The 71907-nt window shown below is 41.4% G+C and overlaps 3 protein-coding genes and 2 long non-coding RNA genes across 7 annotated transcripts; all 5 read left to right on the forward strand.

The window, feature by feature from the left end:
- Window positions 1-3753: 3753 nt before the first annotated feature.
- LOC127652455 (riboflavin-binding protein-like) lies at window positions 3754-14018 on the forward strand. The gene is made up of 6 exons (XM_052138615.1): window positions 3754-3890; window positions 5511-5688; window positions 5929-6025; window positions 6132-6260; window positions 6426-6522; window positions 12850-14018. The coding sequence occupies exons 2-6, from the start codon at window positions 5532-5534 to the stop codon at window positions 13201-13203; spliced, it is 834 nt and encodes a 277-aa protein (XP_051994575.1). The 5' UTR covers window positions 3754-3890; window positions 5511-5531; the 3' UTR covers window positions 13204-14018.
- A 3928-nt stretch (window positions 14019-17946) lies between these two features.
- Window positions 17947-19495, forward strand: LOC127652473 (uncharacterized). Of its 2 annotated transcripts, XR_007971719.1 has the most exons (4): window positions 17947-18383; window positions 18618-18701; window positions 19043-19185; window positions 19323-19495. It is a non-coding gene; the product is annotated as an uncharacterized LOC127652473 (long non-coding RNA). The 2 variants fall into 2 exon arrangements; XR_007971718.1 differs by lacking the exon at window positions 19323-19495 and having other exon boundaries at window positions 19043-19277.
- Window positions 19496-21894: 2399 nt separating this feature from the next.
- LOC127652428 (nuclear factor 7, brain-like) lies at window positions 21895-27832 on the forward strand. 2 transcript variants are annotated; one of them, XM_052138585.1, is made up of 7 exons: window positions 21895-22499; window positions 24008-24103; window positions 24201-24434; window positions 24517-24539; window positions 26222-26340; window positions 26646-26710; window positions 26790-26986. In XM_052138585.1, the coding sequence occupies exons 1-7, from the start codon at window positions 22125-22127 to the stop codon at window positions 26859-26861; spliced, it is 984 nt and encodes a 327-aa protein (XP_051994545.1). In that variant the 5' UTR covers window positions 21895-22124; the 3' UTR covers window positions 26862-26986. The 2 variants fall into 2 exon arrangements, with proteins under 2 accessions (XP_051994545.1, XP_051994544.1); XM_052138584.1 differs by having other exon boundaries at window positions 26646-27832.
- Window positions 27833-32490: 4658 nt separating this feature from the next.
- On the forward strand, window positions 32491-34089 carry LOC127652470 (uncharacterized). The gene is made up of 3 exons (XR_007971714.1): window positions 32491-32978; window positions 33213-33296; window positions 33638-34089. It is a non-coding gene; the product is annotated as an uncharacterized LOC127652470 (long non-coding RNA).
- A 19647-nt stretch (window positions 34090-53736) lies between these two features.
- Window positions 53737-59217, forward strand: LOC127652437 (nuclear factor 7, brain-like). The gene is made up of 6 exons (XM_052138596.1): window positions 53737-54346; window positions 56910-57005; window positions 57103-57336; window positions 57419-57441; window positions 57511-57629; window positions 57935-59217. Exons 1-6 carry the CDS (start codon window positions 53969-53971, stop codon window positions 58468-58470), a joined length of 1386 nt encoding a protein of 461 aa, XP_051994556.1. The 5' UTR covers window positions 53737-53968; the 3' UTR covers window positions 58471-59217.
- Window positions 59218-71907: the final 12690 nt, after the last annotated feature.

Consider the following 71907-nt stretch of genomic DNA (forward strand, 5'->3'; position numbering starts at 1 on the left):
CTGCGATTAGCAGCCGACCTGCTGTACCACCTGAGCCACAGCCGCCCCAGAGACTTGTATTTTGAATCCATTCACCAAAATGCATCGTTCAGATCCATTCACTGACTCGTTCAGTCAATTGATGCAGTATTACATTACACCACTAGGTGGCGACAAATAAACATATTTTTTGTATTATGAGTGAGTCATTGAATCATTGATTCAAATAGTTCATTAAAAAAAGTAGTTCAAGAGGAAACAACTGAAGTTTTGTTCACTCAAATGGTTCGTCTAAACCACCAATTCTTTTATGAACGAAACACTACTAGTAGGCAAACACTCACGTGAAGCAAATAAATACTGGTCAAAATGGTGGAAGTATGACGAACTAAAATAAGGATTCATATTATGGAGTGTTTCATCCCAGTGAATCGAGTCTTTTGAGTACGTTCACCATAAACAATAGTTCAGATCCATTCAATGATTCGTTCGGTCAGAATTTATGCAGGCTGCATTACACTATGCCACTAGGTGGCGACAAATGAGTGTCTTTTTTGTGCGATGAGTTAGTCATTGTTAATTTTTCACGACGGAACAACAGAAGTGAACGAGAAGGATTCGATCACTTAAAAGATTCATTCAAACCACCAATTCTTGATGATTTACACTAGTTTTCTGCTTATTATTTTTCATTCTTTCACATACGACTCAGAGTAGGCTAAATGGTTATTGAACAACTAGATATTTACATTTTCGAAAGGAAACACGAGTGGTGCTAGCAAAATTCACCACTAAGATTCTAGGTAGGATGTTTTTATTTTTATAGTCTTTTGAATCCATTCACCAAAAGAATCGCTCAAATCCGTTCACTGATTCGTTCAGTCAATTGACTGTATTACATTATGCCACTAGGTGGCGACAAATGAGCATCAAATTGTTTCACCAACTCTTAAGTGAAGCAAAAAATGGCGGAAGTATGACGAACTAAAATATGGATTAACCTTTTCAATCCTCACATCTAAAACAGCTATTGCACATGTACATTGACTGTTGAGGATGATTTACGACTAGCTTTATCCAGTATTGAACCATGTATTGACATGTTATACTCTCAAAAACAAACCCAACCGTCGCACTGAATACGTGAGGCGAAGGTTTATATCATAGTCTTTCTGGCAGGTCAGTCTGTCGGTCATCTTTGGAACGCTTTCCAGTCATGCCAATGCAGCTCTAGAGTTGATTGACAGGTGATGTCTGTATCTAAAGGCTCTTTTAGCTGTACGGCGGGACATCCATTGACCACTGGGCTCCGCATAGTCTCTGTTTATATGTATCGGCATGTGCATCGCGCACATCCAACAGTACGTCAAAGAAAGCGATTCTCATTAGAGATTGTGTTGTGGTGGGAGTGTTGAGCGGCGCATGTCCTGAAAGGTTGAAAACCGGTGTCTTAACAAAAGGATCTGTTGCACCACGGTGATGGTGTCAATCAACAGCCATAGGTCTTGAAACTTTTTTAAGAAATTTGTTTTTGTACTTTGAGTCAAAGGTAACGATGAAAAGTCAAAAATCATGGCTATAATATGGTACTACTAGGAGTGGTGGTGCGTAGTTGCTAAATGTAAAGGGAGCCAGCTGGTAGATAGCTGTGCAGTGTGTAAACCTCACTCTCCTGACCTCAAGAGGTGCAATAGCGACTGACGCTAGAGGCTGTAGCCTTTAGCCACCTTGTTAGCGCACACGCCTCCCGTGCTGGAGACGCCGGTTCGAGTTCCGTTCGGAGTAGGGCGAGCATGGCCAGTTACAGTGGTGCCGTGACCTGGATTGGAGTGAGGTTTAGGGGGGTGAGTGTAATGGGAGCCAGCTGGTAGATAGCTGTGCAATGTGTATAATCATCACTCTCCTGACCTCAAGATGTGCACTAGCGACTGATGCTAGAGGCTATAGCCTTTACCCTCCTTGTTAGCGCACCCGCCTCCCAGACGCAGGTTTGAGTCCCGTTCGGAGCGTGCCGAGCAGGTCCGGTTACATAAAGCACATAACTGGTAATCAGAAGGTTGCTGGTTCGATCCCCACAGTCACCACCATTGTGTCCTTGAGCAAGGCACTTAACTCCAGGTTGCTCCGGGGGGATTGTTCCTGTAATAAGTGCACTGTAAGTCGCTTTGGATAAAAGCGTCTGCCAAATGCATAAATGTAAATGTACTAACAAGGTATTACCATGGGACCCCGTTCAAGAAAACATGGTCATTTGTGGTAGTTTCTGATAGTGATATGACAATCACATGGTGAAACGTGTGTGAGGAGTTTGTAATAATATATGATGGTCTGTGGATCTCTAACAGAACACTAGGCCTAAAAAACAAACAAACAAAGAAACACGTCCAACCAGTCAGTGGATAAACTGGCCTTGAATCCTGGAATGAATGAACTGTAATTAGTGCTGGTTCTTTTGTCATAAGGAGCTCTCAGTAAATAAACAACAGCTCATCAGCTCAGCCGTGAATGCCTTTGACACAATGGATTATTATTCCAGCTCAAATGACCAAAGGCTAATACTTTCTGTCTGCTGTCCCCAACCCCAATATAATCACTCCAACATGAGTGAAGCACATAAAACAGTCTCTATCATCATGAATCAATATGACAAGCTATAACTACATAAAATAGCCGATCATACATCAGTCGTATAACATGACCATGCAAACAAGGCCTTCGCCAGGAAATTACTTTTGGGTGGACCCCAATAAAAATGGATGGGCCAAGTTTTCGACCCAGCTTTTATTTTTTACCAAATTCTCCTTAACAACAGAGAAGAGACACGTTCAAACAGTTCTCAACACTTTAACAAATCAGAATTGATATTTTTAACTGTTAAAAGATTATCTCTAATATCTCGGATATTCTGGGTGGGCCGGGGTCTAATTTGGGTGGGCTGGACAACGCCACAGCATGCAAATACTGTAGCATTCCCTTTCTCTGTGCGTCTTTCAAAGAGAACACCGTGCAGCTCTGTAACTAGGGCACAGTGTTTCCATTTGAGGCCAAAAACCTCTTAAAGCAGCACATGGAGGTGGGATTATTCCAGAAGGAAGATTAGAGACTGAATAACCACCAAAACAAGCCTTCAGACCAACAGCGCACCGCCTGCTGAGAGTGAATATCATCTCTTATGTGACGGTGATGATTTAAGCTAGGGTCTGTTTGGTGCAGACTGCTTCGTTTTGAGCAGACGAAGCTGCTCAGTCAGAGTGATTGGCTCATATTTGGCCATTTTGAGATTATCAGCATTGGTCAGCGGCTGATTAACCAAAGTGAAGGGTGCTCTAGGTTAATCTGGGGACATTGTGGGACACTTCATTACAGGATGTGCCAGATTACATTAATTTACCCTACATCTACTGTGCTCTTATGAAATTGTATTGTACACTATAAATCAGTATTATATCACTGTTCGACCATTGGCCATTTAAACCCACTATTGTGTACAATCAGCTCAAACTGATTATAAATTAAGCAAACACCAGACAACAGGCCTTCAGGTGCATGTGACTCATCAGCACATGTTATATGATGCTTTTATAAACAGGTCACATGAATAAGTGACGTTATTATACCTCATTATGAAAGTGTCTATTCGTAATGGTTCTTGCTCAGTTTAAGATATTATCGATTATAATAATTTTGCTTTATTACATCTCTGTGATAGCTGCACATTGCCAGTGTAAACGGATGACAAATGCACATTGTAAACGACACTGTGTGTGTCTGAGAGACAGAGAGAGGGAGGGGGGGCGTTGTCATCGAGATGTCCTTGGTCTGAGCTCGGGGGGGAATGAGCGTGCAGTTCGGACTGAAGAGAATCAGACGTGCAGACGTTCACAGCAGACTCTGGACTTCACGAATATCAGGTATGATGGACTGCGTACATTAAGCGGCATTTTGTATTTAAGAAGATTTGGCATAAGGTGATTATTGTATGTGTAGAGGAAATCTATGTGTATGTTTGGAGTGTTTGACTGTCATCCTCTTATACAGAACGGTGTGTGTGTGTGTGTGTGTGTGTGTGTGTGTGTGTGTGTGTGTGTGTGTGTGTGTGTGTGTGTGTGTGTGTGTGTTTATGTCTGTATGACACAGATATAAAGGGATAGATAATGTCTGGATTCATTGAGCACAAACACACACATCGAGATTTGATTTAATCAGCTGAAAAGTTCAATACTGTTGTTTAATTTTCATGAAATCAGCCTGTAGGTTTTAATTGAGCTCTTAGAATAAGCAGTGAAAACTGAATGTGTTCATATGAGAAGCAGTTTTGTATTATGATGAGTGAAGTGACCTGCATATGCTGAAGGTGTATTAAAATGAGCAGGTGGACCCAAATTAAACCCATATACAAACTCATTTACTACATTTTTTTATTGCTGATTTGTTGTTTTATTGATTGATTCGTTTGTTCATTAAATTTTTATTTTATGGTATTATTTTATGCATCTTATGTACATCCAGTTATGGGAATCTCAGCTCTATCGGTTTTATAATGACTTGTCCAAAGATCTTAAAGGCATGTTAAGTGGGATAATCCATGGCTAGGTGTGTGTTAAAGTATTTAAATACAGGACGTGGAGGAAAAGAACCACCTGACGTTGATTATCCCTCTTATACCCTGGTCACTGGCCAGCATTGATTAATTACAGCTGTCATTGATTTTTATGGTGCACATTTTGACAGGAAGAATAACAATAACGGTTAACTTTACCTACAGGTTCTTAGATCTAGAATGCTTCTAAATTAGACACAGAGATAAAGTTGGAGAACAAAGGCTCTTAAAAACCATGAATTTAAATACTCAACCCAGAAATAATAATAATAGTCACAAATGTAGAAGGATTGGCACTCCTGAGAACTATTCAATTCCTATTCGTTATCATTTTCACATTAATGAGGAAAAAGAAGAGTTGCTGACGTGTCAAAATGCTATAAACCTGCAGACTTTTTATTTTAGCATTTTTGTATTTTCTCCCCAATTTGGAATGCCCAATTCCCAATGGGCGCTATGTCTGAGCATGGTAGAGATCAGCAAGAGAGAGAGAGAAATAAACAAACAAACAAACATGCAATAGTAAATTCACTTTAATACAGATTAATTCACTTTATCAATTTTTGATATTCATTTACCCTGTAAAGCCTGAAATATGAAAGAATTGTCTTTCATATTTTGTATATCAAACTGTTTTTAGCACATTAGACTAACTAAAATATAAAATTTTTTATGTATCATATTTGATAAATTCGGCTTTAAAGGTCATTATCCACCTGAATTAATTTACATTTGTAAGTACATTTGTTAAATAAAGTTTTTCTACGGGGGTAAATCTTGGGGTATTTTCAGAGGACACTCTTGGCTTTTCAGAGATACCAACTGTTTGATGTACATTAATATTTGAATGTACATTAATCAACTGTTATATAATTTTATAATGTTTTTTAATTTTACCAATAAAATTGAATAAAAACTTAATTTCTTGCAGCTGAAAAAACTGTGGGTGAAAATGGGCACATCAACGGTACTGTTTGGCCTAGCCCACTTCACGAGTCTATTGGCTGCAGCTGTGATGAGTCATGAGGGGGCGTGTCTGCAGGATGGGAGACACAAGGCCACGCCCAGTCCAGAGCCCTATCTGAAGGAGTGTTCCCTCTACAGCGAGAGTGTGTGCACACTTTAGAATATATTTTATACAATGAAAACTTGTTCTAGACAATGGCAAAAAGAAAATCGGTATCATCAGTCTTTAGTAAAGTTTCCATTCAGGTCAGATTAAAAGTTTTAATTAAAAAATGGCCATGTAGGGTCACTAATTACAGTGTTTGTTTGTTTTTTCTTGGGACGGTATGAGTTTGTATTTTGCCCCAATGTGTGAATATTGATCTGTCTGTCTCTATCTCCAGATTCATGTTGTTCAGAATTTGATATTCTGGATCTTTCTGGTTTTGTGTCCGGTGTGGAGAACTCTTTTTGGGATGAGTGTGGTCTTCTGAGCCCTCTGTGAGTCACGACAGTTTCAGTGGTTTTGTTTGATGAAAAAAAGACAAAAAAAGGCAAATCAAATAAAAGTGCAGATAATACTAAGAAAGTCTCTCTCTTTCTGTAGCTGTGAGTCTTTCCTGAGGCGAGTTGTTTGCTTTTATCGCTGTTCACCCGATGCTGCTCGTTGGCCACACCCACAACATGACTCCTCCCTGAAGGCGGTGCCGCTGTGCCACAGCTTCTGTAGAGATTGGTGAGACCACACCCAATTATCTTGAATCAGCCTAGAAATAGTGCATCATTTTTTTAAGTTAGCTGTTAGATATGAATGCATGTACAATGGTCTTGATTTTGAAAGTATTGGTTTCTGTTTGTTTGTAACGTATATGACCATGATTTATCAGAGTCACTGTTGCAGGTACAAGGCCTGTAAAACAGACATGACGTGTGCTCGAGACTGGACCACTGATCCACGTGGACAGAACTGCACTGGTAGCTGTGTACCATATCAACAGGTACATTAAACAACATTAGATATCTTCCCATGAAAAACTCACTGCTAGCATGTTGCTAGGTGGTTTCAATCAGCTGAACAAATTCTTAATCTCAAATGGCTACTTGGACAATTTACAGTCTGGTTTCGGACCGCATTATAGCACAGAAACAGTGCTCATAAAGATCCTAAATCATATTTGGCTAAATACTGATTCAAGCAAAATATCAGTGCAGGTATTATCAGATCTCAGTGCTGCTTTTGACACTGTTGACCACAACATTCTCCTAGACAGATTGGACGGTCCTCAACTGGATAAGGTCATATCTAGTTGGGAGGGGTTACTATGTGAACATAAGCAACTATGAATCTGAGTGGACATCCATGACGTGTGGAGTCCACAAGGCTCAGTTCTTGCACCACTCCTGTTAAACCTGTTGTGGCAGGGCGGAGGGCGGGGCCAGGTCTTGATCATACACACCCGGTCCCTTATCAGGCTAATCAAGCCTGATAAGGGACTGACTGTGGAGGCTGACTGACTGGGGAGGATTGTGCAGGAGAGAGAGAGATAGTTTACGGACATGTCCGTCATGTGTGTGTGTGTTTAGTCTTTTAAGTTTATCATTAAAATATTATTTATATTGACAAGCCGGTTCTCACCTCCTCCTTTCCATGGACTGCTTTACACTGGTGTCGATATCCTGGAAGGAGGAGCGATACACCGTAGTAGAGTTCTCGCCACTACCGTCCACCCCAACGGAGCAGCCGCGGCCATCTGCCAGGGGACGAGGAGCCCAGCCGCCTGGAAGAGGACGACGGCCGCCGACCGCGAGGGGAGAAGGGGCTCCTAACCAACCGCCTGGAGTCATCTACCGGTCGCTGAAACGTGGCGGTGTCTGAGACCGCCGACTGCCTGGAGTGGGGAGGGGCTTGCTGCCGACCGCCTGGAGCGGGAGAACCGCTGCCAGGGGCGGGGGAGACCCCTTCTGTTCCCCGCATTGATGAAATTAACAGTTGGATGTGCCAAGACAGAGGTTATTTGGCAACAAAGGCAAAATTCAAAAGGTGAATACATAGCTTGACTCCAAGGGTCTAAAGACAAAAAACAAAGTAAGAAATCTTGGTGTCATTTTGGAGTCAGACCTTAGTTTCAGTAGTCGCATCAACTCAATAATCATCTCAAACATATAGATAGAATTAGATATTTTGTATCCAGTCAAGACTTCAAGAAACTTGTTCATGCATTCATCACCAGTAGTGTGGACTACTGCAATGGACTCCTCACCGACTTTCCCAAAAAGACCATTAGACACCTGTAGCTCATTCAGAATGCCAGGATTCTCACCCGAACCAGAAGATCTGAGCATATTACTCCAGTCTTCAGGTCTTTACACTGGCTTCCAGTCGCATTTTAAAGTACTATTACCCATTTATAAATCACTCAATAGCCTAAGATCTAAATATATTGCAGATATGCTTGTTGAATATAAACCTAACAGACCTCTCAGATCATTAGGATCAAGTCAGTTAGACATACAGAGGGTTCACTCAAAACAAGGAGAGACAGCGTTTAGCTATTATGCCACCCGCAGCTGGCACCAGCTTCCAGAAGAGGTTAGATGTGCCCCAACAGTAGCCACATTTAAATCCAGACTGAAAACACATCTGTTTAACTGTGCATTTTCTGACTGAGCTTTGTGCTGCACTTACTGATTTCATTGAATCATTTTGCTTTTGTCTTTCTCTCATTTTAATAATTTTTTATCTCATCGACTTGTGATGCCTATTGAACCTACAGAGAACAATCAGTAAACTCTCTCTCATTTGATTATTGCAATGGATATAGAAGAGTTTTTATTCTTCTATATCCATATTGAAGACTCAGCTTTCGCCCCTACAGTTTATGGTGGAAGAATGCGGACAATTTTATGGGTGTAAACTTGATCAGCCAACAAAAATAATATAGGTAGATTTTATTATTTTGTTAGGAACTGACTGGTGGAGAGATTGAGTGAGGCGCTGCTGTTAGTACCTGAATAAAAGAGGCCCTTGACACCCTGCACTCTGTACAGAGAGTGGGCGAGAGTGGTTCAGACAGTCCACGCTTATGTTCTTGTCCTCACTTGGAGTCTTTATATCTGGGACCTATAAAATTATAATGCGAAGACAGAAAATAATAATAAAATGTTGCTGTCCTTTTCTGCATATTGCTGTCCCCTTCGGCATATAGCAGCACCATTTTGTACCTTATAGTAGCCCTGTCTGCCCATTTCACTGGCCGGCCCAGTTCTCACGATGGACAGTCCGCCCCTGATCTGCCCCAAAGTGCCGCCCACCAGAAAAATGCCCAGTTTGCCAGATTACCAATCCAGCCCTGCTTTCACTCCCGAAAAATTATTGTTATTTGTAACAAGGCCATAGTACATACCTGTCAACACTCCCGTTTTTTCCCGGGAGTCTCCCATATTTCTCACCCCGTCCCATGTTGTTATTTCTCCCAGGAAACTCCCGTAATTTGTATGGTCCAAACCTCGTTATATAAATAATCACATCAATATATTATTCCAAGGTTGTCCAGTTGCCAGATCTTGTAGACGCATCCCACTACACAACCGACACCTCATAAAACCCAGTTGTGCTGTTGATATCTGTGCTGGTAGTAGACGCGGGAAGTTGAATCAAGCATCACTGGTAGATGGGAGGAGAAGTCTCAGGTGGTGCTCCAGTGAAAAAACTAAATATACATGTAAATTTATAAACAGCTGGATGGAAGAATTTACTGTTCATATCTCGAAGCCATATCGACAATGCCCACGCCTTTTGCAAAGTGTGTCGCACTGATTTTAATATCGGACATGGTGGGAAAAATTACGTTACTCACCACGTTAAATTACAATGGCACAATTTGTATGTATTTATACTACCTCTGCCATCCAGCAAGAAAGTAATTAGAATTCTGTGCCAAATTCAAATGGTTTCCGCTTCTCACTGATTCTTGCAGTGCTGCAAGTTTAAGAGCTTGAACCGGTCTGCGAGTAAAAACGCCTCAGCTCTGCCTATTGAGCCGGATCCACCGACAGAGCCATACAGGTGCATTAGCCGAGGATGTGACTCCACCTGTCTATTTGACGCTGCAAAACCAGATACTTCAGAATCAGATGAACCGTGGTACAAATGCATACCTACCCGTATAATGGAGAACTTGAAGGCTAATATTCAGAGTTTATTGACAATCAATTTGATATATGACTGATAAACACCCCTCATTTGTAACCTAATGCCCCCCTTCTAATTTGTTCTCAGCTCCCCCTTGCATCATTTAAACACCCCATGGGTGGCGGTACCATCCCGTTGAGAACCCCTGTTCTAGGTGGTAGTTAGGGGGGTCTGAGTGGATGCTTGGGAGTTCTGACTGGTTGTTACGGTGATCTGGGTGGTTTGCTAGGGGATTCTGGGTGGTTGTTCAGGTGTTCTGTGTGGTTGCTAGGGGTTCTGGGATGTTGCTAGGGGGTCTGAGTGGATGCTTGGAGGTTCTGAGTGGTCTTTAGGGTGCTCTAGGTTGATTTACGGTCTTCTGCGTGGTTGGGTGGGGTACTGAATGGTTGCTAAGGGGGCCCTGCATGGTTGCTAGGGTGTTCTGAGTGGTTATTAGGGTTCTCTAGGTGCTTGTTTTGGTGTTCTGGGTGGTTGCTAAGGGTTTATGAGTGGTTGTCATGGTGTCCTGGGTGTTTGTTAGGGGGTTTTGTGTTGTTGCTACTGGGTCTGAGTGGATGTTTGGGGGTTCTGAGTGGTAGCCAGGTTGGTCTGGGTGGTTGTTAGGGTGCTCTAGGTGGTTGTTACGGTATTATACGTGGTTGATAGGGGGATATGAGTGGTTGTCAGGGTCTTCTAATTGGTTGCTAGGGTTTTCTGTGTGGCTTCCAGGTTGGTCTGGGTGGTTATTATGGTGTTCTGTGTGGTTGCTAGGATGTTCTGAGTAGATGTTAGGGTGTTCTGGGTGGTTGTTAGGGTGCTCTAGGTCAGTAGATCTCAAACCAGTCTTGGAGGTCCCCCAACACTGCACATTTTGCATGTTGCCCTTTTCTGACACACCCCATTTATGTCTTGGAGTTTCCACTAACGAGCTGATGAGTTGAATAGGGGCGGATTTAGGCATGGGGACATGGGCAGCTGTACGGGGCGGTATATTGCGGTTTGCCCGCACCCCATCCCCAACGCATCCCTCAACTCCACCAGCCATCTCATAACTCACAACACACCCGTACTGAAGCTGCTGGGCTGCTGAAGCGGGTTTCGCCCAGGGTGCCATACAAGAACCGCTACTGAGTTGAATCAGTGTGTTTGATTGAGGAGCCATCCAAAATGTGTAGTGTTGAGGGTCCTCCAGGACATATTTGAGAACCACTGCTCTAGGTGATTGTTATGATGTTCTGGGTGGATAAAGTCAAAAGATTCAGAGGAGTCCACCCTCAAGTTTCTATGATATTCTGGTCTCTACATATGACCTTCAGTGTTAGTCTATGGGATTTTCTTCACCTGTTTTATTGTCTATCAACTGAAAATCATAAGTCTGATCTTTTACTAAAGTAACAGCACATCTCTCCCCAATAAGACACATGATTTGAGGTATAATTTATGGAGCACAAATGAGGCAGGAAGACTCAAACACTGAATGTTTAATACTTCAAAGCACTGTGAGCGACAGTCACAGTGATGTTTGACAAAGCAAACACCGCTAAAGAAAAAGTTGAACAAAGAGGAGAAAGAATGTGTGAAGATCACTCCAGGATATGGACGCAGCTGCAACTGTCTATGAAACACACACACACAATCACACACACTGAACTTGTGCATGTCATCATTTGTCACAGTTGACATGCTGTACATGTGAAAAAGAAAGAGAGTGTGTGAATCAATGAAAATCAGTGCTAAACATTCTGCTTTCTCTCATTATGCTAAGTTTTATGTAATTAACTGATATAGTCTTAATATTTAATTACTGTAGCATTAGTGTAAGGAAAAAAACTCAAGATACAGTCTTGCTGAGCAAGTTAGTAACCCCTTAAACTCTGGAGTATTTTGAAAAAAATTATAGTTTGTTGTAAACATGTAATTCTGGTTTTGTTCACTGTATCGCACTTTGAAAGGTCTCATTTTATTCCACTAGGTGGCACTAAAAATATATATATATTTTTTCTTTATCACATTCCATCACAATATACAGATCTAAAATGTAGGTGGTGCTCAAAACGCATTTTAGCCCTCAAAGATGTGCTCGTCCATTTTCAGTTCATGCACCACCCTCATTATTTCATTGAATATCTCGGCCTCTGAGTGGACTAGAAGCTCAAACTAAAGGGGGTCGCACACTGGACGTGTCAGGCAGACGACATGTGCATTATAAAACTAGAAACAGCTGTTTTCAATGAAGATAAGCACACCACCGCCGCCACACTGTGTCTATCGGTGGCGCCCAGCTACAACTCCGGAAGCTGCTCAAACATCTGCTGCACAACGGAGCGCAACTCATACACATACTTTCCATTAAATTCAACTCAAATCATTTTCAAAGGACATAGATAATTTACTTAAGCCTTCTTCATTCTTAAACAAGGGAAAAACCTTGGTAACTTTTGTTTGTACTGTCTGCAACCTGAGCCGCATCAACGTGCCCCGTGTTTGATACCTGTGCCGCATCCTAGCCGCGACGCGGTGTGATGCTTCTCAAACATGAACTTTCTAAACCATTTATTTGTGTTGTTGGCAGTAGTAGCACCAGCGCATGCGGCGCAAAATGGAACGGGACATCTGTTTACTGTCGGCACAATGCCATGCGCAGCAACGGACGCTTCCATGGTAAACAGCATCATTGATCATAATATATATTATATATTCCTTTTCATGCAACACGACTCTCGTGTCCGGCATAGACATGGTGTGAGTGTTAACAGTTGTGCATGAGATGAACAGTTTCATATATTCAGATGCAATGTGTTGGATGTGCATTATGTGTAACCCCTGAAATGTAGTTTTATAATGTTGTGGAGCTGGTTCGTTCTCTTCATTTTGAATTTAAAAAATGGCTGTATTCGAGGAGTTGCACGATGTTAGCCAGTCAGAACAGTGGCCGTTAATGTTAAAGTTTTAAGCGTAAACAATTTTCGTGATATAGCGCACCCCTTTGGACCCGCCGGTCAACTTTTGACAAGTTTATAGCTAGCTACCTGAATAATAACAAAGTTTAATTGCACAGAGATTTGAAATGTACTTTATCGTCCCTTGGAGAACTGAGATGTGTAACTAAATGGGTAAAGTATATTTCTGGCTTAACTCTGTGTTTGTCCGGCAGATGTATCAGCATGGGCGAGATCTCTGTGAGAGTCTGTGGAGCGACGCTTTTATGACTGTCGAAGATGATCCCGGTGAGGAAGACGGAGTCGAAGGTCATAGCTGTGGCTGTCTGACCCTTAGCCCCTCAGATCGGGAGGTAATCGCAGCCCTGAGGGTTCAGGAGAATGACCCAGAAGAACTGGACACCACTAAGAGTGCCGTGTGGCAGTACCGAGCTCCCTGCCCCCCCACGCAGCCTCAAACACACAGCGACACAGTGCCACCACAGGCCCGGAGGAGCAATGACATCACAGTGCTGAGGAAACGCTCCGTACTGGCAAGTGATACAGAGGGTAGCGGAAGTGGCTTCTAGAACCCGTCTGTTCTAGATTGGTTTTCTTGATCTGCTGAATGATTTAATGTTGTGGAATACAGCGTAAAAACCTCTATAAATGTAGGTCAGGCTTTGACAGTCCTCTGAATAACTCAACCCCACATTAACTCATTCAACCACTTTTAAAAATGGTTTACTTCATCTTTGAGCATCATTACATATATCAAACTGTTGTAAACTAGTGTTCTACGGTTTGCACAGTTATTCTACAGTCTGTATGACATAGTCAGCTAGGAAATCCTGTTTATGCTAGTGTGTTCTGGGTGGTTGCTAAGGTATTCTGGGTAGTTACTAGGTGGGTGCCTCATCCGTTAGATTAAAATTATACATTTAATTACTTCATAAAATAATAGCACACTTCTCCGCATGATTTGAGCTATCATTTAAGTCTGTAGCACAAGTTAAACACTGAAATGTTTGGGTTGTTTAAATCAATTACAGTAGTGATGCTGGATTAACTTGTAGATGTAACACACACTCTCTCGATATTACAAACACACTGATCTGTAAATCATATCTGTGTGTTGTGTTAATATTTTGTGTAGGTGTATTTAAAGGGTGTTTTAGTGAAAATACACAATGATCACAACTGTCATGAAATATTTCTTGAGCTCTGCTGTCTGTGGAATATGAGTATAACGCCGGAAGACACAGTAAAGCTGAGAAATACTGTGAGAGAATTCTGGAAATGTCTTTTTTCCTGAATAGCAGCGTCAACTGGCTGGTTATCTGTTTGCATGTATACGTGAGGAAATTGCTGTAATATTTTGTGGCTGCTATGAGTAAAAATGGTTTCTAATCTGATCTCTGATTGTCTTTATTTTAGATCAATAAAATTAAAATGATCTTTTTAAAGCCCCTCTCCTCCCATCTGAGAAAGTTAAGCTTTATCATTTTAAGTGACCATACATCCTGGTTTCACAAGTATGTCCCGACAATTCTCAAAATTATTTTACTATGCACGGTTTAATTTTGACATTTAGGGTGGACAATAGGTTCTCAGTCTCACCCTTCCAGTTATGTGTGGATATAAACAGGAAATAACCGCTTGATTGAAGAACTTCACGGACCTTCTTCAGTGTGCCTGATATTAATGGTCTCTAAAGTGACGCAGATTACAAGCTCATTTAAAACCAGTACTACACTATAATAACTGAGAATTCGGCTCTAAATCTCATGCTATCTTAGATTACTGTAAATGCAAGTATAATTGGCAGATACGGTGAGGAGATTTTATTCACACTTTTTTTTGTTCTTATCCATTTTGGTGCAATATTACAGTAAAATGACATATTATTGATGTGTGCTGTCACAAAATCAGAGACATTACACTCTAAATCTGAACAGATGTGGTCAAAAGAGATTACACATTACGATCAGGGGTAAATGGTGATGTGTCTGTACATGGTGATAACGTCTGCCCTCTTGTGATCGGATCACCCAAAATGCATAATACTAGGCAAAAATAAACAACACACACACACACAATGTTAAAGTTGTTTTCTCGTTTCTTTTTTATCTGTCAAAATGACGGACAGCATTTTAAATTATCTGTCATTAGTCACGTTCACCAACAGCATTTTCCAGAAAATGACCTACAATTTCCAGTTGAGAGGTCATGTGTGAGCACGACACTTTTGAACATACTGGTACATTTTGATCTGGCAATTTTCTTTACCAGTAAATGTGGTGGCGTAGTGGGCTAAAGCACAGAACTGGTAATCAGACTATGGCTGGTTCAAGCAACAAGTCTCACACTTTGGTGGATTCTGGTTGTTCTCAAACATCTATCCAGCAACGCTTGGAGGAAGGCTGGGCATTGGATAAGGATAAAAGGGTGAGGTGTGTGCATGGTTACATGGGGCGGAGACAAGGGAGATGGAGCCCGAGGCGAGGCGAAGCTGGGGGATCTGAGGACAGAGGTGGAGCCATAGGGAAGGAGGTCCCCGGTGAAGCCGGAGGCTCAGTGAAACAAAGCATAGCTGGAGGAAGGAGGGACCCCAGAGATGTCGATTGGCTGAAGGACTACAGTGGAGCCAAAGGAACATAGTGACAAGGTGGGAGAATGTGAACGAAGGGCCAAGGCAGTGTCCAGAGCTCAGAGGGTCTAGGCAGAGTCGGAGGGTTTGATGTTCCCCTAGACCATGATTTCGCAGGGAGTCCAATTGGTGTCCAATGTGGGAGGAGATACAAAGTCCTCATCTTCCGTACCCACAGTGAAAGGAGAGCCACAGAGCTGCAGAGCCACCTCCAAGTAGTTGGCGATCGTCCATTGAGGACCGGACGGAGGCATCAGCTCCTTAAATGCACCATTCAGGCCAGCCCTGAAGAAACTCACCAGAGCAGGATCATCATACTGCACCAAATTCGTGATATGGAGAAACTCACGCATGTGATCCTCAACTGGACGATCTACTTGTTCGAGGAGGAGGCTTGCCACTGCAGGCGGTAGATCCATTTAGGAAGGTCAGTCCTTCTATATCGTTGGGTTTTTGGAGAGGAAGAGAGGAGATGTAGGAGAGAATACTTTCAATGTTTTAAGAATAATCGCTGGAGTGGAACAACCAATAAAGCTAAACATGCTAACACAACACATCAAGGACTTACAAATGAATGAACAAAACTAGAGGGTATTAAGGAGCTAAATAAGAGAATGGAATACAGGTGAGGATGATGAGGAGCAGATGGAAGTGATGAGGGCAGTGCACTATGGGAGATGTAGTCTGGGGAAAAACTTAAAAATAACATGAGGGAGACAGACTGTGACAGATGAGCTAGCTTTAAAGAAGAGGATGTTGGCGTTCCTTTGGGTAAAGGTGATATTAAATCCATTATAAGGAGAAATATTGTTAAAGAATGGCAAGAGTTTTGGGATAATAACTGTAAGGGTAGACATTTATATAAGATTCATTAATATGGTAGATAGTAAAATTAACATTTGTGGAAGAAATAGAAAAGAAGAGGTTATATAAGTAGGTTAAGACTTGGACATTCAGGCTTGAATTCATCACTGTATATAATACATGAAATACATGTACATGAAAATGGTTTATGTGAGTATTGTGGAGGAAAAGAAACAGTTGAGCATGTAATATTTGAATGTAGTAGACATGAAGAGGAGAGAAGAGAGTTAATATTATATTGAAATAATTAGTATTTTGGATTTGTATTGTGTTGGGAGTACAATAGGGATCAAGTAGGGTACAGGTCTTTGATGCAGTACACAAATAGAACAGGTTTGAATAAAACAATTTAATATACATTAGATTAATGATGCTATTCCACACTTTTAGGATCATGAGGGGTTCTGTGTGGAGGATGGAGGAGCTGAACAAACAGCGTCATCTGAATCACGGGGTCTTGATTATAGTGGGACAAAACTATGGGATCAAAATCCCGTCAAATGTATTGCAGTCATGGATCCAAAAATAATAAGCAGGAATAAAAATAATAAGCTCTGATAAAAAAAAAAAAATGTATACGCGCAAAAAGAAATAAAAAGTGCAGATCATCCACACAGGTCTCAGATGCGGAGGCAACTGATATTCATCCTCCGTCACCCAGATTGAGTCACTGCGCCACCACGAGGATTTAGAGCGCATTGGGAATTTGGCTTTCCAAATTGTGGAGAAAAAGGGGAGCTCAGATAAAAAAATAACAAACATGAATCAAAAGTATATTACGGAGCCCCCGAAGTGACCCGTGCAAAAAAAAAAATGTAAGAGACTTTCGCGTGCGCACAAAGCGAGGCACGCACCTTCCGGGGCAGTCTAGCAGCTAATATATAATATATATAGGCCTATGTATTTATATAGTCTAGCACTATTATATATTACAAAAAAGATCGTATTATGTAGGACTATCTGCGTTCAGCTTGCGCTCCATTTGATCCATATTATTCTATTTTATTCAATACATTTTTAGGGTGATGACGCCATAAAATATGACGACAGACATTAGAAGCTTCATTCTAAAACCTCAATAGAAGTTTCGAATGTAAATATGACATGACATTTTGGTACAGTCTAGTATGAACGGTCAGAATGACCACTATGGCCATTCTAGTAGTTCTAGACTTCCGGTAGTTCTAGTGTTAAATGCAAGTACAAGTCTATTGCTTGATTAGTGTCCTTTGGAAGATCAAAGCGTGTCTCAGCAATGACAGTATTACAAATGTCATAGACAGTAATGTCTTTGTATTGAAGGCCAAGTTTAAAATATATCTCGATAAATTCATGCGCATCCATGCTCTCAGTATCTTTGAGTAAATGAATGATGGCAATGACGCAATCGGAAAAGAGCTATACACAGACCGGAAACTGTAACGCGTGCGCACGCGATAGTTTCTCGTGCGCACGCGAAAGTCTCTTAGATTTTTTTTTTTTGCACAGGTCACTTCGGGGGAAACACATTTAAAATATGCTGCAAAAAAATGCAATTAAATTAAAGCAAAGTCTGAAATTGCAAACAAAATCCTGTATATTACTGTTTTTTGTTCTCTGAATATTTTGCTCATATTTTAATTTATTTGTACGCTTACGCTGTATTTTTCCAAAACTTGTGAGCACTTTCATAAAATCAGGGGGCGTTTTGCGTCACTATTGGTCCACTAGTTCTTGATGGACAGCTCCTCCTCTAGCCAATCATCGGGAGAGGAGAGGTGACGTCATTCCCGTGCGACTACAGCTGAATATTATATTATTTGTGCTTGATAGATTCGCGGCTTGTGTCTGTTTTGAGGATTTTCTGCATCTCTAGGACACGATGTTTGTCCGAGTAGGTCATTATCATAGTCCGTTAACACATGTATCGAGTCAGATGAGTTTAGTTAACAGAGTCTTTAGTTTAGCAATTATTTAAAACTTCTTTGTTTGTAGGTTATTGGCTGAATATCTTAAAAAATATTTTATTTTTAAGGGAGTGTTTATGATAGTTGGGAGAGAATGAAAACGAATGAATGGAAGTTTAAAGGAAAAGATGAATAAATAAATCATGATTGCATTACAGTTCAGTAAGTGTCTAAATGCAAATAAACCGCGAATCACCAAAAAATAAAAGTAGTTCTGAAAGATAGATGGCGACAAACATCATGTTGTAACAGACTGAACGCGGAAACAAAGACGAGAAACACGTGTCAGTGAATCACACGATCATTAAAGGTATGAACACTTTTATACTGCGAGAATTAAACATATTTTCAGATATAATATAAATATCAGTAGATCAGTACAGGCTCTATATATGTTATACAGTAATCTGTACACTATTAATGCAATGGTTTTGCTTTTATTTATTATTCAGAGAGACTTTAAAGCTCATTAATGGGTTTAAGAATGAAATGCAATCTGAACATTTTGTTGTTGTTCATGTTCATATCTGTGATTTTGCTGCAGGTAGTTTTTCCTCACTATAGTAAATAAATCCACAGCAGCGTATTTGAAAAGCTCCAGAAAGTTGCAGTGGTTTCTCTACTGAAGGTAAAGCTTCTGCTGTCTGTCTTTAAACACAGTTGAAGTACAAATAAAGGTTGTCATGTCATATAAAGAGATGTTAATGTTGCGTGTGCACACTGTTAGAGCCCTGCGTTACATGTGTTGTGTAGTGTGGGGTGTAGGTCGTGTGCTACATCAATGCAGAGTCTCTATTCTCTCTTCTCTCTGTCCTCATGACAGCTGAGATACTGTAGACCCTGATACAGTTTTAATATACACATTTAACTGTTCCATCACTTTTCATTAGAGCTGATTATGCATTTAACGGCTAATGTAGAGATGTGCATATTGCAGAATATTTCATGCATTTATTTCTGTTTATGCAGGACGTCTGGACAGATGGATAGTTCACTGACTGGCCCGTATCTCTTCCAGAACAATCAACCAATCAGCAACACTTCTGTTTATGTCTGCTGAATGAATAAAACATGTCAGGATTTCAGTTTACTGGATTTATATTAATGTCATGGTAATATAACACACAGCACAATCATATACATATACTTTATATTCATTAAGAAATAAGAAAAGGTTTGTTAGATTTACTCTGATAAATGAATATGGAAATATATAATCAAGCTGTGTGAAATCGTGTGTTATTGGCAGGTCTTTACTCACACTGAGAGTTTACACACACTCTTCATAACCAGATGAAACTATGTGCACGTGTCTGCTGCTCTCCAAAAATATGCATTATCAAAGAATATCAAAAGGACTATTGTGTGAATTATTAATTATGTTTTATTGCTGTATGTTAATTGAGAGCAAATAAAATGTCTTAATTTAATCAGTTAAGATTAGAAATCAATATCCTTCTTTCAAGTCATTGTTTAAAATTATTAAACTAAGTAAGTGTTAAGGGTCAGTGTTTAAACATCGATTTTGTATGAACTGTAAGATTAATGACTAATGTCTTTGAAGTTCATCTTGGATTAACTGCAGAAGTTCACATAGATAAAATTGTTCTTGTTAATTGGCTGATGAAGGCTTTTGTTGGCAATTGATTGATAGTCTATGTATTCCATTTCAAGAGTGTAGTTCATCAATACACCGAGGTGATGCAGGCAGAGATCAGTGAGGTGCATCTCAGTTCAACTGAAATAGGTTGAGACAGGGATACAAATAGAATAATATTATCATTGATGCCATTCAATTTATTGCAGAGTTATAGATCATGAGAAATGTTTCTGGTTTTTAGTTTCTGCAGACATAACTATAGTAGCCTATTTGTGACTTGATGGATAAATTAGGTGTATGCCTGACTAAATAGATGAGTCTTTAGTCTAGACTTAAACTGAGGGAGTGTGTCTGCATCTCGAACAGTATTAGGGAGACTATTCCATAGATTAGGAGATCAGCCCCTCTCGTGTCACCTGTGCTTTCTTGTAATGCCGGTTCCATAATATCCTGGTCCTCCCATGAACAAATATTTTTGTGTTATGTTTAGGAGCGCCAGGACTATTAGGACTATTCATTGGGCTTTTATGCCTTGGTGAACCAGTTGAACTGGAGTGACTCATCTCAGTTAAATTTTATGGATTGGCCTGAATTTGTATGGCAGAGATGGGAGAGCTTAATCAAAATCACCCTGGAGAGTCTATACCCTTCATGTGAGCATAACAATGTTCTCTTGTCAAAGGTAGTCTCAACTTCTGTAGTCCCGGTGGATCCTCTCACACCAAAGGTGGCACCCGTTATGTTCACGCCTACCACGGTCATCAAGCCAGCGCCCATGCTTGCCACGGTCAACAAGCCAGCACCCACGCCTACTACGGAAAGCAAAGAGCCTAGTCCTGAAGCCTCATCTATCCCAAAGCAATTGCCTGAAGCCTTGTCTGTCCCAGAGCCAGTTCCTGAAGCCTTGTCTGTCCCAGAGACGGTGCCTGAAGCCTCATCCACCCCAGTGCCAGCATCCTCGGCCACAGAGGCTGTTCCCCTGCAATTAACTGTGTTCACGAACATGGAGGTCGTTATCCAGTCACTGCCAGCGCTCACGGCCATGGAGGCTGTTTCCTTGTCAGTTCCTGTGCTCACGACCATGGAGGTCATTCGCATTTCACTATCTGTGCTCTTTATGCTAAGGCTGTTTACAACCTTTTCCAGTTCCCTGAGGCTGTCAACAAGCCTGTCCGGTTCCCCGAGGCAGTCGACAAGCCTGTCCAGTTACCCAAGGCTGTTGACGATCCTGATCTGCCCTGGTCTCCTGACCATCCGCCTGATCTGCCCTGATGTTCTTGGTCTCCTAACCATCCGCCTGATCTGCCCTGATATCCTGGTCTACTGACCATCCACCTGGTCTGCCCTGGCCTGCTTGGTCTTCTGGTTCTCCTTGGTCTTCAGACTCCCCATTCACTCTGCCTTGGCTGCCTGGGCTGTCTTACCCTCCGGAGGTCTCTCTGTGTTCACCTGTGCTTTCTTGGAATGCCGGTTGCATGATGTCCTGCTCCTCCCATGAACAAATGTTTAGGTGTAATGTTTAGGAGTGCCAGAAGTTTCTCCTTAGAGGGAGGGCTATGTAACACCTGAGTGAACACTCTTTTTCCCTAGTGGCCACCAGAGGTTGCTATAGGCATTTAGTGAGTTTTAGTTTGAAGTTTTGTGTTTAACTTCTTGTATCTCTGTTCCTGGTTCCTGCCCTGATTGTTCCCAGCTGTATCTAGTTTGCCAGATTGTATATAATGTCCTTGTGTTTGCTCAGTCTTGGTCAGTTGTTTTTCCTGTTTCCCTTAATGGATGTAATGGTTTGTTCTGGAGCCGTCATTACTGAATTTTTATACTGATTCATTTACCCTTCCCCACATTCTCGCAAACTCTTTTTAACTTAACAAAGCATAGTGGGAAATGTAGTGTTACTAATTTGTTTGGGAATCTGTAGTCTTAATGCTGAACAGCATAATATCAGTGGCAAATTATACTACATTTCTGTTATCACTACTCAACACTATTCAGTATCCCTATTTATGACTATCATTATTCTAATTCATTCACACAGATGCTCCATGTGCTGAAGGTTTTTAAGATTGGATGTCAGACATCAGATACAAATTTATAAACAAAATGATGATCCAGTGCTCAGAGTCAAATGATACAGGCAAAGATTCAAAGAAGCCAAGATTGATTCAGAGTTCACAAAGACACAGAAACTCCACCCTCATACAACACTAACCAGGAAGTTCTTATTTCTCTCTTTACTGTCGTACTGACTGTTCTGTGAATATTTGGACAAAATCAAAAAAGGAATCAGTGATCAGTTCTAAACGAAGGGAAACACTTTCAAAAGGATTTTGTGAAGTTTGTTTCAGAGTCGACAGCAGATCTTTGTTGATTCTGATGTTTATTCATTATTGAAAGCAACATTTAGAAAGTGAAAGTAAAGTTCAGACGTTGGAGCTTTTATAAGCAGTGAAAATGGATTCACTCTCTGTGGAAGAACTTTCTTGTCCCGTGTGCTTTGAAATCTACAAGAATCCTGTTGTTCTGTCGTGTAGTCATAGTGTGTGTAAAGAGTGTCTTCAACAGTTCTGGAAAACCAAGAGAACTCAGGAGTGTCCCGTCTGCAGGAGATATTCAAGAAAAAAACCTCCTTGTAATCTGGCATTGAAGAACTTATGTGAGTTGTTTGTGAAGGAGAGAAATGAGGAGGAGATCTGCAGTTTACACAGAGAGAAACTCAAACTCTTCTGTCTGGATGATAAACAGCCAGTGTGTTTAGTGTGCAGAGATTCAAAAAAACATACCAATCACAAATTTCTCCCCATCTGTGAAGTTGTTCCATCTTACAAGGTACGACACACTTCTCTTGAGTCATATTAAGGAAAAACATGTATGTAATTTATCTACACATATATTTATCGGTATCAACATTCACTCTTTATGATAAAAATAAAACAAAGTCTCAACTTTATGGGATTTAAACCTCATGGCATTCAGCCCCCTACAGGTCCTTCATCAGACATCTGTACCATTGAAAGTTGTAGTGTCTGTGATTTCTCTCACTCCAATAGAATATGGAGTGGTGGTGGTGTAGTGGTCTAAGCACATAACTGGTAATCTGGTAATCAGAAGGATGCTGGTTCAAGCCCCACAGCCACCACCATTGTGTCCTTGAGCAAGGCACTTAACTCCAGGTTGCTCCAGGGGGATTGTCCCTGTAATAAGGACTCTGTAAGTCACTTTGGAAAAAGCATCTGCCAAATGCTTGAATGTAAATGTAAATATGAATGTTTTCTGATATCTTCTAGAGGTGGAGATGGCAGCTCAAGGGTCTGTTTTAATGGAAAAAGCATAATGGTCTACTTCGATCATTTGCACCTCTTCATCTAATTATGATATTATTAAAATATTTTGTTAAACACTGTGTTCAAAATGGCATAAATGATGCCTTCTCAGGACACTTTGAAGGGAGAACAATTATGCCAAACTGTGAGGTCATTCAAAATATAATTTGAAATAAAATTACTTAGTCACAAATGTTATTTTTGAGCCCCACATTCAGTCCTCTGACGCTCTCGCAGGTAAAGTCTTAAAAGGGAAAAGGGAATAGGCCATAGGGATGATCACTTCTAAATGCAACGCACCCTTTAGTAACTGTTGAAGGAATATTCCCAGTTTAATAGATCAATCAAGAGCATTTGTGCCTTAATGTTGATAACCACCAAAAAAAAAATTACTCCTCCCTCCTTTTCTTAAAAAAAAGGCACAAATCTGTTACAGTGAGACACTTACAATGGAAGTTAATGGGGTATCATTATTTAAGCTGTAAAGTTGTTTAAAGTGTTACATCATCATGGCAACGAGCTTGTAAATTGAATATAACTTTACACAGATGCGGTTATTAAGTGATTTTATCACATTAAAATCATATTAACACACATTGTTTATGTCTTGTGTCTCTACTTTTGAAACAGTATTTTAACGTTTACAGATTAAACCCCATTGACTTGCATTGTAAGTGTCTCACTGGAACACAGATTTGTGCTTTTTTTTTTAAAGAAAATGAGGAACGAGTCGAATTAAATGTTTGTGGTAATCAACATTATGACACAAATGCTGTCCATTGAGCTTCACTTGGATCCACCTTTTTCCTGTCGTGGAAGTGTTGTGTGATTTATAATGAAAGTTTGATCATCTGAGTGTACAGATGACATGAAGCGATGGCTCAAGGTTATTTACATTGATATCATGAACTTATTTAGAGTTGTTTTGACAACCACCAACAAGTCATTAATCCATGGACATTATTATCTCTCAGATTCTGGACTTTCACAGATTTTCACTTTGTTAAATTTCAGGAGGAACTCAATACAGCACTGAAGTCTTTACAAGAGAAACTCAAACACACAGAAAACATGAAAGAAGAGTTTGATAAATCAGTTGGACACATCAAGGTGAGGATACAGAATCAACAATCAAACACATTTGCTGATAAATGATGTGATGTGTGTGAACGCAGAGCTGATTGAAGTGAATTTGATGTGATTTCAGACTCAAGCTGAGCACACAGAGCGTCAGATTAAAGAGCAGTTTAAGAAGCTTCATGAGTTTCTCCGACATGAAGAAGAAGCTACAATCACTGAACTGAGAGAGGAAGAGGAGCAGAAGAGTCAGATGATGAAGAAGAAGCTTGAGGAGATGAACACACACATCTCAGCTCTTTCACACACAATCAAAGACATGGAGGAAATGATGAAAGCCAATGACGATGTCTCATTTCTAAAGGTGACAGTCAAACTCTCATCATTGATTTCTGCTCTTATTGATCATTTGAGGAGCTCATCAAGTGTTTTTTTGTCTTTTGCAGAACTTTAATGTGACAATGGAAAGGTAAGTGTCTCCTCTCTATGGTTGTCAATCAAATCACTTTATTGTCACACTACTGTGTACACAAGTGCAACAGTAGGTGAAAGTCTTGTGTGCAGTTCCGAATAACATAGCAATAACCAATTACAATAACAACATATTTACACAACAACATTTACATAACAAATGTACTCTGTAAAGTGATTAATGGAAAGGAGGCGGCGAGAACCGGCTTGTCGATATAAATAATAGTTTAATATAAAACTTAAACAAAAGACAAACACACACACACATGACGGACATGTCCGTAAACGATCTCTCTCTCCCGCACGATCCACTGCAGTCGACCTTTATCCCTCTCGAAGGCTTGATTAGCCTGATAAGGGACCGGGTGTGTACGATCACGACCCGGCCCCACCCTTCGCCCTGCCACATTCCTCCCTCGTTCTCTCAGGCTGGGGAGCCCCCAGCATGACGTACACCCCCCCCCCCTTTCCCTGGGGGAGGGTGTGCTTTAAGCCTAGTCTGCCGGCAGGTCATCCCCGTCTATCTGGACGAGGGAGGGGACAAGGTGAGGGAAACAGAAATAATTAAATAGGGGGGGTACTTCCTGTAACAGTGTAGTACCCCCCCAAAAAAACACTGTAAAATTTAAAAGAGAGGGAAAAGGCCAACGCAGAGCGGCAGAGAGAGAGAGATGAAAAAAAAAACTCTTACTCGCCAGTTCTCCGATATGCCGCAGCTTGTTCCTCGGCCACTCCTCCACCCTCTATCGGATGACAGCCACGCCTCTCCGGGCAGATCAGAGGCAGACCTCCAGCCCCTGGCGGACGGAACGCCCTGCCGCATTCTCTGGGAACAGAAGGGGTCTCCTCCGCCCCTGGCAGCGGCCCTGACTGCTCCAGGTGGTCGGTTAGGAGCCCCCTCGCGGTCGACGGCCATCGTCCTCTTTCAGGCGGCTGAGCTCCTCGTCCCCTGGCAGATGGCCGCGGCTTCTCCGTTTGGGTGGACGGTAGTGGCGACAACTCTACTACAGCGTATCCCTCCTCCTTCCTGGGCTTCGGCACCAGTGTAACGTGATCAATGGAAAGGAGGAGGCGAGAACCGGCTTGTCGATATAAATAATAGTTTAATATAAAACTTAAACAAAAGACAAACACACACACACATGACGGACAGGTCCGTAAACAATCTCTCTCTCCCGCAAATTCCTCTGCAGTCTACCTTTATCCCTCTCGGGAGGCTTGATTAGCCTAATACGGGACCGGGTGTGTACGATCACGACCCCGCCCAACCCTGCCACATACACGCACAACACAATATACAATGTACAGTAAACAATACACTCAATATAGAATACACATACAATAAAAATAAAAAATAAGGGCAAGGGTATATAAAATATATATACAGTAATTGAATTGGGGAGAATATATTTGACAGTCCAGTGTGTTACAAGATGATAATTGTGCAGTGCTGATTGTTGATCGTGAGAGATCAAGTGTTCAAAAGTCTGATTGCTTGGGGGAAGAAGCTGTCATGTAGTCGGCTGGTGCGGGTCCTGATGATGCGATACCGCCTGCCTGGTGGTAGCAGTGAGAGCAGCCCATGACTCGGGTGGTTGGAGTCTCTGATGATCCTCCAAGGTTTTTTTTTTTTTGTGACGTCAAAGTCACTGCAGTACTGACTCCTGAATGTTCTTCCAGAGTCCAGATCTCACAGCCGGATCCACAGATGACTTCTGGAGCTTTCATTCATGTGCCACATTACTTGGGCAACCTGACATTCAGAGTCTGGAAGAAGATGCGAGACATTGTCCACAAGAGTGAGTCCACAAAACATCTCTGCTCGCACACTGAGAGTGTGACATTTGAATATTTACACAAAAAAACAAAAGTGTGTACTCCATTATAAACATGACAATAATATACACTATACACACTTTTAATGTTTGTGTTGTGATTCACTGTTAAACACTGATAATAAAACATGAGTGTGTAACTAATAACAACACTGACAATATCTGATAGTGTTTCATCAATATGACAAGTGTTCATAATTCATAATAATCTGTATATGATTCACTCTTGATGATTATATGAACATCTGTTGATTGTTTTCTCTCATCAGCTCCTGTGATTCTGGATCCAAACACTGCAAATCCAAATATGATCCTGTCTGATGATCTGACCAGTGTGAGATTCAATTATATCAGTCAAATATTACCTGATAATCCAGAGAGATTTGACTATTATCTGTGTGTTCTGGGTTCAGAGGGGTTTAATTCAGGAACACACTGCTGGGATGTGGAGGTTAAAGACAATAAACGCTGGACTCTTGGAGTAACTACAGCATCAAACCCGAGGAAGGGAAATGTTTTCTTTAACACTGATGTCTGGAGTGTGGATTATTATGAGGAGGATGATAAAGATGATGAAGATGATGAGGCTGATAAAGCTGATGAGGATGATGAGGATGATAAAGATGATGATGAAGATGATGATGAAGATGATGATGAATATGAAGATGTGGAGGATGGTGTGTTTACTGTCGCACAGAAACTTGAGCGTGTGAGAGTTCATCTGGATTATGACGGAGGAAAAGTGTCATTCTCTGATCCTGTAACTAACACACATCTACACACATTCACACACACATTTACACACACACTCTTGCCATTCTTCTGGAGTAATGATGATGTCACTCCTCTGAGGATTTTACCAGTTAAATTCACAGTAATATCTGATCCTGCTCACTGAACATCTCACAAGTATTTAGTCATTGATGCAATCTTAGAACATTTAGATTTCCAAAGGTTAAATATGTCAATAATAACTCAACATAGTCTACAAAAACTCAACAGATAAGATTGAATGATCTCATCAGACATATGAGTGAGTTTTCTTAACATGATTTTTGTCATTTGTAAGTTCATAGAAATCAATTAAATGTGATCATATGTTTGATATTTGCTCCACACTTCATCTTTACCAGTTTACTCTCATCTTATCTACCAGTAACTCACTGAACCTTTAATCTAACCAGCTCAGTCTCATAAAGGGGCAATTGAAGATCCAGAATACAGTGTACAATTACAGGATTTTACAATCATTTTCACACATTTGTCCACCCGATCTCTTCATTCAGTTGTCTTTTGTAACTTGTATGTTGTCAAAGCAGTTCATCTCTCTCCCAAAATGCTCCACAATCACCAAAAGATTTCCTACATGTCTTAAAATAAGTGCACTCAACTTAAGTGTCTGTTATATCTTCTCAGTGAAGTGTTAAAACTCTGTGATAAAAGAATAAATGAAAGTATATTTACATGAAATGAGCATTAAACAATAACAACATTGACAGTAATCAGATGAAAATATCTGCCAGTGTTTCAGCAACAATCCAAGAGTTTATTTATAATAATTCACTCATGATAATTATATTAATATCAGATCTTGTTCTTTCAGTTTCTGTGATTCTGGATCATTATTTAGATTATTTCTGATGTGCTATGAATGTATGATAAAGATTATATGTCCATTCTGAATAAAACACTCAGAGTAACAGGGATACTCCAGGATGTAGCATTAAGCTTTGTATCAGTAGAAAACCAGTAGTATTTTCGAATTACCCTGCTTCCCCCTCATATCCCCATGATATGAGAGAAAATTTCATTTTAGTCTGGAAAAAATCCTCCGATGGCCTTAAAAATCGTCATTTTAGCGTCATCGGAGGATTTTTGGGACAGAGACTTTAAACTACAGCCAGTATTAGTAGCTAGTTCCGCATGTTTTCACCACGCCCATATGAGTAGGGATCTTACTCATAGAATGTAAAGATAGTGTCAGCCTTTTTTAAGCTAAGCTAACAGGCTCTTGCTCTGTAAAACTTTGTATAATAGTCTAATCACGATGGCGGAAGAAAGTTTTGAAGTAATGACAGATGGGGATTTCGAAGATCTTTTGTGTGAATCGAATGCTCGCGGCTACCTATATGAGCCGCAATACAGCGACGAACAGTTGCGGGAGATGGAGGAACAAGAGGCGGCGGAGCAGCTGCTGCAGCAGGGGAGCAAGACCTGCTTGGCGGTCAGGAGGAAGAGCCCGGCCAGACTCGAGCTGGGGCGAACTGGTGGTGTCAGTGCTCTCGCTGTGCGTCTATGCAAACAGATAGAGAGTCCTATTGCTGTCGCGAATTTCAGCGATGCCATTTTCTTCTGCATGAGATCGCTGAATCCGCTGATGAAACTGCACCGCTAGCATGTGTAACTGAGCACCCAAGTTTTGTACCACACATGGACAGGGGGGTCCTGGAAACTTATTTCAGGATCCCAAAGATAAATTGAAACGCCAGCCAAAGCCTGCAGGGACAAATGGACGGCTTAGTGTAAAGTGAGTATTTGTTTTGTATTTCTTTTTGTTACTAAGACGTAATGTACAGAGTTTGGACACCCGGCATAATCGTGGTTTGGGAGTGGCCTCGTAAGTGCGACAAAGCAAGTGCATTCTGGGAGTTGTTGTCTTTCAGCCACATGAGTAAAAAATAATTTTTTTGCTTTTTCTCAGTCTAGAATGCTTCAAATTCAAAAATAATTTCACATTTCTACTACATAAATGACCACTATTAAATACACATTCATCTTCCCACAGCTGGAGTATCCCTTTAATCATTTAATTGTGTTATGTCTTGATGAACCTCTAGATGGCGCTATGAGCCAATATAAAGTGAAAATAAATAATTAAATCCTCAAAAGAGGCTCGAATGAGACTATTGAAGGGTTTTGTGGCAGTGCTCTTCCATTGGAACAAATACATCTTTCCTACAACAGCCAAGTGTATGGGAGAAGAGAGAGACCTAAGGTAAGACCTGAGGTAATGGCCGTTGAACCCATTCCCATGGATGTAGCAAGTGATCATGATTACTCTACAGTTCCTGAGCCCTGATCATCAGACTTAAGTAGTTATAAAATACAAGAAATCTCCAATGAAGTGGAGGACCTGAGGAATCAGCTACAGGAGCAACGTGTTCAGCAAGAGTTTGGATTGCAGCGGTTTGTCAGCTCTGATGATGATATCTGATTCTACACCAGGTAAGCCAGCATTTAGAATAGCTAATGCCATTTCTGTTAAAAACAAGCTACGGTGCATTATGTTGAGTATGCTTGTTATAACCTTACACGTTAAGTGCAATTTGTACATGTGGGTGCAAAATATTATTGAGGCATGTCAGTAGCCAAACCCCCTCTTCTCAGTAGATTCTTCCAAGGTGCAAGACATCTGATACTTTCTAGTAGGGCTGGACTGGTAATCTGGCATACCGGGTTTTTTCAAGGTGGGCCGACACACTTTGGTGCCGATCAGGGATGTACTGGCCATAAGGTGAACCAAGCAGGTGGATCGGCCGCAAAATGGGCCGAATGGTCCGTGATAAGCTAAAATGTGCCACCACGTTATGCAAAACGTGGTGGCACAAATATGCAGAAAAGGACAGCGAAACCCCCCCAAACTTTTGGTCCAGTTGCTATGTAACATCCCGGGACGATTTCTCTTCCCAGTCCAGCCCTGCTTTCTAGCCACACCAATGTCTCGGTCTGGGACTTGGTGCTGGTATTAAATGTGCTTACATGGTCCCCATTTGAGCCACTAGAGGTGGTAATTTTACACATAATCTCACTGAAGACTTTGCTGCTAATGGCTTTGGCATCAGTCAAACAAAGTGGGCACTTTCAAGCCCTTTTGTTCAAAAACTCCAGAGTTTGGACCAGGTCATGCACCCAAAGTGCTGGCAACCCCCTTTAGAGCTAAGGTTCTACCTTAAAAGCATTCTCCCCTCCTTACTTTGAGTCGAATGAGGCTAAGAGACTACACCCTGTGAGGGCATTAAGCATGTACATTCACCAAATGAGTCCATTCAGGGTGTCAGAACAACTTTTGTTTGCTTCGGAGGGCGCACAAAGGGTTTGGCCATCTTCAAGCAAATAATGTGCTGCTGGATTGTGGATGCTATTGCGCTCGCATATGACCAGCTAGGCACACAATGCCCCAGAGGCATAAAAGCTCATTCAACCAGCAGTATGACCTTCTCCTGGGCATGGGTGGAAGACGTGTCTCTAGAAGCCATATTTCTGGCTGCAGGTCAGGCTTCCCCTAACACCTTTACCAGGTTTTACAACCTGCATGTATCCACTCTCTCTTCCCAGGTCTTTACAGGGGAAGAAGGTTGATCACTGACCAGATGGTTTGTATTGTGTTAGAAGCTCTGGTTTCTCCACTCCCAGAGGTGAGAATAAGAACATATGTACAATGTTAATCACTGCTCTGTCGGCTTGTGTCATTGTGAAAGAATCCATGATTCACTACCCTGACGGGGGCACAAGGAGGGAATACAAAAAAGACCAAAAAAAATTCATAATATATTTAATTCATATAAGGTGATGATGACTTTTGAGAATACCTCAGGAAAACACATGCATCCAATAGGGTATATTTACATTTACATTTATGCATTTGGCAGACGCTTTTATCCAAAGCAACTTATAGAGCCCTTATTACAGGGACAATCGCCCTGGAGCAACCTGGAGTTAAGTGCCTTGCTCAAGGACACAATGGGGTTCGAACCAGCAACCTTCTGATTACCAGATTACCAGTTATGTGCTTAGACCACTACACCACTACCACTCCTTATATAGAGGAAAGGAGTGGAAGTAGGATGCATGTAGAGATATCTGGTAATGAAGTGGCAGATGAGCAGCTAAAAATGCTTTAAAAAGGAAAGAAGAGGATGTTGGCGTTCCTTTGGGTAAAGGTGATATTAAATCCATTATAAGGAGAAATATTGTTAAAGAATGGCAAGAGGTTTGGGATAATAACTGTAAGGGTAGACATTTATATAAGATTCATTAAAATGGTAGATAGTAAAATTAACATTTGTGGAAGAAATAGCAAAGAAGAGGTTATATAAGTAGGTTAAGACTTGGACATTCAGGCTTGAATTCATCACTGTATATAATACATGAAATATTGTGGAGGAAAAGAAACAGTTGAGCATGTAATATTTGAATGTAGTAGACATGAAGAGGAGAGAGTTAATATTATATTTAAATAATTAGTATTTTGGATTTGTATTGGGTTGGGAGTACATTAGGGATCAAGTAGGGTTCAGGTCTTTGATGCAGTACACAAATAGAACAGGTTTGAATAAAACAATTTAATATACATTAGATTAATGATGCTATTCCACACTTTTAGGATAATGAGGGGTTCTGTGTGGAGGATGGAGGAGCTGAACAAACAGCGTCATCTGAATCACGGGGTCTTGATTAAACTAGAGTGGGACAAAGCCATGGGATCAAAATCCCGTCAAATGTATTGCAGTCATGGATCCAAAAATAATAAGCAGGAATAAAAATAATAAGCTCTGATAAAAAAATTAATAAGCGCAAAAATAAATAAAAAGTGCAGATCATCCACACAGGTCTCAGATGCGGAGGCAACTGATATTTGTCCTCCGTCACCCAGATTAAGTCACTGCGCCACCACGAGGATTTAGAGCGCATTGGGAATTTGGCATTCCAAATTGGGGAGAAAAAGGGAGCGCAGATTAAAAAATAACAAACATGAATCAAAAGTATATAAACACATTTAAAATGTGCTGCAAAAAAATGCAATTAAATTAAAGCAAAGTCATCAGAATTGCAAACAAAATCATGTTTCTTTGGGTATATTACTGTTTTTTGTACTCTGAATATTTTGCTCATATTTTAATTTATTTGTACGCTTACGCTGTATTTTTCTTTGCTTTAGTTTCCATGTTCTGCTCTTGGTTTTCCAAAACTTGTGAGTAATTTCATGTAAATCAGGGGGCGTTTTGCGTCCCTATTGGTCCACTAGTTCTTGATCGACAGCTCCTCCTCTAGCCAATCATCGGGAGAGGAGAGGTGACGTCACTCCACTGCGACTGCAGCTGAATATTATATTATTTGTGCTTGATAGATTCGCGGCTTGTGTCTGTTTTGAGGATTTTCTGCATCTCTAGGACACGATATTTGTCCGAGTTGGTCATTATCATCGTCCGTTAACACATGTATCGAGTCAGATGAGTTTAGTTAACAGAGTCTTTAGTTTAGCAATTATTTAAAACTTCTTTGTTTGTAGGTTATTGGCTGAATATATAAAACTAACAAGGCTGTGTTGTTGTGGATGTTTGATGCATGTTTATTTTTAAGGGAGTGTTTATGATAGTTGGGAGAGAATGAAAACGAAAAAATGGAAGTTTAAAGGAAAAGATGAATAAATAAATCATGATTGCATTACAGTTCAGTAAGTGTCTAAATGCAAATAAACCGCGAATCACCAAAAAATAAAAGTAGTTCTGAAAGATAGATGGTGACAAACATCATGTTGTAACAGACTGAACGCGGAAACAAAGACGTGAAACACGTGTCAGTGAATCACACGATCATTAAAGGTATGAACACTTTTATACTGCGAGAATTAAACATATTTTCAGATATAATATAAATATCAGTAGATCAGTACAGGATCTATATATGTTATACAGTAATCTGTGCACTATTAATGCAATGGTTTTGCTTTTATTTATTATTCAGAGAGACTTTAAAGCTCATTAATGGGTTTAAGAATGAAATGCAATCTGAACATTTTGTTGTTGTTCATGTTCATATCTGTGATTTTGCTGCAGGTAGTTTTTCCTCACTATAGTAAATAAATCCACAGCAGCGTATTTGAAAAGCTCCAGAAAGTTGCAGTGGTTTCTCTACTGAAGGTAAAGCTTCTGCTGTCTGTCTTTAAACACAGTTGAAGTACAAATAAAGGTTGTCATGTCATATAAAGAGATGTTAATGTTGCGTGTGCACACTGTTAGAGCCCTGCGTTACATGTGTTGTGTAGTGTGGGGTGTAGGTCGTGTGCTACATCAATGCAGAGTCTCTATTCTCTCTTCTCTCTGTCCTCATGACAGCTGAGATGCTGTAGACCCTGATACAGTTTTAATATACACATTTAACTGTTCCATCACTTTTCATTAGAGCTGATTATGCATTTAACGGCTAATGTAGAGATGTGCATATTGCAGAATATTTCATGCATTTATTTCTGTTTATGCAGGACGTCTGGACAGATGGATAGTTCACTGACTGGCCCGTATCTCTTCCAGAACAATCAACCAATCAGCAACACTTCTGTTTATGTCTGCTGAATGAATAAAACATGTCAGGATTTCAGTTTACTGGATTTATATTAATGTCATGGTAATATAACACACAGCACAATCATATACATATACTTTATATTCATTAAGAAATAAGAAAAGGTTTGTTAGATTTACTCTGATAAATGAATATGAAATATATAATCAAGCTGTGTGAAATCGTGTGTTATTGGCAGGTCTTTACTCACACTGAGAGTTTACACACACTCTTCATAACCAGATGAAACTATGTGCACGTGTCTGCTGCTCTCCAAAAATATGCATTATCAAAGAATATCAAAAGGACTATTGTGTGAATTATTAATTATGTTTTATTGCTGTATGTTAATTGAGAGCAAATAAAATGTCTTAATTTAATCAGTTAAGATTAGAAATCAATATCCTTCTTTCAAGTCATTGTTTAAAATTATTAAACTAAGTAAGTGTTAAGGGTCAGTGTTTAAACATCGATTTTGTATGAACTGTAAGATTAATGACTAATGTCTTTGAAGTTCATCTTGGATTAACTGCAGAAGTTCACATAGATAAAATTGTTCTTGTTAATTGGCTGATGAAGGCTTTTGTTGGCAATTGATTGATAGTCTATGTATTCCATTTCAAGAGTGTAGTTCATCAATACACCGAGGTGATGCAGGCAGAGATCAGTGAGGTGCATCTCAGTTCAACTGAAATAGGTTGAGACAGGGATACAAATAGAATAATATTATCATTGATGCCATTCAATTTATTGCAGAGTTATAGATCATGAGAAATGTTTCTGGTTTTTAGTTTCGGCAGACATAACTAAAGTAGCCTATTTGTGACTTGATGGATAAATTAGGTGTATGCCTGACTAAATAGATGAGTCTTTAGTCTAGACTTAAACTGAGGGAGTGTGTCTGCATCTCGAACAGTATTAGGGAGACTATTCCATAGATTAGGAGTCAAATATGAAAAAGATCTACCTACTGCATTCCAATAATCTAGTCTTGATGTCATGAACACATACATTTGTTTTTCAGCAATAGAGTGCCTTAATAGGAGGAAGAATGCTGTTCTACAAACATTGGTAATTCGATTTTCAAATTATATATTGGTATCAAATATAAAACCTAAGATCTTCACTATTGAAGACGATGTAACACTAGATCCACCGAGTCTCAAATTGTGTTTTAGCATCTTATTTTTAGAGGTTTTGGTCCAATAATTAGTACCTCTGTTTTGTCAATTGAATAGAAGCAAATTTCTGGCCATCCAATCTTTTATTCCATTTGTAACCTCTGTGTTATTCTGTCAGATATAATCTCTCGGAGCCCGTCAGGTTTGTGATAACAGCAGGTTTATTCCACATCTGCATTCATGACAAAGGACAGTGTTGAATAGACATCTGGATATGTGGACAAACAGCACATGCTCTCAAGGAAAATCCTCCGTTGCTTTTTATTATTGGATGTACTACTGTTAAAGCTCTACACAAAAGTAAAGTACAATTTGACACATTGATCGTATAGTGGATTTAAACTCATAAACTAAATAATTAAAACACACAAATTTGTCCCTCTTAATCTTGCAAGGAGGAAATAACATAAAATAATGTAATTACACAGATTTCCTACAGTTACCTTTCATTTTACGTTAACAGTTATGTATAAACAATTATGTAACTTCGTTACAATTCAACATACAGGAGGCACACAAACAGCAGAAAATACCTCAATCTTATGTTCAAACATTACAACACTTTATAACAATATACGGTATATACCTGCATTCAGGGGCGGAGTGGGGCACTAAAATGCACCAGGAAAATTCTTACCGCACCAACCCCCCAATATATCAATAACACAAACAAAATATATGTCAATTTAAAATACTAAATCTATTTTTTTATCTGGATGAAGACCCAGATTATGCTATGTTTCTTGAATTCCTCCATCTGTTCTAACGCCAGCCAAGTCTAAGCATTTGGGAAGGATTTAACAGAAATATGAAACCTGATCACTAGACGGCACTAGAAAAATGCACATTATTGACAAAAGTGTAGGTTTAAAGAGCAACATGCAGGTTGGGCACCCCTATATAGCATAGTGTATGTTGATGATAAAACAACTAGATTTTCTGAACTGGAGTAATATATATTTAGCCATTAACGATATTTTGAGATAAATTGTGATAAAATAACTTCCGCGTCTATAAAGCACTAACCGGAAGTGACGATGGCCGAGGGAGTCTGGTCAAGTTCAAGCTCAGGTTACAATGGATGCGAATGAAGAAACCGAGTTCTCCGGTGTGGACGAACATGCCTATGATGGCCCACAGGCCTATAATTATGAGCAAATTAAGAGTTAAAATAATTAAAAGTAAGACTTACTCTGCTAAGTCCTCGTTTTCGTTGCACAGTATGTCTGCTAACGTTAGCACTTGGTCCTAGAGTCCAGCCTGCGCCAAAATCCGGTGTACACTTTGACGGTGGACTTGATTCCATCGAGTGCACCGAGGGAACAGCATCAGTATTCAGCCTCACGTGCTCCTTACTCCGAAATCCCATCCGAGACTCCAACAAATCTCCAGGTCGATAATTCTCCGGAGTGAAATGTGCGCCACATACGACCGAGTGTGTGGTAACAGACGCGGCAGTGAAGTCTGCTCTCTTCACCTGCACAAAACGCACCCAAGACCGAAAAGCCTTGTTTTTCCAAGAAGGAAAATGATGGACACGATGTCCTGACAGGCTGGAATTCGTGCAACCAGCACAAACACAATAATTTACCATTATGGCTTCTCTAAAACTTTCTGTCTCTCACTACTGCTCTAACTACATCAACACCCACAATGAGAGCAGCTGACCGCGAGCTCTTTTGTTTGCCTCGCCCTACGTCATATGACGCGTTGATAGCGGGAAAGGCGTATTCCAGAGCCTAGCACATTTTCATCAAAATCTCTACATCAAATGAGATTTCATTAGTAATTTCTACATATGTGTTTTTAAAAGACCTCTGCAGACAATATAAAGTATTAATTCAGTTATAAATTCAACCTGCATGTTGCTCTTTAAAGCTTTTATGGGTTTTCGATTAATAAACAGATGCTGAAATGTAACATCATATAGACATTGTCAATACAGGCCTAAACAGGCCATTCAACTGCTATACATATCAATCTATACATTCATAATTTCCAGCCTTAAATATGAACATATTTTTTTGTATAAATCAAAGTAATAGCATTGTATACACATCGAAAGGAACTAAGGATAGTGCTAATGCAATACAACAAGCCAATCAACCACTGGAAAACCAGGCACTTTCAATACATTTGTAAGGAACTATAGATATGTAAGTGCAGTATATAGAAATGGAAGTGTAGACAATACCAACCTAATAACACAGGTAATTAAATAAATTAATCCATATTGCGCAAAAGGTGCGCAGAATCAGTGGCTTATGATATGATTGGTTAAGCTCGCATCTGATTGGCTAAAAAGTACGACAGACCCACGTGGGAAAAGATCTCTGCCAGGAAAGTCTCAAAAACACACACACACACAAATCCGAGGTGATTCACACGTGAATGACGATTTGCACATTCAGATTCATGGATACACTCGTACATTTTAAACATTCGAAACTTTTTGCGACTAGCTGTATATCTATGAAGTATGTTTTGCGTTTGTAAAATGTATTTTACGTATGCATACTTTTATTTTGCGCATGTGAATAGCTTTTTGTGAATATATTTTTTTTTCACGCACGTGAATTTTTTTTTGTGTACGTGAATTAGGTTTCATGCATGTGAAATTGTCTACGCATGTGTGAATCGTTTTTTGTGCGTGAATTATTAATGAGATTGATTTGGCTCCATATAAATATGACTTAAGATTAATACATTTTCTAATTCAATCTGTGCTTCAGTCAGGTTATTATCTAGTATGTGGAACTATTGGCATTTTATCCTATATGTAATATCGTGCTGTATTTTTCTATTTTGTGTGTGTGTGTGTCCTTAATAAAGCTTTGATTGATTGATTGATATGCCTAATATGATTGCCTACCCAGCCTTGCACACTGCCCCTCTACCTGTCTGTTTCCTGGTTTCTGCTGCTCCTCTGCCTCCTCCTTTTTTCTTTTTAATTCTTATTTTTTCGGCCCCACCCATTTCTTTCTCTTCTTTTTGCCATTTTTACCGTTCGTATCTGTTGCATTCACACAAACCCGCCAAACATGACCAAAAGTAAACTCCTTTGATCGGCGCCTAGTTTGAGCCAATCGGATGTCAGGAAAAACGAGGATCAGTCCAAGTTGGGAGGGGCCGCTCGTATCCCCCCTCAGATTGAAAGTATTGGTCTGGCCCGGTCTGAATCACACACACACAGCGTTCCGCTGCAGCTGAGAGGCCGGTTAGGCCGGTCGCGTATCATTAAAAAAAAAAAAAAAACTCTGACCACCGGCCGGTCTTCGGCCTGAAATGGACCGGCCGTTCGGGATTGTTCCCGGTATTCCCGACGGCCACTCCGCCCCTGCCTGCATTCATGACAAAGGACACAGTGTTGAATAGACATCTGGATATGTGGACAAACAGCGCATGCTCTGGAAAGACGGCATGTTAAAGTTAGCTAGCTATACCGGAGAGACTTTCTATCAGCTATAAAACACATAACGAGAAGGTTGACTTTATAAAAACATGGCGAAATTAATCAACAACACATATTATTCAACCAAAGAAATCTATCTTAACTTTCACATGCTTTTCAAGTGAGTTAGCACTGTTTAGTCCACGGACATCCACAGACACGTTACCTCAAGGAAAACCCTCCGTTGCTTTGAGGATTATCCATAATCCTTCATCATTACTAGCATTCGCTGCAGGTACAATTTTCTGACAGCAGGTGGAACCATAATCCCATTAGTAGGATTTAACCTGAACCTTTTTAGCTATGTTACATACACCCCTTAAATCCTGCTAAATTGGGGCACAATAATATATATATATATATATATATATATATATATATATATATATATATATATATATATATATATATATATTATTTTTAAATTAAAGATTTCTTTCCATTAAATACCAAATAATTGTTTCATACTAGGAGCATAATGTGTTTCAAGTCAGTTAGAAACTTTCCACCAGGAATTAAGTCAGTAAGGAGGTAGCTAAGCCCCATACCAACAAAGACACAAAAGATGCCATATACACCTCTCATATTGTAAACATTGCTCAATAACAGATTCTTGTCAAATACCTCAGATAACTAGATAAACTAAAACTCTTAAGACATATACAAGCAATCTATCCAGAAAACATGTTCCTCACAAAAGAAAACAAAGAATCAACTGTTGAAGCTGAGTCATCTACAACCTGTTCGTTCATTTCACAAATGAGTCGAGCTGGGGGCTTAAAAGGTCTACCTGCCCTAGTGCAGAGTGGGGGTGGCTGTTTGCAAACTACATGGTCCTGTGTGAATGCACCTGGCTGTGCGTCACTTGCATGTTTAGGGGAGGGGACACAATGAGCTCTATCCACTGAGGGCTGGGAGGGTCTTACCTCAGACACCACACATTCTGCAGAGGGTCCAGGGGAAAGTGATTGCTCAGCAGATATTGATGAAACTGGGGTTTGCAAAATCTCACTCACAGCATGTGAAACCACATTCACTCCAGTCTCTGAGAGAGAGGCACTCACAGCCACAACAGGTGAGCAATTGGGATGGCTGACTGTAGCATCCTCATCATTGGCCTCATCCATTTGCAGTAACCACTCAAGTGTATTTGTCTCACTGTCCTGCACGCCAACAGGAACCACGGGGTCACTTCGTCCACTTTCATTATCTGATGAGCAGCTTGACTCCAAAATGTCGTGACCTCCTGCTGGGAGGAAATTCACCGGGAGTAGGAGGTTTCTGTGAACAACTTTTTCTCTGGATGTCACTGGGTCACAGATACAAGTACACATTGATTCCAGGTTTCACCGACTTAACTTCATAAACTGTGGATTCCCACTTGTCTGCAATTTTCCTCTTCCCTCTCTCACCATGATTTGCAAGCAAGACTCTGTCACCTACAGTGAGGGGAGATCCTTTTGCTTTGCGGTTGTAGTTCTTTGCCTGTCGAGCCTGCTCTGTCCGACTGTTTTCACAGGCAATGCGTGCAGCTTCAAACAGGTCACGCTTCAAGTTAGAGACGAACTCACGGTGGCTAACAACAGCATTGCTGGGGAGGGTGTGCTGGAACAAAATATCAACAGGCAGACGTGGAATCCTCCCAAACATGAGAAAGAAGGGCGCAAAACCTGTTGTCTCATGCTCAGTGCAATTATAGCAGAATGTCAGCATCTGAAGCATTTGCGGCCACCTGGCTTTGGAATGAGGCGACAGGGCCCTTATCATGTTTCCAAGAGTCCTGTTGTATCGCTCGACAACTCCATTTCCCATAGGATGGTACGGGGTGGTATGCGATTTCTGGATACCAGCCATCTCCAGGAGCTCTTTAATGAGTCGGCTCTCAAAGTTGGCTCCCTGGTCCGAATGGATGCATTTTGGGAAACCATATATGCAAAAGAAGTCATTCCACAGACGACGGGCCACCTGCTTTGCTGACTGATTCTTACAGGGGAATGCATGTGACAGCTTCGAAAAGTGATCCGTAACAACCAAAACATCCACACACTTTTTGTCTGACTGTTCAGCAGTCCAAAAGTCGATACACACAAGTTCCATCGGTTCAGAGGTGCGAATGCTTTCAAGAGGAGCACGGTCATTGGGCTCTGGGGTTTTCCCAACCACACAGCAAAGCAGTTCCTCACATGACTGATGATGTCATGTTCCATCCCTATCCAAAAGAACCTCTGCCTGGCGAGAGAGTGTGTGCGAGCCTGTCCCTGATGGCCAGCTGAATCGTGGAGGCCAGAAAGGACCTGGGCCTTGAGGGAGTCTGGAACAACAAACTGGTGAATTGCCATGTTCATTTGCCTGTCTTTCTTTACCTTGTACAACATGCCGTTTTTGATGGAGAGCTTGGCCCAGTGTCTCAACATTTTCATCACTCCACGAGACTCACTGGCACGTTCACGTCTTGTGGGCCTCCTGTGACGCTGGATGTAAAAGAGAACCCTACCCAAGACGTTATCCTGTTCTTGAAGATTAACCAGTTCACTCATTGGTAGAGAGGCATTCTGGTTGACACTGACAAGCTGGGGAATAGCTGGTCCCGTGCCTCTCACTCGGCTAACACCTCCAGAGTCGTGCGCCTCTAGCACCGCTGAGACATCCTGCATGGAGAGGGACCCCTGAGGGGAGGGCGAGGTGATGACATCATCATCTGTGGACTGATCAACAACTAACTGGCAGTTAGCAGCAGTATATCTAAATGCATCTTGTACTGTCTCATCCACCATTCCACTCACCTGGTTCAGCAATGAGGCATAAGGTTCATTTACAAGACGATGGCCTATGCATGACTGGACAAATGGCTCCCTACTTAGTGCGTCTGCGACCACATTCTTTGGGCCAGGGACATAGCGCAGATCAAAACTGTATGCTGCAAGCTTCGAAACCCATCTCTGTTCACATGCATCTAACCTAGGCTTAGTCAAGATGTATGTTAGCGGATTATTATCCGTCCAGACTATGAAACGTCGTCCTTTCAGCCAGTGGCTAAACTTGTCGCAGACTGCCCATTTAAGAGCGAGAAACTCCAGGCGATGTGCTGGATAGTTCAGCTGGGAGTGCGATAGAGTCTTGCTGGCTGAACGCCACTGGTCTGGCAACATCACCATCAGAAGGCAACTGTGAGAGGAGCGGCTCCTACGCCATCAAAGGAGGCATCAACAGCGAGAATGAATGGTGCATTAAAATCTGGATGGGCCAAGGTGACACTACGCACAAGCTCATGTTTCAAAGTTTTGAATGCTTCCCTGCACTCAACAGTCCAGGCAGCTGGAGACAGCCTAACATGACCTCTCTTGAATTTCGGTTTATGGCCTCTCCCTCTTTTTGTGTGGTGTAGCAGGCTCAGCCACAAGGCTGAACAGTGGCTTAGCTTTAGCAGAACATCCCTCGATGAAATGGTGGTAGTAAAGAACCATTCCCAAGAAAGATCTGATTTTCTTAGCACTTGGTGTTTCCCCATCAGATTCCATCAGATCTGCTTCCTGCACATCATTAATAGCTTGCACTTTACTCGGGTCTGTCTTAACACCATCCCCACATATGATGTGTCCCAAGAACTTAACAGACCGGCTAAGGAAGTAGCACTTCTTAGGTGAGAGCTTCAAGTTGTTGGCAGCGAGGCGTGAGAAAACCATCTGCAGGCGATCAAGTGCAATCTGTTCAGATGGCGCATAGACCATAAGGTCATCCAGATAACATAACAGGCTTGTAAAGTTCTCATCACCAAAGATGGACATCATCATTACGCATAAAGGTCGCTGGACTGTTTGTCAGGCCCTGGGGCATCCTATTATATTCATGGAGGCCAAATGGGGAGGAAAACGCAGTGTACCTTTTGTCGTCTTCATGCATTCTGATGTTGTAGAACCCTGACGTGAGGTCCATTGTTGAAAAGAACACATTGCCACCAAGTGCAGAGAGGGCATCTGTCTGATGAGGCAAGGGATGTGCGTCTTTCACTGTTCTTGCATTCAACCACCTGAAGTCATTACAGATGCGAAGGTCACCACTTGGCTTAACAACCAGGACGAGAGGAGAAGAATACTTGCTCTGAGACTTACGGATTATCCCCAATTCCTCCATTTCATTTAGAGCAGTCCGAAGCTTATCATAATGGCATAGTGGAACCCGCCTGTATGGAAGTCTGAAGGGCTTGTCATCCACTAAGCGGATTCTGTGTACAAAATCTGTTGCCTCACCGCAGTCCATTTTGTGCCTGGAAAAGATGGACTCATACTGCTCAATGATCTGCAGCAATTTATCCTTCCACTCAGGGGAGACTTCACAAGAAGAGAGGTCCAAATCCCGCAAGCCCAAGTCAGTCAAAATTTGTGCTATTTCATCCTCTGACCTAGGTGCAGCTGATGAGCTCTGTGTGAACTGTGCACTGGATTGAATGTGATCTGGCTTAGGAAAGTCCTGTACCGAAAGACAGGGTAACACATCTGCAACTTTTGAATTTTTTTTAAGGGTGAGTGACTTTTCAGTAGCATTTACTATTTTGACTGGAACCCAGCCATCTCCCCATAATGAGGTGACAACTCTCCCCACTAGAATTTGAGCAGGTCTGGCTTTGGACTGAGTGGGTTCGATGATGACTGTACTTCCCACTACAGAAACATCAGATTCAGGGAGTCTAGCCCACACCAAATGTTCAGACATCGGTTGTAGAGTGACACATCTCTTGAGCTTTGCCGTGCCAATTTTAAGCGGCATTGCTCCACATCTGTCTGAGCAGGACAACAGAGATATCAAATGGGGCAAGTTATCAGCCTGGGCACTACTTACTGGGGACGTGATATTTTTGCTCCCAACAGTGTCTTTCATCTGTGAAATGAGCCACTTGATGGCATTACTGCCAAGGATCATGTCATCGGTTTGGCCTGGCACCACTAGAACAGGAATTATCACCTTATAGCCATAAACTGATGCAGTGAGGTCATACATGGTGGAAGGTGTGACCAGATGACCCCCACAACCAACAATAACAAAGTCCTCAGCTGTTTTCTTTTCAGTGTTAGGAATAGACTGTGAAAGTTTTGTGTTGGCGGTTTCAATTAGAGTGCACGCCATAGAGCCACTATCCACCAGTGCTCTAAGAACATGACCACTATCAGTAGACACCTCTGTGTAGAATAGGCTATCAGTCTTTGAAAGTCTTTGCAGGCCCTGCACAATCAGTGTTTTTTGTGATGGCACAACGCTGCTGTAGGCGTGACACAATGTTTCATAGTCATTAATGTCTGTCAAATCCAAGGTGGGAGGCTCACTCACTTGATCTGCGCTGTCCTCCCCTGTGCGCAGATCATTCAGTTTCCCTGCTGAAAATGTGGAGAAGGACGTCTCCCCTCCGGGCAGTTGCGTCTTGGATGGCCAGGTAAGTGACACAGGAAACACAGTCTGTTCTCCCGACAGTGTGTGAGGGCAGAGTGTGAGCTCTCATTACATATGGAACATGGCATGTCTCTTAAGCCCTCAATCTGTGGAAGTCTGCTGTTGGTATTTGGCTTTTTATTGGCTTGAGCATAACCTGGGCCCTGAAGCAACACTTTCTCTAGCATTCCAATCAACCTCTCTAGAGTGGAGGTGTCCTGATTTATAGCTGGTTTCTGTTCTGGGATGTCTGAAACTAATGTAGTGTTAGGGCTAATCTCGACTTTGTTCATGCTGATTTGTCTATTCCTCCCAGTAGAAGACCTGAGTCCATTCTCCAGGTGGTATTCATCTAGCACTTCCTGAACCTCACGAGCTGACCACTTATCAATCGTCTTGGACCTAAAGGTAAGAGCTAAATCTCTACTGGGGCAGTGTCTGATGAACATACGTGCGACTTCAAAACTGGGGTTGTCAAACGTTTTACCCTGCTCTCTAAGGCAGCTTGCAGCATCATCAGCAGCTCTGTTAAGTCTAAGCCAGTACTCATAGGGGTCCTCTTGGTCGTTTGGCAGGGTAGAATAAAAGTCAGCTAGGGGCATTGAGGAGCAATGGCTTGAGCCAAAATGTTTGCGCAGGAGCCCGTAGATGGCCTCTGGCTTATTCTGGACATCAATTTCACCATTTCTTATCCCAAATCTCACAACATCCTTTGCTCTGCCTCTCAGGTGGACAATTATTTCTTCAGCTTGATTTTCCAGCTGAACATCGCTTTTCTTACGTAATTCTTCATTAATTCCTCCCATTCATCGACAGCCAGTGCATCTGAACTCTCTCCTCGGAAAACGGGTGGGTCTTTGACTCCTCTCCGAGTGACCAACTGGACTTGGGAGAGATCTAAGCGTGTTAACGGGGAAAGAGGCTTTTGTATTGCATGTTTCTTCATGACTTGCATGCACAGTAGCAGTAGGACTAGACGTGTTGAGTTGTGACATAATGCTATCAGCTAGCTGCTTCCCTATCTGCTGCACAATGGTGCTCATTTGGTCAACCAGTCTCACATCATCAGGGGAGGGTTAGGAACTGATGTACTAGTGCACTGTGGTGGCTGTAACTCAATCATAGGCTGACTTTGGGAGCCACTACATCCCTATGTCTAAAAGGACTGTGAACAGCATCCTCACCAAAATATGTTTTATCCCCCCCCTAGATGGTCACCCAGTGAGAATGGAACGGGCGTGCTATGTAGCCCTCTACCTCTACCAATACCTAGAGGAGTCATTTCAGAGGTAGTAAATTTACTGAAACTCATACTGGAAGCCTTATTTAAACAAAATGACAGTTTGAAGTAAATATGGCTGTTAATAACTAATTAAACCTGACAGTCAAATACACTGATGGAAGAAGTGCAGCTCCTCAACGATGCAGCGGCAAGAAGACATCAGTCCCGGTCCGGCGTAGTCATGGACGGGTCACGGCACCAATGTAACCTCTGTGTTATTCTGTCAGATATAATCTCTCGGAGCCCGTCAGGTTTGTGATAACAGCAGGTTTATTCCACATCTGCATTCATGACAAAGGACAGTGTTGAATAGACATCTGGATATGTGGACAAACAGCACATGCTCTCAAGGAAAATCCTCCGTTGCTTTTCTTATTATTGGATGTACTACTGTTAAAGCTCTACACAAAAGTAAAGTACAATTTGACACATTGATCGTATAGTGGATTTAAACTCATATAAACTAAATAATTAAAACACACCAATTTGTCCCTCTTAATCTTGCAAGGAGGAAATAACATAAAATAATGTAATTACACAGATTTCCTACAGTTACCTTTCATTTTACGTTAACAGTTATGTATAAAAAATTATGTAACTTCGTTACAATTCAACATACAGGAGGCACACAAACAGCAGAAAATACCTCAATCTTATGTTCAAACATTACAACACTTTATAACAATATACGGTAACATACCTGCATTCATGACAAAGGACACAGTGTTGAATAGACATCTGGATATGTGGACAAACAGCGCATGCTCTGGAAAGACGGCATCATGTTAAAGTTAGCTAGCTATACTGGAGAGACTTTCTATCAGCTATAAAACACATAACGAGAAGGTTGACTTTATAAAAACATGGCGAAATTAATCAACAACACTATTATTCAACCAAAGAAATCTAGCTTAACTTTCACATGCTTTTCAAGTGAGTTAGCACAGTTTAGTCCACGGACATCCACAGACACGTTACCTCAAGGAAAATCCTCCGTTGCTTTGAGGATTACCCATAATCCTTCGTCATTACTAGCATTCGCTGCAGGTACAATTTTCTGACAGCAGGTGGCACCATAATCCCATTAGTAGGATTTAACCTGAACCTTTTTAACTATGTTACACATTGATACACTCTGAAAATTTGGAGAATTGTGAAACCTCATCAGATTTTGAAGAAATATAATGTTGGGTATCGTCGCCGTCGGCATAACAGTGGAAACGTATTAAACGATTGCTGAGGAGAAAAGCAGAGGCCCTAAAACTGATCCCTTTGGCACTCTATAATTTACATTTGCACTAGAATTGAAATGCAGCCGAGATCAGCAAATAAGTGCAAGTCATTTGTAACTCTGTAGAGGCCTAAATCCTGACTGAAATTTGTCATATATACTATTTCTCAATAGAAATGAACCTATTTTGGAGGACACTACCTTTTCTAGTATTTTCGACATAAACAGGAGATTAGAAATTGGTCTATAATTAGCCAGATCTCGTGGATCAAGTTGTGGCTTCTTAATAAACGGTTTGATAACTGCCGTTTTTAAGTTTCTTGGGACATGTCCTAAGCATAGCGAGGAGTTAATAATATTAAGAAGAGGTTCTGAGATTACAGGGAATACCTCTTTTAAGAGCTTAGTTGGTATAGGATCTAACATACATATTGTGCCTTTTGATGTTTCTGTCACGGTATTTAAATCCTATGTCTCTTCCTTGTCTCGTGCCTTGTTCATATTGTGTGTGTGTGTGTGTGCGTGAATGTGTGGGCGTGTTGCTTGTTACCGTGATTAGCGCTCTGCCGCAATCACTCCTCTTACCAGCTGTTACTCATTCCCATTCCCTTTAAATTCTCACCACTCTCTCATCTCCTTGTCAGATCGTTGTTTGTGATGTCCAGTGTTGTTCTCCACTCTGAAGTTCCAGTCCAGTTCTCTCGTTGTTCCTGTTTCATGTTCTGTTGCTGTTTCCCGGATTCGTCGTGTCCGTTCTACACTTCTCATCACTCTTCTCACCACGATCACCTGACCATTGGAGACTCTGCGCCACTAGACCATTACCCCGGACTTTTCCCAATCTTCACATTTTGCTGTTAATAAACTAACTGTCACTTGCAACTTGCTTCCTAGTTTCATTCCGTTACAGAACGATCTGACCAGGATATGGAAGCAGCGAGTAACAGTTCAGACAGCCTAGAAGAATTCGTGATGAACAGCAGATTTCGTATGGAGAACCAAGAGAAGAATCTCAATGACACGGCTCGCGCTGTCCAGGCTCTAGTGGCGCAGGTGTCCAGACTCACCCAGCAAATTCAACTTCTGCGAGCTCCCACTGCGCCACCCGCACCGCTGATTCCTCAACCACCACCAGCGGCCCCCTCCCAGTCGGAGCCCCGCCTACCGGTTCCAGAGTTATATTCAGGTGAACCTAATTTTTGCCGAGCTTTTCTAACACGATGCTCAATGCATTTTTCTCTACAGCCCAGGACATTCTGTGATGAAAGAACCAAGGTCGCCTTTGTTCTGACGCTACTTTCTGGGAGAGCGGCTCTATGGGGAACGGCGGTGTGGGAGAATCAAGACGAATGCTGAGCCTCTTTTCAGACACTCTCCGCGGAGATGAAGCGAGTTTTTGACCGTGCTGTCTCCGGTAGAGAGGCAGCCAGAGTGCTGGCCGACTTGCGTCAGGGAGAGAGATCTGTATCAGAATTTTCTATTGAGTTCGGACGCTAGCGGCGGAGAGCCAATGGAGCGAGGAGGCGCAGTGGGACATGTTCCTGCATGGGCTGGCTGACCGCGTCCAGAAGGAGATATACGCCATGGATCTTCCCACCAAGCTCAAGCGACTTAATCGCCCTGGCGCTTAGAGTGGACGCAAGGTTGTCCAGAGTGGAACGGCGAGTACGAACCAACCACCCATCGGGACGAGTTGGCGGCCAATGCTCTGGAGGCGGGGACGCGTTCAGCCCCGTCTGTGATCCCGAGCCCATGCAGGTGGGTCGAGCCCGGCTTTCCCGGGAGGAGAGGGAAAGGCGGAGATCCCAGGGACTTTGCTTGTACTGTGGAGGAGCTGGACATTTTGCCTACAACTGTCCTTTAAAAGGATCCGCCCGATAGTAAGTATGAGGCTACTATCGGGTGGGATCTCCACCGAGAAGACCTCATCCACATCTACCCTCCTTCCGGTAAGTCTTCAATGGTCTAATCACCGTCACGACTGCCGAGCACTGCTGGATTCTGGGGCGAAGGAAATTTCATGGACTACACCTTTGCACTTAACCACCAAGTTCCCCTCAAGTCTCTCACTCACCGGATCGCTGTACATGCCCTCAATGGCCAGAAACTTCCCACCATTTCCCTAGCCACTGAAGACATCACTCTCGTCACGTCTGGCAATCACACCGAGACCATCTCCTTCTACATACTGGACACTCCTCTTGCCCCCATCGTCCTTGGTCATCCCTGGCTCACCCATCACAATCCAAGAGTGGACTGGCAGTCTAAGTCTGTGTCAGCGTGGAGCAATCAATGTCATAAGTCTTGTCTTGTTTCTGCCTGTCCGTCTGTTTTTGTCCCTGTTTTTCAGGAAGAGGCGGTGGATTTAGCTAACGTGCCCACGGAGTACCTGGACCTGAAGGAGGTGTTCAGTAAGTCTCGGGCGGCTTCTCTCCCTCCACATCGTCCCTATGACTGTGCCATAGAGTTATTGCCAGGTACATCTCCGCCTAAAGGCAAGTTATATTCACTCTCGGTTCCAGAGAGGGAGGCTATGGAGAAATATATTTCTGATTCTCTAGCTAATGGATTCATCCGCCCTTCCTCTTCTCCAGCGGGGGCGGGATTCTTTTTTGTGGGGAAGAAGGATGGATCTCTGCGACCTTGTATTGATTACCGGGAGCTGAACAACATCACAGTAAAGAATACTTATCCTCTGCCGTTGATGTCTTCAGCTTTTGAGAGGTTGCAGGGAGCATCTATCTTCACGAAATTGGATTTACGTAATGCTTATCATTTGGTCCGCATCAGGGAGGGGGATGAATGGAAAACCGCTTTTAACACCCCCAGGGGCACTTTGAATACTTGGTCATGCCGTTCGGCCTGTCCAACTCCCCAGCGGTCTTCCAGGCACTTCGTCAATGACGTGCTGCGAGACATGGTTGATCAGTTCATATATGTTTACCTGGATGACATATTGATTTTTCTTCGTCTCTCCAGGAACATGTGCAGCACGTCCGGCTAGTGCTTCAGAGATTGCTAGAGAATGGGCTTTTTGTCAAGGCGAGAAATGCGTTTTTCATGCACAGTCTGTTCCTTTCTTAGGGTACATCGTGTCGGTTGAGGGAATGCGCATGGATCCTGAGAAGATCAAGGCTGTGGTAGATTGGCCAAGTCCAGAGTCTCGTAAGGCCCTACTGAGGTTCCTGGGGTTCGCCAATTTCTACCGGCGTTTCATTCGCAATTTCAGTCAACTAGCCGCACCTCTGACCGCCTTGACCTCCCCAGAACAACGTTCAGGTGGTCAGACGCAGCTGAGGCTGCGTTTGCCAAACTGAAAGGTTGCTTTGTTTCAGCCCCCATCCTGATAACCCCTGATCCATCACGTCAGTTACGTGGTGGAGGTCGATGCGTCAGAGGTGGGGGTAGGCGCAGTGTTATCCCAGCGTTCTCCTTCAGACGACAAGATACACCCTTGCGCGTTTCTTTCTCATCGCTTGTCCTCAGCCGAGCGTAATTATGACATTGGTAACAGAGAGTTGTTGGCAGTCAAGTTAGCTTTGGAGGAATGGCGCCACTGGTTGGAGGGTTCGGGGTACCTTTTATCGTCTGGACCGATCACAAGAACTTGGAATATATTCGCACAGCTAAAAGATTAAACTCCAGGCAGGCTCGGTGGGCTCTTTTTTTCGGTCGTTTTGATTTTACTCTCTCGTACCGCCGGGTTCCAAGAACATCAAACCCGATTCTTTATCTCGTATTTTTGATCACTCCGAACGCCCGTCTACTCCCGAGTGCATTTTACCAGAGACGCTATTCATCTCTACACTCACATGGGAGATCGAATCGAAGGTCAAGACGGCCTTAGAAGGAGTAGCGCCCGGCTCGGTGCCCACCGAACCGTTTGTTTGTGCCGGAGGGGTTACGGTCCAGCGTTATTCAGTGGGGACATTGTTCTAATGTGGCTTGTCATCCAGGAGTTAATCGAACTAGATTTTTAGTCAAGCAACGATTCTGGTGGCCTTTGATGGCTCGTGACGTTCACAGTTTTGTTTTGGCTTGCTCAGTCTGTGCCACTGGTAAGAGTTCCAATCGACCCCCAGATGGGTTACTTCAACCGCTGCCGGTGCCATCGAGACCCTGGTCCCATATCGCTCTAGATTTTATCACCGCCCTCCCACCCTCACAGGGACACACGGTAGTTTTAACCGTGGTGGACCGGTTCTCGAAGCGGCCCACTTCATTCCCTTGCCCAAATTACCCTCTGCCAAGGAGACAGCGGTGATTGTCATTGACCACGTCTTTCGGCTACATGGCCTCCCGACAGATGTGGTCTCTGACAGAGGACCCCAATTTGTGTCAAAATTTTGGCGAGAATTTTGTAAATTACTGGGAGCGACTGTTAGTCTGTCCTCAGGGTTTCATCCCCAGAGCAATGGTCAATCTGAGCGAGCCAACCAGGATCTGGAGAGAACGTTACGATGTTTGGTATCCAAGAATCCTTCCTCATGGAGTCAACAACTGTCTTTTGTTGAGTACGCCCACAACACGTTACCAGTATCATCCACGGGCCTATCTCCGTTTGAGTGTAGTGTAGGTTACCAGCCACCTATTTTTCCTAGTCTGGAATCCGAAGTCGCGGTCCCCTCCGCTCACGCCTTCGTCCAGAGGTGTCACCGCACTTGGACTAGGGCCCGTGAGATTCTAAGTGGGGTCACGCACCAAGACCAAAGCTGATCGCCACTGGTCTAGGCCTCCCGTATACGTCGTTGGTCAAAAAGTGTGGCTTTCTACTAAGAACATTCCTCTACGTTCCGTATCTAATAAACTTGCACCTAAATTCATTGGCCCGTTCGCTGTCACCAAGATTGTTAGTCCGGTGGCAGTCCGCCTCAACCTTCCTCCAGCGTACAGGAGAATTCACCCCGTATTTCATGTATCCAAAATAAAACCCGTCTTTTATTCCCGCATTAACCCACCGGTTCCGGTTCCCCCGCGCGACTTCGTAGATGGGGAACCTACTTATTCGGTCAACCGTATTCTGGACTCAAGACGGAGGGGACGCGGATTTCAGTACCTGGTGGACTGGGAAGGTTACGGTCCGGAGGAGAGAAGTTGGGTGCCGGCCAGAGACATTCTGGATCACTCCCTTATCGATGACTACAATCGGCAGGTAAGGGAGCCTGGGAACGCCAGGAGGCGTTCCTAGGGGGAGGGGTACTGTCACGGTATTTAAATCCTATGTCTCTTCCTTGTCTCGTGCCTTGTTCATATTGTGTGTGTGTGTGTGCGTGAATGTGTGGGCATGTTGCTTGTTACCGTAATTAGCGCTCTGCCGTAATCACTCCTCTTACCAGCTGTTACTCATTCCCATTCCCTTTAAATTCTCACCACTCTCTCATCTCCTTGTCAGATCGTTGTTTGTGATGTCCAGTGTTGTTCTCCACTCTGAAGTTCCAGTCCAGTTCTCTCGTTGTTCCTGTTTCATGTTCTGTTGCTGTTTTCCGGATTCGTCGTGTCCGTTCTACACTTCTCATCACTCTTCTCACCACGATCACGTGACCATTGGAGACTCTGCGCCACTAGACCATTACCCCGGACTTTTCCCAATCTTCACATTTTGCTGTTAATAAACTAACTGTCACTTGCAACTTGCTTCCTAATTTCATTCCGTTACAGTTTCTGTAAGTTTTGTTTTCTCTTCATGGCCTATGACAGCGAATTATTGAATTTGTAGGGTCCATGACCTATTTGGCTGGGCCAAATCCACCAATGCTTTGCCCCTTGTAAGATCATCTGCTGGGTTTGAGTTCACATACCTCCAAACCTGTTGATCTGTGAGATCTTGCATTTCAGCAATCCTGGTTCCCACAAAGACCTTGAATCAACATGAGTCTGACTTGATACAAGTCATGACAGTGGTGGAGTCAGACCACAAGATGGCATCCTTGATAGATAGGGTGAGCTCGCTGACTATCAACATTGCAAGTTGTGCTCCAGTGACTGCCACGCAAAGCTCCAGCCTTGGTATGGATTGTTGTCTTTTTGGTGCGACTAGAGATCTGGCAAGCAGTAAAGCTGTGGAAAAAAGTGGAAATTACCATAGGCATCCTCAGAACATAGGCAGGCCACTGATCCATATTTTCTCTCAGATGCATCGCATAACACATGGAGATCTCTAGTCACACCTGGCTGGTCCATACTTGTAGGAATATAGCAGTGAGGTAAGGTGATACAAGATAGAAATGTTAATTCTGCTACCCATGAATTCCATGCTTGAAGCAGCTCCTTAGGTAGTAATGGGTCATCCCATTTGTTTATCCCAGAGTCGCTACACAATCAACTTGGCTTGAGTTGTGTTTGGAAGTATGAGTCCAAAGGGTCATATTGTCTAGCCAATATGCGGTACACATTGTGCATGGTTGTTGGGCCAGAATCCTCTGATCGATGCTTATAGCTTGGCCACCTGGGCTGTCTTGCCTTCCGGTTGTCTCTCTCTGGGTTCACTTGTGGCCTTCAGCCCCTCTCGTTTCCCCTGTGCTTTCTTGGAATGCCGGTCCTCCCATGAAGACATTTTTTTGTGTTATGTTTAGGAGTGCCAGAAGTCCTACCTCCTTAGAGGGGGGCTATGTAACACTTGAGACTTTTGCCCTAGTGGCCACCAGAGGTCGCTAGGAGTTTAGTGACTTTTAGTTTGAAAATTTGTGTTTAACTTCTTGTGTATCTGTTCCTGGTTCCTGCCCTGATTGTTCCCAGCTGTATCTAGTTTATCTTGTTTGCCACAGTGTATATAATGTCCTTGTGTTTGCTCAGTCTTTGTCAGTTGTTGTTCCTGTTACCCTTAATGGTTTGTTCTGTTTTCATGTTTTAGTTTTTATTTAATCAGCCTGCATTTAGATCCACTTTCGATTCCTTCCTGCAAACAACTGACCAAAATATGGATCTAGCTATTTCGGGCAGGGCTGTTTTTTTTTTCGGCTTTTATGCCTTGGTGAACCTGTCGAACTTGTGTGACTCTCATCTCAGTTACATTTTATGGATCGGTCTGAATTTTTTTTGGCAATACAGATTTGTCTGAGATGGGAGCCATCATTACTGAATCTCTAGACTGATTCATTAACCCTTCCCCACATTCTTGCAAACTCTGTTTAACTTAACAAAGCATAGTGGGAAATGTAGTCTTACTCATTTGGTTGGGGATCTGTAGTCTTAATGCTGAACAGAATAATATCAGTGGCAAATTATACTACATTTCTGTTATCACTACTCAACACTATTCAGTATCCCTATTTATGACTATCATTATTCTAATTAATTCACAACAGATGCTCCATGTGCTGAAGGTTTTTAAGATTGGATGTCAGATGTCAGATAAAAATCTATAAACAAAATGATGATTCAAAGAACCCAAGATTGATTCAGAGATCACAAAGACACAGAAACTCCACCCTCATACACTAACCAGGAAGTTCTTATTTCTCTGTTTACTGTCGTACTGACTGTTCTGTGAATATTTGGACAAAATCAAAAAAGGAATCAGTGATCAGTTCTAAACGAAGGGAAACACTTTCAAAAGGATTTTTCTGAAGTTTATTTCAGAGTCGACAGCAGATCTTTGCTGATTCTGATGATTATTCATTATTGAAAGCAACATTCCAAAAGTGAAAGTAAAGCTCAGATCGTTGGAGCTTTTATAAACAGTGAAAATGGATTCACTCTCTGTGGAAGAATTTTCTTGTCCCGTGTGCTGTAAAATCTACAAGAATCCTGTTCTTCTGTCGTGTAGTCACAGTGTGTGTAAAGAGTGTCTTCGACAGTTCTGGAAAACCAAGAGAACTCAGGAGTGTCCCGTCTGCAGGAGAAGATCTTTAAAGGAAGAACCTCCTCGTAATCTGGCATTGAAGAACTTGTGTGAGATGTTTGTGAAGGAGGGAAATGAGAAGGAGATCTGCAGTTTACACAGAGAGAAACTCAAACTCTTCTGTCTGGATGATAAACAGCCGGTGTGTTTAGTGTGCAGAGATTCACAAAAACATACCAATCACAAATTTCTCCCCATCTGTGAAGTTCTTCCATCTTACAAGGTACGACAAACTTCTCTTGAGTCATATTAAGGAAAAACATGTATGTAATTTATCTACACATATATTTATCGGTACAAACATTCACTCTTTATGATAAAAATAAAACAAAGTCTCAACTTTATGGGATTTAAACCTCATGATGTTTCAGCCCCCTACAGGTCCTTCATCAGACATCTGTACCATTGAAAGTCGTAGTATCTGTGATTTCTCTCGCTCCAATAGAAAGTGAATGTTTTCTGATATCATCTAGAGGTGGAGATGAGCGCTCAGGGGTCTGTTTTAATGGAAAAATCACAACGTCTACTTAGATCATTTGCACCTCTTAATTATGATATTATTAAATTTTTTTATAAATTATGCATTCTCAGGGCACTTTGAAGGGAGAACAATTATGCCAAACTGTAAGGTCATTTAAAATACATTTTGAAATAAAATTACATAGTCACAAATGTTATTTTTGAGCCTTAGTCTTAAAAGGGAATAGGCCATAGGGATTATCATTTCTAAATGCAACGCACCCTTTAGTAACTGTTGAAGGAATATTCCCAGTTTAATAGATCAAGAGCATTTGTGCCTTTATGTTGATTACCACCAAAAAAAAAAAAAAAAGATTCGTCCCTCCTTTTCTTAAAAAACAGGCACAAATCTGTTACAGTAAGTCAATGGGGCTGATTTTGGGAGGGATTAGAGGCAGAAATGTGAAGTTCAAATTTATAAAAGCACTTAAACTTGAGTATTATTTGAGCTGTAAAATTGTTTGAAGTGTTACATCATCATGGCAACGAGCTTGTAAATTGAATATAACTTTACACAGATGCGGTTAGTAAGTGATTTTATCACGTTAAAATCATATTAACACACATTGTTTATGTCTTGTGTCTCTGCTTTTGAAACAGTATGGAACACCGATTTTTGTCGAAATGAATGTTTGTGGTAATTTTTTTAAGATTTATAATGAAAGTTTGATTATCTGAGTGTATAGATGACATGAAGCGATGGCTCAAGATTAGTTACTGTGATGAGGCAGGCAAGGAATTAGGATCTAAATGCAGCTTTATTAATCTGAAAAATAAGTTAACTCAGAAGGAAGAGCAAAACACAGGGAACCTGGCACAGACAAAAACGTTCATACATGCAAGAACTGAAAAACTAACTCGGGGAAACAAGGGCTTAAATATACAAGGGAATGAGGAACACCTGTGGAAACAATCAGGGAATGAGAAATAATCAGGGAGAACCAATCAAGTAATAAAACTAACTGGTCAGTAGGCCAGGGAGGCGGCCGCGGGACAGGAGGCCTGGGAGGTGGCCGCGGGACAGGCACTGGGCAAGGTGAACTGAACCGCAGGAGGAATGGTCTCTGGGGGATCGGACGGAGCCACAGAAGGCAGAGCACATGCAGAAACTGGAGAACCGAAGCCTTTCTTCTTTTCCTCCTCTGGACGGTCGAGACTGGCAACGCTGTCTCTGGGACAGTCGAGGCTGGCAACGCTGTCTCTGGGACGGTCGAGGCTGGCAACTTAGCCGTTGGCTCGTTAGCCGTGGCGGGCGTGGGCTCGTTGGCCGTGGCAGGCATGGGCTCTGACACTTTAAGAGGATTCTCAGAGGCGAACATCTCTAAAATTAAATTCACTTACTCTACCCATGTGTAGTCACTGGTCTCTGGCAATTCCCTCCATTCATTGGCAAGGAGGCCGATCTGGTACAGTGACTTCAAGTGGCCATCAGCAAATCCAGTGCATCTGGTTATGGTGCTGAACAGACGAGAGTATTCAATGATAGGGAGGTTTGCTCAGCTCAACCGGATAAAGACCGCTGCTAGATCCATCTTTTGGTCATTTCTTCGGTGACAAGGCAGGCAAGGAATTAGGATTTAAATGCTGCGTTATTTAACGTTATTAAATTAAAACTTAAGTCAGAAGAAAGGAAAAGCAAAACACAGGGAACCTTGCACAGACAAAAACATTTCATACATACAAGAACTGACAAACTAACTGGGGGAAACAAGGGCTTAAATATACATGGGAACAAACAAGGGAACAAGGAATACCTGGGGAAACGATCAGGGAATGAAACTACAAGGACTACAAAACTAACACAGGAAACTAAACAAGAATTACAACATAAAAGCACAAAAATAAAGGACAACAGGGAATATGACAGTTACATTGATATCATGAACTTATTTAGAGTTGTTTTGAAAACCAACAACTGCAACTCAAGTCTGAGCCTGAACTCATTTTGACTCCAAATAACACTTAAAATGGTTGTTGATCACTTGTTTCGGTAGTTTTTACATTGATTCCCATCAGAGGTGTCACGACCTTTCAGACTGATGGTGCACGTGCCCTCCTTACATTCTTTGAAATGCCAAAAATGAATTTGTACCTTTGATTTATATAATAATAGTAATTGTCAGAATGTTCTGCATTTTGAATATGTTCTTGAATAATTTAACAGATTTGTACAGAAATAATAAATATCACATTGTGTCATTAATCCATGGACATTATTATCTCTCAGATTCTGGACTTTCACAGATTTTCACTTTGTTAAATTTCAGGAGGAACTCAATACAGCACTGAAGTCTTTACAAAAGAAACTCAAACGCACAGAAAAGAAAAAAGGAGAGTTTGATGAATCAGTTGGACACATCAAGGTGAGGATACAGAATCAACAATCAAACACATTTGCTGATAAATGATGTGATGTGTGTGAATGCAGAGCTGATTGAAGTGAATTTGATGTGATTTCAGACTCAAGCTGAGCACACAGAGCGTCAGATTAAAGAGCAGTTTAAGAAGCTTCATGAGTTTCTCCGACATGAAGAAGAAGCTACAATCACTGAACTGAGAGAGGAAGAGGAGCAGAAGAGTCAGATGATGAAGAAGAAGCTTGAGGAGATGAACACACACATCTCAGCTCTTTCACACACAATCAAAGACATGGAGGAAATGATGAAAGCCAATGACGATGTCTCATTTCTAAAGGTGACAGTCAAACTCTCATCATTGATTTCTGCTCTTATTGATCATTTGAGGAGCTCATCAAGTGTTTTTTTGTCTTTTGCAGAACTTTAATGTGACAATGGAAAGGTAAGTGTCTCCTCTCTATGGTTGTGAAGTCAAAGTCACTGCAGTACTGACTCCTGAATGTTCTTCCAGAGTCCAGATCTCACAGCCGGATCCACAGATGACTTCTGGAGCTTTCATTCATGTGCCACATTACTTGGGCAACCTGACATTCAGAGTCTGGAAGAAGATGCGAGACATTGTCCACAAGAGTGAGTCCACAAAACATCTCTGCTCGCACACTGAGAGTGTGACATTTGAATATTTACACAAAAAAACAAAAGTGTGTCCTCCATTATAAACATGACAATAATATACACTATACACACTTTTAATGTTTGTGTTGTGATTCACTGTTAAACACTGATAATAAAACATGAGTGTGTAACTAATAACAACACTGACAATATCTGATAGTGTTTCATCAATATGACAAGTGTTCATAATTCATAATAATCTGTATATGATTCACTCTTGATGATTATATGAACATCTGTTGATTGTTTTCTCTCATCAGCTCCTGTGATTCTGGATCCAAACACTGCACATCCACGTCTGATCCTGTCTGATGATCTGACCAGTGTGAGATACAATTATAACAGACAAACATTACCTGATAATCCAGAGAGAATTAACTGTGATTCGTGTGTTCTGGGTTCAGAGGGGTTTAACTCAGGAACACACTGCTGGGATGTGGAGATTAAATACAATAATAACTGGAGTCTTGGAGTAACTACAGCATCAAACCAGAGGAAGGGAGGATTTTTCTTTAACGCTCATGTCTGGGGTGTGAGGTACAGTAATCTTGGATTCTTCTCAGGGTTTCCCTCCACTGTGTTTAATGTCGCACAGAATCTTGAGCGTGTGAGAGTTCATCTGGATTATGACGGAGGAAAAGTGTCATTCTCTGATCCTGTAACTAACACACATCTACACACATACACACACACATTTACACACACACTCTTGCCATTCTTCTATAGTTTTCATGGAGGTTCCCCTCTGAGGATTTTACCAGTTAAATTCACAGTAATATCTGATCCTGCTTACTGAACATCTCACAAGTATTTAGTCATTGATGCAATCTTAGAACATTTAGATTTCCAAAGGTTAAATATGTCAATAATAACTCAACATAGTCTACAAAAACTCAACAGATAAGATTGAATGATCTCATCAGACATATGAGTGAGTTTTCTTAACATGATTTTTGTCATTTGTAAGTTCACAGAAATCAATTAAATGTGATCATATGTTTGATATTTGCTCCACACTTCATCTTTACCAGTTTACTCTCATCTTAACTACCAGTAACTCACTGAACCTTTAATCTAACCAGCTCAGTCTCATAAAGGGGCGATTGAAGATCCAGAATACAGTGTACGATTACAGGATTTTACAATCATTTTCACACATTTGTCCACCCGATCTCTTCATTCAGTTGTCTTTTGTAACTTGTATGTTGACAAATCAGTTCATCTCTCTTCCAAAACGCTCCACAATCACCAAAAGATTTCCTACATGTCTTAAAATAAGTGCACTCAACTTAAGTGTCTGTTATATCTTCTCAGTGAAGTGTTAAAACTCTGTGATAAAAGAATAAATGAAAGTATATTTACAGTATGAAATGAGCATTAAACAATAACAACATTGACAGTAATCAGATGAAAATATCTGACAGTGTTTCAGCAACAATCCAAGAGTTTATTTATAATAATTCACTCATGATAATTATATTAATATCAGAACTTGTTCTTTCAGTTTCTGTGATTCTGGATCATTATTTAGATTATTTCTGATGTGCTATGAATGTATGATAAAGATTATATGTCCATTCTGAATAAAACATTAATCATTTAATTGTGTTATGTCTTGATGCACCTCTAGATGACGCTATGAGCCAATTTAAAGTGAAAATAAATAATTAAATCCTTAAAAGAGGCTCAAATGAAACTATTGAAGGGTTTTGTGGCAGTGCTCTTTCATTGGAACAAATACATCTTTCCTACAACAGCCCAGTGTATGGGAGAAGAGAGAGACCTAAGGTAAGACCTGAGGTAATGGCCGTTGAACCCATTCCCATGGATGTAGCAAGTGATCATGATTACTCCACAGTTCCTGAGCCATGATCATCAGTCTTAAGTAGTTATAAAATACAAGAAATCTCCAATGAAGTGGAGGACCTGAGGAATCAGCTACAGGAGCAACGTGTTCAGCAAGAGTTTGGATTGTAGCGGTTTGTCGGCTCTGATGATGATATCTGATTCAACACCAGGTAATCCAGCATTTAGTATAGCTAATGCCATTTCTGTTAAAAACAATATACGGTGCATTATGTTGAGTTTTGTATGTTTGTTATAACCTTACATGTTAAGTGCAATTTGTACAAGTGGGTGCAAGTGGGAGTGAAGCCATTCCGGATAGCGCATTACATCTGCCGGGCTTCCAGCTGTTCAGAGCGGATCTGAAGACGAAGAGGCGGTGGAAAACGAGAGGCGGTGGAACATGCTTTTACATCAACGAAAGTTGGTGTACAGATGTAACAACATTAAAGAGTTGTGCTGTCCTAATCTGGAAGCGTTCTTTATTAACTGTAAGCCGTTCTACTCGCCGCGGGAGTTTTCCTCGTTTATTCTGGTGAGTGTTTACATTCCTCCAAACGCGTCTGGGAACAGCTGGCTGATCAAATCTCAGACACAGAACAACAATACCCGGACTCAGTTATTATTATTCTTGGGGACTTTAACAAAACAAATCTCTCACGCGAACTGCCCAAATACAGACAGCACATTACATGCCCCACCAGAGACAGGAATATATTGGATCACTGCTATACAACATTAAAGGATGCATATCGCTCTGTCCCACGTGCAGCTTTGGGACTCTCTGATCACTGTCTGGTTCATCTTCTCCCGTGCTACAGGCAGAAATTTAAATCAACAAAGCCAGTTGTAAGGACTGTAAGGAGATGGACTAATGAAGCAGAGCTGGAACTACAAGCCTGCTTTGACTGCACTGATTGGAGTGTTTTTGAAGCTGCTGCTACAGACCTGGATGAGCTCACAGATACTGTTACATCATACATCAGTTTCTGTGAGGATATGTGCATCCCTACTAGGACATTTTTATCATTCAACAATGATAAACCATGGTTCACAGGAAAACTCAGACAGCTTCATCATGCCAAAGAGGAGGCTTACAGGGGTGGGGATAGAGTCTTGTATAATCAGGCCAGGAACACACTGAATATGGAAATCAGAGTGGCTAAAAGAAGCTACTCTGAGAAGCTGAAAAACAAGTTTTCAGCTAACGACCCTGCATCAGTGTGGAGTGGCCTGAAACAACTTACTAATTACAGGACTCCTACCCCCAACCCTGTGGCGGACCAACGACTGGCTGACGACCTGAATGTGTTCTATTGCAGATTTGAAAGGCCCAATTTCACACCCCACATGCACTCGGACCTTCATTTCACACAACCATTAACACCTCCTGCAACCCCCCTCCTCCCCCCTCCTGCTACACAACCTGCACTCAAGATCTGTGAAGACGATGTGTGCCGTGTCTTTCAGAAGCAAAGGTCAAGGAAGGCTCCAGGCCCAGATGGCATCTCACCAGCGTGCCTTCGTTCCTGTGCTAACCAACTGGCCCCCATCTTCACTCAGATCTTCAATAGATCACTGGAGCAGTGTGAAGTCCCATGCTGCTTCAGACACCCAGTTATTATCCCTGTCCCTAAGAAACCTAAAATCACAGGACTTAATGACTACAGACCTGTCGCCCTGACATCTGTGGTCATGAAGTCATTTGAGAGACTGGTGTTGGCCCACCTGAAGGACATCACTGGACCCTTTCTGGACCCCCTTCAATTTGCTTATCGAGCAAACAGGTCTGTGGTTGATGCAGTCAACATGGGATTGCATCACGTCCTGCAACATCTGGACAGACCGGGGACATACGCAAGGATCCTTTTTGTGGACTTCAGCTCGGCTTTCAACACAATCATCCCAGATATACTCTGGGCTAAGTTAAACCAACTCCCTGTTCGCACCTCTACCTGTCAGTGGATTACCAGCTTTCTGACGGACAGGCAGCAGCTTGTGAGGCAGGGAAAATTCACTTCCACCACCTGTACCATCAGCACTGGTGCCCCCCAGGGATGTGTGCTCTCCCCACTACTCTTCTTCCTGTACACCAATGACTGCACCACTAAGGAACCCTCTGTCAAGCTCCTGAAGTTTGCAGACGACACCACTGTCATCGGCCTCATCCGAGATGATGATGAGTCTGCATATAGAAAGGAGGTTGAACGGCTGGCTGTCTGGTGCATTCAAAACAACCTGGAGCTGAACACGCTCAAAACGGTGGAGATGATTGTGGACTTTAGGAGGAACACCCCAACATTGTCCCCCCTCACCATTCTAAACAGCACTGTTGCAGCAGTGGAGTCATTCAGGTTCTTGGGCACTACCATCTCACAGGACCTGAAGTGGGAGATACACATCGACTCCATTGTGAAAAAGGCCCAGCAGAGGTTGTACTTCCTTCGCCAGCTGAGGAAGTTCAACCTGCCACAGGTGCTGCTGAAACAGTTCTACTCAGCAGTCATTGAGTCTGTCCTCTGCACTTCAATCACTGTCTGGTTTGGTGCAGCTACGAAATCAGACATCAGAAGACTACAAAGGACAGTTCGGTCTGCAGAGAGGATTATTGGTTGCCCCCTGCCCACCCTTCAAGAACTATACACTTCCAGAGTGAAGGAAAAGGCTGGTAAAATCACTCTGGACCCAACTCACCCTGCCCACAACCTTTTTGAACTGTTGCCTTCTGGCCGGCGCTTCAGAGCTCTGAACACCAGAACCGTCAGACACAGGAACAGTTTTTTCCCTCAGGCCATCCATCTAATGAACAATTAAATTGCCCCATTGAGCAATAATTATGTGCAATACACAGTTTAATTCTATATATATTATCCAACATATCCACTTCTGCCATAACTTACATTGCTCTGTACATAATATACTGTTTTTTGTTCTTTATATAACAGATTGTAATAGATTTGCACTACGTGTGTGTATGTGGGTATGTATGAAGGTGAGTGTATGTACGTATATGTATAATTATTTATTTTGTATTCTTTTTTGTTTTTTTGTTTTAATTACCTATGTCTTGCTGCTGTTTTTGGTATTGTTTGTATTGTTGTACACTGGAAGCTCCTGTCACCAAGACAAATTCCTTGTATGTGTAAGCATACTTGGCAATAAAGTTGATTCTGATTCTGAAAATATTATTGAGGCATGTCAGTAGGCAAACCCCCTCTTCTCAGTAGATTCTACCAAGGTGCAAGACATCTGATACTTTCTAGCAGGGCTGGACTGGTAATCTGGCATACCGGGTTTTTTCAAGGTGGGCCGACACACTTTGGTGCCGATTAGGGACATACTGGCCATCGGGTGAACCGAGCGGGTGGATCGGCAGAAAAATGAGCCGAATGGTCCGCGATAAGCTAAAATGTGCCACCACGTTATGCAAAACGGACCACAAAATGGCGCCGCAATATGCAGAAAAGGACAGCGAACAGTTGTCCAGTTGCTATGTAACATCCCGGGACGATTTCTCTTCCCAGTCCAGCCCTGCTTTCTAGCCACACCAATGTCTCGGTCTGGGACTTGGTGCTGGTATTAAACGTGCTTACATGGTCCCCATTTGAGCCACTAGAGGTGGTAATTTTACACATACTCACACTGAAGACTTTGCTGCTAATGGCTTTGGCATCAGTCAAACAAAGTGGGCACTTTCAAGCCCTTTTGTTCAAAAACTCCAGAGTTTGGACCAGGTCATGCACCCAAAGTGCTGGCAACCCCCTTTAGAGCTAAGCTTGCTACCTTACAAGCATTCTCCCCTCCTTACTTTGAGTCGAATGAGGCTAAGAGACTACACCCTGTGAGGGCATTAAGCATGTACATTCACCAAACGAGTCCATTTAGGGTGTCAGAACAACTTTTTGTTTGCTTCGGAGGGTGCACAAAGGGTTTGGCCGTCTTCAAGCAAATAATGTGCTGCTGGATTGTGGATGCTATTGCGCTCGCATATGACCAGCTAGGCACACAATGCCCCAGAGAAAAAATGCTAATTCGACCAGCAGTATGACCTTCTCCTGGGCATGGGTGGAAGACGTGTCTCTAGAAGCCATATTTCTGGCTGCAGGTCAGGCTTCCCCTAACACCTTTACCAGGTTTTACAACCTGCATGTATCCTCTCTCTCTTCCCAGATCTTTACAGGGGAAGAAGGTTGATCACTGACCAGATGGTTTGTATTGGTGTTAGAAGCTCTGGTTTCTCCACTCCCAGAGGTGAGAATAAGAACATATGTACAATGTTAATCACTGCTCTGTCGGCTTGTGTCATTGTGAGAGAATTGATGATTCACTACCCTGATGGGGGCACAAGGAGGGAATACAAAAAAAGACCAAAAAAAAAAGTCAGAATATATTTAATTCATATGAGGTGATGATGACTTTTGAGAATACTTCAGGAAAACATATGCATCCAATAGGGCTATCAAAGGCTATAGGAAAAATGATTGGATCTGTTAGAATGGTTAGATGTCTGGGACAAGGGAGATCGTTCTGGTGATCATTAATGATGTTGCTCAAAGAAACATGCTTTTTAAGATTTATTTATTTGTTTATTTAACAGGGACATTGCACAACAAATGTGTTGCACAAACCAGAAATAGCTAGAAGCTAATTTTCATCTGTAGTCCCTGGACAGAGGCAAGGTGACAGCAGGTTAATACAGTGGACAATGAGCATTCCCAATGATGAATCCTTTCACAATACAAAATACAAAATACAAATAAAACACCTGCAAAAGGATCAGCTCAACAAAACATGCAATTGCACTACCAGTAGTATTTACAACTATTTACGGTTCCCTTTTGAATTTACCTTCTTATATTTTTAGCCCAACCCCAATTAACCAGTTTTGTGCTAATGATCACAAATCTGACCGTCTTTCAACCATTTCTTCAGGTTAAGTTTAAACTGTTGCAAGGTGCTACTCTCTCGCATAGTTAAAGGCAACGAGTTCCACATCCCTGCAGCTTTCACAGAAAAGCAATTCTGTCCAAAAGCAGAGGACCTAAAGTTGACATAACAGTCTCCTCTGTGGGAGGCTCGCGTTGTTCTAAGTCCTACCTCTTCACACGATTTCACAAACATACACAGGGGCTGTGGTGACAAATCATGAAAAATTTTATATACTAAATTAACATTTGAAAACAAAACAAAATTTTCAAACGTTAATAATCTGTATTTCTTCACAATGTTACAGTAATGGTATGAAACCGTTTTTTTATCTAAAATTTTGAGTGCCTGTTTGTACAAGCTTTGAAGCGGCTGTAACGCAGAGTTGGTTGATAAAGACCAATTTGTGATGCAATATGTAAAATGTGATAATATCATCGCATGCAAATAAAGCTTGGCTGCATCTGTGCTCATTTGCGGGCGAATATATCTGAACTGCGATAAATTAAATTTTACAGTTTTTATCAGTTTTGAAACATGCTTTTTAAATGACAGTGTCCTGTCGAACAATACGCCTAAATACTTGACAGACTCTGCTTCGTGAATTCTTGTTCCTTTTACAATAATTTCCGGCAGAGTGAGAAGTATTCCTTATTGTAAAAAACGTGCTGACAGTTTTGCTAAAATTTAGTGTCAAGCATGATTGTACCATCCAATCTGAAATTTTTTCCATCGCTCCCTGGAGCACAGCTGCTGCTTTCTGTCTTAGTTTTGCATGGACATATATCACGGCGTCATCGGCGTACATTTGTACGTGAACTTCAGGACAAATAGCTGGAAGATCATTTATATAAACACTGAATAAGAGAGGGCCCAAAATGGAGCCTTGTGGCACCCCAACTGAGCAGTCTAAAAACAAAGACATAGTGCTCTTAATTCTAGTGCAGTGCATCCTATTCTCTAAATAAGATTTAAACCATCGTAATGTCTCGTCAGAAATATTGTGAGCGGACAATTTAGATAACAGGATGTTATGGTTTACCGTGTCGAATGCTCTTTTCAGATCTAAAAATATGGCACCCACCACCCCCCCTTTATCCAACATGGCTTTGAGTTGTTCAACAAAATAACAAAGTGCCGTTTCAGTTGAATGGTGTTTTCTAAAACCGAATTGAAGAGGATTCAGGGGGTGCTCTCCATAATTCAAATGATCCATCAGTTGCATGGCCACTACTTTCTCGACAACCTTAGATATTACAGGTAGGATACTCACTGGTCTATAGTTGGCCAGCTCAGCTTTATCTCCTCCCTTATGCAAAGGTGTAACCACTGCCTTTTTAGACAGTCGGGAAGACCGCTTCTCTGATGGATCGATTGATTAGCTGAGTAGTAGGTCGACATAGGGTGGCAGCATTCCTTCTAACCATACACGAATCTAAACCATAACCATCCTGTGACTTTGAAATTTTAAGTCCTTGTAAAATTTTAAGGACTTCTTGCTCCGAGACCTCACTTAAGTGAAACACTGGTTTAGTTGAATCTACATATTTAATTTCCCTTGTTCTGTTACCAAAAACAACAACCAAATCATTAACCGAATCTTTGAAAAAACTATTAAAAGCACTAGCTACCTTTGATTCTTCTTGCGTTAAAACATTGTTTATTTTAATTTCATAACATTTTTGAGACGATTTTTGCCGAGAAATAGTATTAATGTGCTTCCAGACTAAGTGATTGTTTCCTTTAGCTTGTGTTATCACATCAATAAAAAAGTTTGCTTTCGAAGTCCTTAGTTCTTTCACTACTTTATTCCGATAATCCTTAAATAGACGCATATCATTATCAATGTTCGATTTTAAAGCCTTTTTAAGTAAATAATCTCTTCTACTCATCAAATTCCAAATGTCTTTTGTCAACCAGGGTAAATGTGCCTTTTTATTCAAGTTAACGCATTTTTTAATAAATTTTGCCTTAACCTTATTGATTAGATCTAAAAAGGTCCCACAAAATGAGCCTATTTCATCATTAGAGTTCAAAATATTCCAGTCTACCTTCTCCAACTCTTGGTCAAAATGTGCCAAATCTTTATTAGGTATTCTATAAAAAACCTCTTTCTTATTTGTTCTAAATGTAAATCTATTTTTGTTTAACTTCCTTGCGATAAGAACTAAGTTATGATCTGATATACCTGTAATAAAATTAAAAGATTTTATTATTCTGTCAGATTTATTTGAAAATACCAGGTCGATTTGTGTTTTAGATGTTTTGGTTATCCTTGTAACTCGTCCCTTTATTAGCTGTTCAAAATCATAAAGTCCTATTATTTCCTTTAACCTTTTCCTACTGTTTTTATCTATCCAATTTACATTGAAATCCCCTAGTACAATCACTTCTTTACCAAGAGTATTTAATTCTTTTAAAATCTCCTTAAATGATGTATAAAATTTAACATCAGCCGAAGGTGGTCTATAAAAACCAGCTAAAATGAATGACATCTGAGGTGACACATTTATAGTTAAAGCAATACATTCAATCTCTACATCCAATTTATCTTGCACATTTATCTGTTGGCATTGTAAATGCTCTTTAACATAGAAAAGTAATCCACCACCTCTTCCAGTAGACCTATCCCTTCTAAATATGCTATAGCCTGGAATGCAGTATGCTGCCTGAGGAGATATCTTTGTTAACCAGGTCTCCGATAGACAAATAAAATCCAAGTTAGAGTCCGTAAGCAGTTTTTCCACCTGGTCGGTTTTAGAGGAAATACTCCTAACATTTAAATGTCCCCCCAGCAGACCTTTAGGTTTCGATTTCGCGTCCCAGATAACTTTAGCGTGGTTGAGTGTGTGAAAGAGTGTCAAATCATACCTCCGTGACTGTGGTTTTGAACGAAGTAGATTACTTCTCTTTTGTCGTAGGTTGATCCGTTCTGTGGCGTTCCTCCGCCGCGTGCTCCCCGCAGCTCCACGTTGCTCTTCCTCGGCGCCTCGGCTACTGTATCCCAGCTGATCTGACTCCAAGCCAAGCTGTTCGTTCCTCGCTTCTTTGCACCATTTATCCTCGTGTAGTGCACTTTCCGCTGTACGCATATCCTGCCCGCGCACCCAAGACACAAATCTCCAAGTATCGATTGGCTAGGTAAATCCAGGTGAAAATGCTCGGAGACACTCACCGCGTTTAATCCAGCCTGGTGGGCGCAGACAGCGTCGCGCTGCCCGCCACATTATCGAATCGCCACTGTTGGAGATGGGGCCTGGGCATTGATGAACGTCTCCCGATAATAGGAGACACAGGATAATGATCAGCGTTTCGCCTTGCGAACTGCGCTCCGGCTGTTTTTTAAGTCTTTTTTTGAATGAGGTCATAAGGCTAGGAAACACGAATGTAGTAGCCACAATGGTCTTTCCGATTAAAGAGGGAGAAAAGCTCTCAATGCGATAGGTTGGAGTATCTAGGGTGGAAAGGGGAGTAATTACTGGAATTCCAACATATATTCAAACTAATGAAATTAAGGAGAATCTAAAAGGAGGTAAAATAGTGAATGTAAGAAGACTGTTTAAAAACAATGTGGGACAGCAGCAAGAGAGCTTGAGTATGTTGTTGGCATTTGAAGGAAGAATTTTGGATAAAGTGCAAATGGGATATATCAGTTACCCAGTTAGAGAATATGTGCCTAGACCTTTGAGATGCTTCAAATGTCAGCATGTTGGACATGTGGCAGCAGTCTGCAAAGAAAATTGAGATGTGTAAAATGCAGAGGGGAGCATGAGTATGATAAGTGTCCTGAAATGGATATTTTAAAATGTTGTGATTGTGGAGGTTCTCACAGTGCAGCATATGGAGGGTGTGAGATGATATTAAAAGCTAGAGAAGTTAAAGGATATAAAGTTGAACATAAAGTTACCTATTTGGATGCACTAAAGGCCTGTGGGAATAGGGAAAGCAGAGAAAATGAGATGTACATGTAGCAGGGTAAAGTGTACCCATGTTGGTCATTGGCCAGTGTCATGTAAAAACATTGAACCTATCAGCAGTCTGGTGTTATGGTATAAAATGGGGAGGTTTTTGTCACTGGGGATGCGTTGTCACCCGTACCGCCCCTTTACGGAAGTTGCCATTTTTTTGAATGGGATAGTATTTGGAGTGCCGTCTCTGCGTTGTGCTGCTGTGCATAGGCTGCCCCTGGCTTTAAGCTCGTCAACGAACAAACAACTGCATGTTATGGTCAGTGACCGTGCATAGTACCGCGTTGTGAACATCTCCCGGTTGAGTGACACGATCAAGGGTTTCATCTCTATTACAGGACGAGATGCGCGTCTTTTGATGTAACGCACTGTCTGCCTTGCCTGGGCTTATTCCGGTCATTGTCGTTGTGGAGTGAACTTTGTGTTTTTTTGTAACAGCGGGCACGGACGATTGCTCGCCGCAGAGTGAGAACAAAAGTAGTCGTGACTATTTTCTGTCTGGCTTGCCCGTCGAGCGTGCGGGCGATCGTGGCCTTATTTTGTTTCATTCTTTTATTTTCATTTCTTGTTTTTCTGTGAATTGTAATTGATAATTTCCCTTTTTGTTTTGTGCTAATTTTTGCTTGTATGTAATTTATTTTTGTAGGTTTAAACATATTTTGAGTTACAAGGTGAGCTTGAATATTGTCTTTGTATATTTTTCTCCCATGTTTGTGAACTGACTTTTTTTCTCTTTATTTGGGGCTGGTTAGTACCAGCTAATCAGTGAGTGTTTGTCCTTTTCTCCTATGTAATTGGGGTGGTGGGGGAAGTGTATAGAGGGGTTTAGCTGCTGTTTAACAGTGTTCACCTTGAGTGCCGTGCTCTTTTGAATTGACCTCACCAGAGTGTGTGTGTGTGGGTACTAAGTGTGGTGTGTAAATTTAGGGTCACAGCAGGCCATCTCCCTCCCTTAAGCTTTCTTTTGTATTTGTTTTTTTTTTTTTGTATTTATTATTTTTCTAAAGTGTTTTTCGTTTCTTTCTGACATGTGAATATTGCGCCCTCGAGATATTAATGTATTGATGGTTTTAACTTTTGTATTTGAATAAAGCAGCCTCATCTTTGGTACTCCCTGGTCTATGTCTCTCTGCTCACCCATTTTTCGGTAACGAACCTGTGCGCCCCCTGTTCTGGGGCTGGTAGTTCCTGGTATATACCGGGTGGCGTAGTCGAACGTTAGTATAATTATTGGTGCTTCTTACAGTTCCTTCTAGTACCTGACGCCCCTGGCCACATACATAAGAATATACCATTAGAATCACTGACCATGGAGACAGAAAATCAAATGAAGGAAAATTGTAATCACCAATGTTCACTAAAAGAGAATTCATTGGTAATGACAAAAGATAACTTTTTGGCATTTATTGTCAAGGTTATTAATTTTACAGTAAAGCTCTCAAGCAGATCATTGAAGATTAAAACAATTTTGAAAGCTTCAATGTTGGAATTTCAGCCAACATGATTCATGATATTCTTACTCGATCAACTTTGCATGAAACCTCTCAGTTTTCTGACTAGCTTGATGGTATTTAGTGTGTTGCAATGGAACGCAAGAAGTCTGATAGTGATGCTGTATGGAAGAGAGGCCGAAACATTTCTCATGGGAATTGAAGTCATTAAAAAGGAGGAACAATGGTCAATAGATTGGAGATTTAAAATGTCAAGAAGCAAATCATGTTGTATGTGCTATACTCAGAAAATAGACATTCTATAATTTAGAATTATTACTAAATGGAAAATCAATAAAACGTGTGAAAGTAAGTTTCTAGGTATGTGGTTTGATAGCTGTTATACATGGAAGAAACATACAGATGAAATGGCGGGCAAAGAATGGGGAGCAGAAAGAACATCATCATTGATGATATATCAAGCCATGATAAGGTCTTTGCTTGATTATGGATGCATGATTTATGGTGCTGTTTCAATAACCTTAAATTAATTCGATAAAATACAGCGCAGAGCTCTCAGAATATGTCTAGGAGCAGTTAAGTCGACAGCGGTTAATACTTTGCTATTTGAGGCAAATGAAAGACCAAAGAATTTACGCACAATAAAATTGTCATTGGTATATTGGGCAACCTTGAAGAGTCAAGCTGGAAGCCACATTGCTTCTGCTGTTTTAAATAAGTGTTGGGAGTATATAAATAAATAAGGAAGGGGTTTTGGGTGGATTGTTAACAGAATGTTTAATGCGTCACCTTTATGGAGTGCAGGTCCATCATGGATGTTCCCTGACGTAGAAACAGATTTGGAGATAACAGATAAGAGAAGAGAATGTGAAAATTTAGGACAAATTAAACAATGTAAATAAGCATATTTTATACAAGAACTCAAATATATACGGATGGTTCAAGAGACCCAAATGTAGGGATTACAGGAGTGGGAGTATATATTCCAGATCTTGATATAACTATATCATAGAGACTAACATCAGAGTTGTCTATGTATGCTGTAGAAATGGTTGCTATTATTATTATAGGATTAATGTGGGTAGAGGAGATAAGACCAGACAGAGTGCTGGTGTCTTCTGATTCTGCATCTGTTTTAAAACACTTTCTACCCGACAGTCATCAAGGAAAGATCTTATGAATTCAATATTTATGTTGCTGTGGCATATATAGAGGAAAGGAGTGGAAGTAGGATGCATGTAGAGATATCTGGTAATGAAGTGGCAGATGAGCAGCTAAAAATGCTTTAAAAAGGAAAGAAGAGGATGTTGGCGTTCCTTTGGGTAAAGGTGATATTAAATCCATTATAAGGAGAAATATTGTTAAAGAATGGCAAGAGGTTTGGGATAATAACTGTAAGGGTAGACATTTATATAAGATTCATTAAAATGGTAGATAGTAAAATTAACATTTGTGGAATAAATAAAAAAGAAGAGGTTATATAAGTAGGTTAAGACTTGGACATTCAGGCTTGAATTCATCACTGTATATAATACATGAAATACATGTACATGAAAATGGTTTATGTGAGTATTGTGGAGGAAAAGAAACAGTTGAGCATGTAATATTTGAATGTAGTAGACATGAAGAGGAGAGAAGAGAGTTAATATTATATTGAAATAATTAGTATTTTGGATTTGTATTGTGTTGGGAGTACAATAGGGATCAAGTAGGGTACAGGTCTTTGATGCAGTACACAAATAGAACAGGTTTGAATAAAACAATTTAATATACATTAGATCAGGGCCGGCCCTGGCCAATTTGCTGCCCTAGGCAAGATTTCACCTGGTGCCCCTGGAATCACAGACAATTCCACCACTGATCATTGTGTTCATACACTCACACAGAAACAAACTACGCAGCTTTGTCTTGTTTTTCTTTATTTTGAAAATATTTTGGAAACAAACACACACAACTAAATTATAAATATAATATAAATAAATTTATATTATAAGATTATTGCGGGGAAAAAAATACAGAAACAAAAAGATACACAAAAAAATA

This window comes from Xyrauchen texanus, chromosome 12, assembly GCF_025860055.1.
Source record: "Xyrauchen texanus isolate HMW12.3.18 chromosome 12, RBS_HiC_50CHRs, whole genome shotgun sequence".
Lineage (NCBI taxonomy): Eukaryota > Metazoa > Chordata > Actinopteri > Cypriniformes > Catostomidae > Xyrauchen > Xyrauchen texanus.

What these genes read in the sequence shown, in the direction of transcription:
- LOC127652437 (XM_052138596.1), top strand. Translation starts at nt 53,969, where the DNA reads ATGGATTCACTCTCTGTGGAAGAATTTTCTTGTCCCGTGTGCTGTAAA. An exon ending in AAGTTCTTCCATCTTACAAG is followed by an intron (nt 54,347 to 56,909) that starts GTACGACAAACT and finishes GTTAAATTTCAG; the next exon opens with GAGGAACTCAATACAGCACT. An exon ending in AATCAGTTGGACACATCAAG is followed by an intron (nt 57,006 to 57,102) that starts GTGAGGATACAG and finishes ATGTGATTTCAG; the next exon opens with ACTCAAGCTGAGCACACAGA.
- LOC127652455 (XM_052138615.1), top strand. Translation starts at nt 5,532, where the DNA reads ATGGGCACATCAACGGTACTGTTTGGCCTAGCCCACTTCACGAGTCTA. An exon ending in TGTGGTCTTCTGAGCCCTCT is followed by an intron (nt 6,026 to 6,131) that starts GTGAGTCACGAC and finishes CTCTTTCTGTAG; the next exon opens with CTGTGAGTCTTTCCTGAGGC. An exon ending in CACAGCTTCTGTAGAGATTG is followed by an intron (nt 6,261 to 6,425) that starts GTGAGACCACAC and finishes TCACTGTTGCAG; the next exon opens with GTACAAGGCCTGTAAAACAG.
- LOC127652428 (XM_052138584.1), top strand. Translation starts at nt 22,125, where the DNA reads ATGGATTCACTCTCTGTGGAAGAACTTTCTTGTCCCGTGTGCTTTGAA. An exon ending in AATCAGTTGGACACATCAAG is followed by an intron (nt 24,104 to 24,200) that starts GTGAGGATACAG and finishes ATGTGATTTCAG; the next exon opens with ACTCAAGCTGAGCACACAGA. An exon ending in ACGATGTCTCATTTCTAAAG is followed by an intron (nt 24,435 to 24,516) that starts GTGACAGTCAAA and finishes TGTCTTTTGCAG; the next exon opens with AACTTTAATGTGACAATGGA.